This window comes from Streptopelia decaocto (genome assembly GCF_964273445.1).
Source record: "Streptopelia decaocto genome assembly, chromosome: 2".
Lineage (NCBI taxonomy): Eukaryota > Metazoa > Chordata > Aves > Columbiformes > Columbidae > Streptopelia > Streptopelia decaocto.
Genome location: NC_138655.1, coordinates 79,384,921 through 79,457,009, shown reverse-complemented (window position 1 = coordinate 79,457,009; position 72,089 = coordinate 79,384,921).

The window sequence follows — 72,089 nt, the reverse complement described above, 5'->3', positions numbered from 1 at the left end:
AACTGATACATAAACCAGTGTGCAAGATAAAAAGGGCTTCTGATATTTGAGCAGGCTCTGAAAAACAGTGATTTCTTCAAGGTGACTCATTAATTCTCTGATAAAAAATCACAGACTTGGTAATGCTAAGCTGGATTTCATTTAAGATCACTAGAAATGGAACTTGCATAATTTGTATCTTCATTACCACCAAAAATGAGGATTTTCAGTTTGCCCTTATGGAAGGGAATTTATATTTATTAATAGGGAAGTCTGAAAGAAGCAGTATCTCTAACTTGCTCTTTTCTACATAACAGGCCAGCACATATCACTTCACAATACTCTCAATAATATATAAATGACTAAAGCACAGACTTGTCTTCAAAACAATGCCTTAATGAAATCAAGAGATAGAATAGTTTTTCCAAGTGGAAATGAATCATGCTCTGACCTATTTGTGCTTGTCAAGGTTTAACCCCAGCTCACAACTAAGCGCCACACAGCCACTCACTCACTTCCCCCCAGTGGGATGGGGAGGGAACTAGAAGAGTAAAAATGAGAAAACTCATGGGTTGAGATAAAGACAGTTTAACAGGGAAAGCAAAAGCTGTGCATACGAGCAAAGCAAAACAAGGAATTCATTCACCACTTCCCATTGGGCAGCAGGTGTTCAGCCATCTCCAAGAAAGCCAAGCTCCATCATGCGTAATGCTTACTTGGGAGGACAAAAACCATCACTCTGAATGTCCCTCCCTTCCTTCCTTCCTTCTTCTTCCTCCAGCTTTACACACTGAGCATGACATTACATGGTGTGGAATATCCCTTTGGTCAGTTGGGGTCAGTTGTTCCAGTTGTGTCCCCTCCCAGCTTCTTGTGCACCCCAGCCTGCATGCAGGTGGTCTGGTGTGAGAAGCAGAAAAGATCTTGACTCTGTGTAAGCCCTACTCAGCAATAATGAAAACATCCCTGTGTTATCAACACTGTTTCCACCACAAGGTGAAAACATAGCACCATACTAGCTATTGTGAAGAAAATTAACTCTACCCCAGCCAAAAGAAGCACAGTGCTCATTTTAATAACTGTTTACAGTTTCCAGATACATTCTTCCTTTCTGACTTTCAGAGCTCAATCTCCAGTCTTGGTCAACTTTTTAAACTAGCCTTAAACCTTCACATCCTCTTGTGACTAAGGTAACACTACTGAGCAATTTGTAACATTTGTAACATATGTAACATTTAAGTTGTTTCTGCAGTTCTCTCTTAGATCTGTCAGCCATCTGATACCTCTTGTAAAATGGGGACAATAAAACTGGGCTTGGTGGTTCAGTATCTCTCCAAGCAACACTGTCTACAGAGGTTAAAGACTTCTTCTGCCTATTATTTTCTTATACATACCTCCCAGAATGACACAGCTTCAAAATGGGATCTGATTCCTGCTACCATACTTGTATCACAGCTTCCCAGGAGATTTTTCTCCACTGATTCAGGTTGCTTACGTTACTTCTCCCCACCTTTGTGGAGCCACAGATACAGCAGTGAGGTCTTCAATGCTGCTCTGCTGAATCACCTCCATAAGCACGGCACACTTATCGCTCAACGGTTCCAGCTCTCCTTTAGACTTGCACTGGTAATCTGCACTTTGAAAAATAATCAGAATATTTCACCCAGAGTTAAATGTATTTGCCAAGGAATCAGGAAGACAATCAGATTTATAACCTCTCTGAAATAGACAAGTTAACAGATAGTGTAACACATAAACATTTGTATGACAAACTTCCCTTTTACAAATCACATTAGTGTTGTAGATAAAACCCTCTCTCTTGAATATACAGAGGAAATACCTAAAAGTTATCATTTATTTCTTTAGTCTCCAAAAATATCTGGCAGTGGTTCACTTTCAATACTTTCCTGAAAGCAGCTGTCAGCTTTTTCTCCTAATGAAGATTTCAGACTAGAAATAACATATAGATGGTGTTCCTGTTAGGAAAATAACATCAATCATTACAGTCACCACCACATGACTCTCGTTTCTAATCCACAGTGAACTTCAGTCACCTGTAACTTTCTAAAGCTTTTTTTTTTTCCTGTATTTTCAAAGCAGAAATAGAGTTTGAATTCAGACTTAAAACATAAATTTGTCTGTAGTAAGGACATTTCTGTATTATTCTGAAGTTGAAAGGGTAAGATGCTGAGATTCAGTTAATTAGAAGCTCAGCAAACACAGATTTGACATATACTGCCTCATTAGGCAAAAAGTATAGCTGTAGTCACCTACACTTTCCATTAATGTGTATGTAGCTAAGTGGGGAAAAAAAAACAACAACAACAACAAACACAAAACAAACAAACAAACAAAAAGTACTATGACCTATGCACTCCATGTTCTCTCATAGGAAAAAAAAAAAAAATCAAGTCAAATAAAATTCTATTGACAGTAGAATACTAAGAAAGGAAGCTATGTTAGCTACAGGAATGCACCCATGCTAGATCTCAGAAAAAAGATATCTAGCACCTAAATACCCTAGGCATTTTATATAGCCCATATTTTAACCTGGTATGAGTGCATAATCCTGTAAGGAAATACAACATAGCCCTTCTGGAAAGCAAATAATTTCTTGTTTCCAACCATCTGAAGCTGTTTACTGGAGATTTTAAAGGGAATTTTCCTCTGACCTGTTTTCTTGCTGATATGGGAAGTGCCAACTTCATTCCAATCCAAACAAACCCAAATAATGTATCTGACACTGGTGCCAATACTAAACTCTTCCTACTGTCCCACAGAAGCAGAGGATAACCTGATGCAACTCTGACAGATTACAACATATTATTTGTGTTTGATTGTTTGTTTGTTTTACTGAAGGTTTGAAAAGGCCATGCAAGGGGTTTGCTGGAATAACTGTTGTGCAAAACGCAAGCACAGCTACCTTTAGTGCCTGAGAAATGATACTGAAATGATAAACCTGACACAAAGGTATCAGTCATATTAGGTACTTGGATTGGAGATTAAACCTCTGAAAAGCTGCTTGGTGGATTGATGAAAGGTTTAGGGAAGCAAGGAGAGGAAGGGAAAAAGAGGAGGTGGAAGTAGCTCCAGTCAGTGAGAGGAAGAGGAAGGAAAAAGAGAAAAGGAAGTAAAAACCATTGCAGGGTGCCAAGGATCTATGTGAATCCCTATGCACCAGAGCAGCATACACATTTGTACTTCAAGGACTCATTGAACTGTGTAGTGAGTAAGGTGTAAGGAATTGGGCAAGAAGGGGGATCATAGAATTATAGAATCATTTTGGTTGGAAGACAACCTCAAGATGATCGGGACCAACCATAATCTAACTCTAGCACTAAACCAGGTCCCTAAGAACCTCATTTATATGTCTTTTAAACAACTTCAGGGATGGTGACACTACCACTGCCCTGGGCAACCTGTTCCAGTGCTTTGCAACCCTTTCCATGAAGTAATGCTTCCTAATAACCAATCTGAACGTCCCCTGGCACAACTTGAGACCATTTCCTCACTTGCTACTTAGGAGAAGAGACCAACACCCTCCATGCTACAACCTCCTTTCAGGCAGTTGTAGACAGCACTAAAGCCTCCCTTCAGTCTCCTTTTCTCCAGGCTAAACAGCCTCAGCTTCCTCAGCTGCTACTCCTTAGACTTGTTCATCAGACACCTAACCAACTTTGTTGCCCTTTTCTGAACTTTCTCCAGCATCTCAATGTCTTTCCTGTAGTGAAGGGCCCAAAACTGAACACAGTACTTGATGTGGGGCCTCACCAGTGCCCAGTACAGGGGGACGATCACTTCCCTAGTTCTGCTGGCCACACTATTCCTGATACAAGCCAGGATGCTGTTGGCCTTTTTGGCCACCTGGGCACACCGCTAGCTCATGCTCAGCCAGCTGTTGATCAACACTCCAAGATCCTTTTCCTCCAGGCAGGTTTCCAGCCATTCTTCCCCTACTCTGTAGCATTGCACAGGGTTGTTTTGACCCAAGTGCAGGACCTGACACTTGTCCTTGCTGAATCTCATACAATTGGCCTCAGCCCAACAATCCAGCCAGTCCAAATCTCCCTGTAGAGCCTTCCTACCTTCCAGCACATCAACACTCCCACCCTACTTGGTGTCATCTGCAAACTTACTAAGGGTGCACTTGATCTCAGAGCAACAGCTTCAGCAACATAGCAAAGGTTCACCACCAGAACAGTAAGAGTAACATAGGCAGCAGAAGCCAGCAAGACCAGAAAATATGGAGCAAGTAATATCCTATCTGCTTCTAGTAAATGACATTGGATTTAAGTGTGTAATACAGAAAATCCTATATTTTATAGAGTGTGTGCAACATTAAACTGTGAAATACAAGGGCTATCAAAAGTAATGTCTTCCCAGAAATTTGAAAGTGCATATGAATCTATGTATAACAGCATTATAATATCCATGCTGAATAACATTTAGAAATGAAATGCCATAATCCCTTGAAGATGGCCTTAAACTGTTAATTAGAGTAGATAAGAATTGAATCTTCTAGAATGATTTCTGGTCAGGCACATGTGAAGCTTACTTCAAAAGGCAGCTACACTATAAAGTCTGTTGTGTCCAGATGTAACCAGCCAGTTTAACTATTAAAACCATCTATGAGATGCAGCTTTAATCAACAAAATGTAGGTATTCTTAAATGGTAAGTAAAGCATTAAAGTTCAAGCTATTCTTGCATAATATCAAGTAGTATAGGATTCTAATCCTTCATGGAAAATAGTAGCATTTTAAAATTCAATTTCAGGTTTGTTTTCACTAATAATAGTTGCCTGAATGAAGGTACTCCTCCTGTATACAAATTAACTTTTTAAAAGTAGAATTAGCAAACTAATTTAAGATGAATAAAAAAATCTACTAATGCCAAAAAAAAGCAAGCTTTCAATTACTGTGTTCAAGGTTTGAGTCTGTCAAATTGTCAGAGCTAGAGCTAAGAATAAAGAAGTTCACAAAACCTAACACCATGATAAATTCAGGAAACAACAGGCAAGTTGCAGAATATCACTCACAATCAAACTATTTTCCTCTTAGTGCTTGAAAAAAAACTTTAAACTTAAAGAAGTAAAGTCAGAAATGAGTAGCAGAAATCAAATTTACATCTGGGGAAAATGGAAAGAGAAATATTAGTTTGAATCCACTAGCATTTTGTTTACTTTGGCTTGCATTGGAAATGAAAGGTCCCATTAAAACTAGCACATAATATCTTCCAAACAAATAGACAGACATTTCTCTGTGTAGCCTGTCATGGAAAGGATACTACATCAAATTCTGTGACAAAGTTTTAACAAAGCTTGAGTTTCTTATGGTCAGTACCACTTGTATTACTGCAAATGAAAGAATAAGATTATCTTGTGTTTCAGGGAATCATTAGGAGACACAGGATCAATCAATCACACAAATACACATAGTGTATTTGCTCTACACATTAGTTTCTAGTGAACACATGGTAAGGGAGGGGTGACAAACTCCATTAGAAGGATTGGAATATCTGCTCATGAGAAAGATGATGTTCCTTCTCACCAAATCAAATAGAGTGGGATTTGTCAGGGTTTCTACTTTGAGCTGGTTGTTGCCTGTGATACCAGAACATCTAACAACAGAGGATGGATTTGGCTATTTGATAGCCTGCAAAACAAGCCCTTTCCCCCCAAATCCAACCTGTTGTATTTTCTTAAGCACTTTTTCACTGTGTATATATATAGATATATAGATATATAGATATATAGATATATAGATATATAGATATATAGATATATAATTTTTTTTGTGAGCAGCTGCAGTGTATGATCCCTTTCCTGAGACAGAAACATCTGAATCCATCTATAAACAGGAAAAAGCCTTGGAAAAGCTTCACTGCAATCCTATAGATTTTTGAATATCTAAGCAACACTCCACTAGATCCCTTCAGCATAAAATTACAGAGGACATTATCTGCAAGATGAAGAGCTAAGCATGTAAATAATAGACTATATAGTGCACATTGCCTGTGCCAATGTGAACATGAACGCACATGTTAGAACACAACTCCTCAAGGGGAAGGTGAGGACATAACACTTCAGGTCCATTGCTACTTTCCATTTGCATACATGATTACCTTAATCAGTTATTCGTCCTTGAGCATAATCACGTTTATTTTGCTTAGCGTATCGCTGGTTTTGTTGTTGAAGAACTAATGAATCAAGAAGCCCTTTTTCAAAGAGAAAATCATGCCTTGTTTCAGCAAAAAATGTGCACCACATCTGTGGCATATTCAATCAATACAAATCACCTAAAAGCAGGAAGCAGAAACAAACTAATCATTTTGATCCATAAAATGAACATAAAATGTATTTTATGCTGTAGACAATTTGACAGAAGGATTCCTCCCTACTTTTGGTGCTTTTTTGGTATAAAGAGTTTTTGTTGTTGTTCCTAATCAGGAATGACTTTCAAAGGGACCTCCATGATACCTTTATATCAACTACATATAACATAGATAATTTAAGATTCATACGGTGTTGGCAAAAGTCTATAATTTGGTCTTTATCACCCCCTTCATACAGCACTGTTATATTTGACTTTGCTTGCTACAACAGTCTTGCACATTTAGAAACTGTATTCTTGTCTGAATAAATAAGTCTGCTAAGAGCGTCTATTAAGTACTGGTATCCCCAGGGTATGAAGCAATTTTTCTTTTTTTTCCTTCCATTTTTTTTTTTGCCTGGTGAATCTGAGTTATAAAGCACAAAGTGGAGAGGAGAACGGTTGCCTTAGTAACGAGGCAGACCCAATCAGCTGCATAGGCTCCCTTGAGACAATCTAATTTGTGCAGCAGAAAGAGGCTAGAACAGGTGGCTAAATTAATGTGCCAGACAGCTTAAAATATTACATACACACACGCACGCGAATGCATACACAAAATCTATCTGCGTACTTATATATGAATGCAATTATCTTCAACGTTTTGCAAAATAAATAGCATCTGGGTAACTCAGCCCTGTGAAACCCCCAAAGCAGTGGAGATACTGCAACAGCAAAGGAAGCAAAGCGGGGTAGGAGGGAGTAGAGCTCCTTCTCTGCAGTCCTGCCAGACTGCAGCCACGCCGGGGAGGGGGAAGGACTCCTCCCAGCAGGCATAGGCTGAAACAGGGGTGTGGATGTATGTTTTGCCATCTTTACTGGGGCTTACAAGCTGCCTCCCACCGATAGGGTGATCTGTTGTGCTGCTCTCCTGATTTCACAGGGTGCTGGAGCTCTCTTGCCTGACCTTTTCTGTACCACTTCACAAGGCTTTCTCCTCATGCCCTCACCTCTGATTTGAAGTGAACTTCCACATTTTCCCCACAACTTCCTTGTAAATACAACAAATCTGAACATGTTTTATATCCTCCTCAGTCTCTGCCTTGGGATTCAGCCCCAGCGCAAGAATTTGGAGCAGTTTGGATGCAGATTATACACCAGTTTACAGCTCTTACAAACATAATTCCAAATCTGTTCATTTTGCAGCATCTCCAGGTCAGCTTTAGCCAGACCTAGAGAACAACAGGAACTGAGAACCCACCGTGTGTCTGACATCTGCAGGGCACATGGAAGTACCATACGCACAGAAGAGTCCTGCAACACTGTGCTTCAAAAACACTATATCACCATAGTACAGAATCACTCTTCATTTCTTTCTAATGTTGGGACTGATTCCTGTATAAGTTACTAAAGGAAACTTCTGACAAAAATTGCTGGCAGAGATGCAGTTAGTGTATTTTTTCTCTACCATAGCCCCTCAGCCAGAAATGCTGTGGGAACTGCCATCTAACATGTGCACATGTACCCCAACATGGCATTATAACCTCAACACACTCATAGTTTTTCTCTTCCCTTTTCCCTGCCTCTTCAGCGGATGCAGTTCATTGCTGATACATAACAGAGCGTTTTAATCATAGGCTATACAAGTCCTCTATACAGCAAGGCACTTCTCATCCACCTACTTGAGGCTAAAAATGAAGGACTTTGAATACAAAGATTGAAAGGGCTGTAAGGTAAACTTTGAATACAAAGATTGAAAGGGCTGTAAGGTAAACTTAAGCATGACAACAAATGCTAAGTTTGATCCTGCAGGAAAACAAAACAAAACAAAACAAACAAACAGACCCTCAGTGAAAATACTGACATGCCATAATGGATAAGCCACAAAAGATTTGAAAGTTTCTTGGATTTTGCTTTTCTTTTTCTGAATGTTTGGTATCAAGCGGATGTGTCTTACAATATTATTGATATAGCTCTTTTTTTTGCAGTGATTTGCAATAATTTTAAGAATAGCTGCTTATGCTGTATTAACAAGCTATCTCAGTGAGGTGTGGAATCTTACCTAAGGTTTGGCTAGAAGTCAGAACCTTATGACAGTCTTGTAATGAAACCAAAACCCTAAGTGAACCTAGGTCAAATTTTTGCTTTTTTCTTCAGGATTTACCAAAGCAAATGTATTGAGTGAATCTGGATCAAAAGGACGCTTCCAGAAACATACAGGGAATATGCATAGGAGCAAGGAACATAAACAGGATCTCCTGAGACTCAGATTAATGCCCTTGTGGTTGCCTCTCACACCTTTTTGATACACATTGTTTACACTTTTCATTCTTCTTCACTATTAACAAGACAAAAGCACAGAGAACTTTCCTGGCAGGAGTGTTAGGTTGCTCAGGAAAATATACATTACAGTGGATTGGTAAAGAGCAGAAGTTCTTCCTAAGTGTAGATTATACGAGTTAGTCTCACTGTTTTTGGAAAAAGCATTAATCGGATGCTTTAATTATATTTATATTTTAATATATTTTAATTATATTTATATTTAGAAGATCATCTAGTTATGTATTTTGCTATCTGAGCCATTAGGGACACAATAAGTGGTTTCCAAGGCTGGTATGGTATATATCTGATTAGGCAAACTTTTTTTAAAATAAATGACAGGTACTCATCAAAAATCCCATCTACAGAACATATCAAAATGTAACATCAGCTGTGTAACAAGGTAACCAGTATAAGTGAAAGACAAAAAAAATCTGGTAGATAATGCTTATGTATATTTGCAAATGTTGCATATAGAAGTAAAACTTCAATATCGATTAGTTTTAAAATACGTTTTGTTAAAAGATATATATCTACACCCCCTCAAAACCTGTGACCACATCCAGTGGATCCTCACCACCAAACTCAATGTGATCAGACTACGCTTAAAGATATTTATGCAAAGCTAGAAAATCTTTCCTAATTGTTTTAATGTCTTGGCCTGACCAGAAATACACAGACTGGGAGAGCAAGTTGGGGATTTATTCAGTAGTACCCCATCCTTCCCTAACTTTTAAAGCACCGACATCTGTGAGTGACATTATGGAGAGCAGCTGCTTTATTTCCAAAGGGATATCTATCAGCCAACCACCTACACCACCTCTTATTCATACAAAGAGCAGAAACGCCACTCTTTACACAATAAAGATTTTTCCATCAAGGAGGAATACCCAAGTAACAGGGCCTCAGGAGAGATTTGTGTCACCTAACCTAAACATTTACTCCTGAGCTCACCACTAACTCTCCTTTTATTGTAGTCAGCGTCAGAAAAGGAGAACTTTCAACTTCTAGAAGTATTCTTTTCATTGGCTGTAAAGAATATAGGTAACTTCTTCAGAGCTAGTAGGTAAGTGCTTAGTATTTGTTGAAACCAAATTCCACCTCCCATGTTCCTGTTTGATATCCCAGAGAAGTAGATCTTGGCAAAGAGAATAGCAAGAGATCTACCCTGCCCAAACAGTTTCTAGCTGATTAACATGAGTTTCAAAGGTTCTTCCCTCCCCTGCCCTAGATCTGGTATCTCAGCAGAATTTTACCAAACATAACTTTAAATGCACACTATGCAAGAAGGGAGGGAAGGAGGAAATATATCTGAGTAAAACCAAAACACATCAGTTTTGTGATGAATGGTTCTGTGCTTTTATTGTTTTCTGTAAAGCTATTTAAAGATCAGACCCCTAACACAGTCAAGGCATGTTTAGTTGGCTGAATTTATGAAGTGATAAGGAAAAGTAAGAACTACTCAATTGGAAAACAGAAGTCTGCAGTATTAACTTCCTACCATTGTAAAGAAAATAGCCATCGTGATCAAATACATCATGGTCATCTCTGTCTGTTCTCACAGTGTGGGTTTAGAGCCCCTAGCTGAGAAGGCAGCTGTGCAGAGTGAGTAACTGGTGGGCATGGCAGGAGTTCTGTGCTCTAATGCTGCTCAAAGAAATTAATGCTTGTTTTCTGTTCTCGCTGTCACTGACAGATATGTAAGTGTTTTCCTTGGTAGGTGCACAAAGACTGGGCTGGTTTGGCCTTGAAGACATGAAAGCCAAGATCACCTTTTTTAATATAATTGCAGTTCATACTCAGGTTGAGATAGTATCCAGATTTTAGCCACCAAATCTTCTGAAGAGTCTTTACAAAGTCTTGCACCAGCAAGGGTGGACAATGGACTCAAATATAATCATTTGTTGCATTTCTGCTGGTACTAGTCACTATATTAAGGTTGCAAAATATTTTCTGTGTTAGATCTGTGTTTCCAAATGGCCAGCATCTGGGAACTAGATCATTATGAAAAAAGCAATTTTTCAATATACTAATTATCTTGTTTAAAATATATAGTGTATTTAAAATGCTAGCATGAAGATTCTCCAAGAACATATGATTAATTAGCAGATAAGTATGAAAAAGAGCTGTGTTTTTTAAATCAGGTTCTTACTTAATCCTGTGATAAAACCAATCACTGTGGGAAGCACTCAAATGACATTTAGAAGTCAGAATTATACAATCAAATGAAATTTGCACTGCACATTATTTCAAGGTGAGTAGAAGCAAGCGTGGTATTAGAATACTTGTTCTGATATGTAAATAATTCTCCCTGACAAGATACTCTTTATTAAGCTTGGAAAATAAGCCTAGATGGACAGAGGTAATTAAACTGCTCTCTCAAAATAAAACCAATGCCAATAAAGTGACAAAAATCTGCAAAAGTTTTGGAGAAAGAGTAAGGTCCCAATAATTCTGTTCCATGCTGGGGTAGGTGAGAAGAAAAGGGATATGACAAATGGGTACAAAACCCAAAAGAGCAGGGAATGAGGAGGATCCATAAATCCTTACAGTACAAGTTATCAATGCATTATTAAATCTCAATTTATTAATGTTGAAGTTTGCTCAAGCTAAAAACTACCCTAACCTAAGAGATCATCACTGTTTAATTATCCACACGAAGCCAACCCTGCACTTTCAATTCCTCCCCTGACACATCCAAACCAGGTCAATCTTGAGTCAAGAGTCAAAAGTCTGGTGCAGCTACCTTCATTTTATTTCCTTTTTTCTCCAAAAGCTAATTTTTCAGTCATCATCAAAGTTTGGTCTGTGATCCCCTACTGGGGGATCTTACTGTATCCCTGTACTGACTACTCAAACCACTGACTCAAAACTGCCAGTGCTAACTCTAAAGGCAGCCCAATAATCTTAATGGAAAACTGCATAGTGATATGGGAACAGGCCACCACAGGAATAGGAATGTCAGCAACAGAACAGGATGTGTAATTTAGCAATATTGTCCCCCTTTCCTCCTTAAAAGCTAAAAGTAGATTATTTATCATTTCCTTTGTTCACATTAGTATAGTAAGAGATTGGAACAAAAATGAATTCCACTTCATTTTACTTTTACATCTATTTTATTGTCCACAAACCACACTCCCCCCGGTCTGTAAGCAAGCTGTTCTTGGTTTGGCCTCCATCTACAGATCCTAGGCTGGCTCCATGAAACATGCTTCTCAAAACTCCTCCCTTTTCTCCTCTTTGCCTGACATGAAAGGCCTGTGAGGACCATGATCCATCTAATCAGTACAGTGCCATGAACTTCTGCACTTCGAAAACATGACACTTCTTTCTGGGAAATGAGCACTGAGTCTAATCCCAAAATGCTGAAATCAGATTTCTGTTTCCTTTTTGCTTAAGGTTCCTCTTCCACATGGTAGAAAACTCCAGCAATTTCACTGACATGATGTCTTCATCCACACCTCAGCCAAACACAGTTTCTGCTCTGATGTTTACTAAATAGAAACTAAATAGAGACACTTGCTAGTTTTTGCTTGCTTTGTAGGACAGATTGACTTTATGCCTTTTGAATGGTGCTAGAAGCTTTTGTACAAGAAAACATTATAACCTTATTTGCCGTCATACTGTTTTACAGTAGTCCTGCTCAAATACAAAATATTAAACCCAAATGTCAGAGTATGGAGGTCACCAAAGGATGGCACAATGAGTAGAGCGGGTAATATACAAAGCAGAAGGATTCTTCCTGGGAACCTAAAATCTGTGTTCACATAATACATAGAACTGGCATGAAAAGGAAGAACAGGTAAAGGGAAAGAGAAAGATATTTGACAAAAAGTGGAGACAAGTATGCATGTATTAGTAAACAGTGACTCTGGCAGAACAGGTGATATAATTGAATGCATTATAAATAAAAAGCACAAAATCTTAAAGACATTGTATTGGTGAAACCATTTGTTTCCATATAATTATGATTTAAAACATTTTACATCTTTTGTGCCCTGAAAATGTCTCTTAAAATAATTAGATAGGACAACATTGGACAAGATAATTACTCCAGTCACTGGCTGCAATATTTGATTGATGCTATGAGCCTAACAAACGACAAATGTGTCACAAGACATAATTTTGAAAGTTGGTGGCTATATTTTTGTCTAACCTTAATGTTCTCAGCCAAGGCATGGTCACTGCTCAGCATCACAGACGTCTTCTGCTGAAATCCACCTGTTATTCAGTCTCATTAAAGTTTTAGAGGGTAACCAGTTTTGCAGAATATGCTCACAGACAGGCACAGTGAGAATTACCAGACCACATAGCCCCCAAAGCATCTAACTTTATGCAAACAAAGTGCAAGTAGGAGTGAGTTTTGGAGTTTGAACTTCAGCCTTGCCAGTCTTGGGTTTGAGCACACAGAGTGCAATGTAACTATTGAACCTTCTCAAAATGCTGAGCTGAAAACATATACTCTATGTTCAAGTGGGACTCTATGTTCAAGTGGGATGGTCACTTGAACTGATTATTCTCCGGAACACAGATCATGTTATTATATCTACATGGATTTGGGGAGCAAACTAGAACTATTTCTAGCAAAACATGGCAAGGACATATAATTTCAAACTATACTGTACAGTAAGGACATATGAAGATGTGAGAAATCTAGAAGACTTCTGTGTACTAGTATATGATATAAAGACTTCTGTGTACTAGTACATAATATAAACCACTACCACTTGCACAAACACAAAAGTGTACCTTTGTGTCTTGGTATTAATACTCCAGTAACATTGTGAACATACTTTTACGCTATAATCCACATGATTGAAAAGCAGAACAAACAAGTAAAGCGAATGTTTTGCCTTGAACTGCAGTTTTTTACATCTCTGAATGAACATACAAAGAATTTCAGCATAAGACAAACAGAACATCTAAAACTAGCATTATCTAGTGTTTTTATCCAGAAGACAAAATTATTACCAACTAAACAGTATCTTTATTGGAGGACTTAAAAAAAATCTTTTATTAAGCAAAAAAAAAAAGCTCCAATAAAATTCTAGCTTAAAAATAAACTAACTGAAATTATTTGTGCCCTTTTTATCAATAGTGACAGCATAGTAATAACAAATTATGACTCATATATAATACTTGAAAATACACGTTTGATTTTCTTTTAATGAAAAATTAATTCTGTTTCTGGTGTTTTACTGACACTGTAAAAATGCTTTAATAGAAGAAAACAAAACACATGTAAATACAATCTATGGGAACATCCCTCATATCAGGAAAAGCTGAGAGAGCTGGGACTACTCAGTATGGACGAGTGAAGTCTCAGGGCATTCTTATTAATGTGTATAAACACCTGAAAAGAGAGTTCAAAGCAAATGGAACCAGACACTTTTCTGTGGCAGCCAGTGACAGGCCCAGAGGTGACAGTCACAAATTGAAACATAGGAGGTTCCCTCTGAACACGAGGAGGCACTTTTTTACTGAAGGTGTGACCAAGTACTTCCATAGATTGCCCAGAGAAGTTGTGGAGTCTTCCTCCTTGGAGATATTCAACAGCCATCTGGACATGCTCCTGGGCAACCAGTCTAGGCGGCACTGCTTGAGCATGGTGGTTGGACCAGATGGCCTTCAGAGATCACTTCCAATCTCAGCTACTTTTTGATTCTGTGATTCTACAAACATAATAGAAAAAATAGAAAAAAAAAAATCAGGTAAGTAGAAGGAAAGTAAACAAGATTCCCTTTTATTGTTGTGCTTATTTTTCACAAAACAGGAGTGCTAGATCTCCTGCATGACTTTAAAAATATTTACTAAGGTGTACTGCAAGAAGACAGAAGTATTGTAATGCTAAAAGATACAGAAAAGCTTGTGATAAGCATAGGAGCTCTAGAGATTTTATCTCTTTTCCAGACCACATAGTGCTGATATTTACCGGAGGCAGGTGCTTAAACCAAACCAAACCAACAAACAAATAAATAAAACCAAACAACAACACATAGATAATGAATGTTGGTGAAGCTTAGAGAAGAGAGGGAAAATAACTTTTTTTTATTAAATGATAGGTTTTGAAGGAGGAACTATCAGAACTGTTTAAGGTTTAACAGAAAATTGCCAGTCTCAGCTGTACATTTAGATTCTATATTAGAAGTAATAGCCTGGATTTTCCAGGACTGAACTAATATTATTGACATTAGATTATATGCAATTAGAGGAGGATGAAACAGTGTCCTGAATATCAAGATGAGCTAAAGTGGAAACTTATGCCAAAAGAAGAGAGCAATCTCACTATTTAGAGGCTAGATTTACAGAGGAACTTCAATGTCTTAATGAGACTTTCAGGAAAAGATTTGTTCAGTGACATCAACTGGATTAAATCTCTGATTCCTCTTTTCAAACTCCTATAACATGAATAGCTGTCTTTAAGAATCTTATACAAGTGAGAGTTTAAATTTAATTTACAGGTATATTTTTGGAGGAAAAATGAAACCTTTGCACTTGGACTAGCAGATAGCTAATGAGCTATATCAGTTTCCATCAAATTTTAAAACTGTTAAAAGAGGTGCTATGGAAATGCACAAACAAATAATCAAAGTGAGCCCTGCAGGCAGCTTCTGTAACTTCTTATTTTTCATTTCCACCCTGCTTCTGAACATTCACATGGCTCATGAATCACACAGGACCTGCATATGTGGACAATATTTACCTACAAGTCCTGATGATTCCATTTCCCAAGAATCTCCAAAAATTTCAGACCTTTAGCTTAAAAGTGAGGTTAGTGGCAAGGCATATTGTGGATCTCCGATTTGCACTGCTGCCAGTCCTTCTGGACAGAGCTAAGGCTGTTGAAACCTACGCAGAACCATCAGGTGGGATATAAAGTTGCTGTCCTACTTCCTATTGAAATAATTTCAGGTCTTATCCTGCCCAATTATTTCCTGCTCCTCTCCTACCCATCCTTGTTTCATCTCCAAAAATGAGTGACTATCTAATACATGTCTTTGATGTTATCCAGCATCCTTCTTTTCTTCTCTGGGGTAACCCAGACACTCAGGTTCACCAACAGGAAGACTCAACCTTCATATCTCAGAGAACGCTCACAACAATGAAAGTGCTCTTTCATCTTTTTATTTTTCTTTTAAAAAAATGTAAGCTCTCCATCCAATCTATTTCTCCTTGAAGAAAGGGCTAGAGTTGTTGACCTGGTATAATTTTTCTGTATCTGTGTCTTTCACTTACAAACTCAGCCTCTTCCAAACTGCAGAAGCAAAGCTAGTAAGACAAGACAGCACATTTTAGTAAATCCACTGCCTTTAGAAAATAAAAGCCCTAGAAAGTAAATGTTAAAATAAATAAAATAAAATTGTAATCACAGTACAATGTTGGGATGGCGTGAACTATCAAAATGAGGTTTTTTTCCCTGTTTGGCAGACATCTTTGAGTTCACCTGGTACAGGTAAAAGCCATGTCAATAGCTACAACAAAAAAAAATAGGTTGTATGTCCTTACTGTGACTTACAGTCTTGACTTGTGGACACTACCTGAAGAAAAACAAGTACATTTTCAGAGACATAAAGCAGAAAACTTCCTTTCTTTCCTTGCTAGCAAAATTCCTGCTACATGAAGCACATTCACTGACAGATCTTCATTCCTCTTTCACCTCTGCATGAATAGATGTTCAAGAATAGCCAGATCAAAGAACACGGGAAAAGTATGCAAATATCTCTTTTGGCTGAGTGTGGAATAATTACTGAGGCACCAAATTATTGAAAGTAATTATTGAGGGTACACTTATTGAGAATAAAGTTATTTCCACGTCTTTGGCATACAAGGCAGCTGCTAGGTGGGAAAGGAATCTGCTCTGCATGGTTTGCGTCTCCCAATCTGACCTACATTCATGTATAATCATGCATAGGGGGAGCCCAGTGTGGTGGTACTAGGGAGTATAGGGGAGTGGAGTGGTCTGGAGATACTATGGCCTGGCTCTGTGTACAAGGCAGGTACAGGAACCAGATGGTAGAGCTGCTGTTACTTAAAAAAGATCAATGTTCTATGCCATCCAAAGTGCCAGTTACTAAGACAGTAGATGTCTCAACATTTGTCCTGTGGATGAACTTTGCTCATTATAATCTCATAATAATATAAAAACACACCTCCCCCTCAAAAGATATACGCCTCCATCATGCCCCTATACTCCCTTGAGTAAGCACTGTGAAGTTTTTACCTTAAAAAAATGAAGTGAGATCTTTTACACAAATCAATAACAAATGTATGTATGACTAGAGTCACTCAAGCTCTACCTAAACACAGAAAATAGTATAAAATGCCCTAACAATAGGGGAAATTTAGGGAAGACACCATCACTGAGAAGTCAAGGAGATAGCACTGCAGACTTCTGGGATCAGTCAATGGGTTGAGCCTATCTTCTTCCCCCAAAAGGACGCTTTGGGGCAAGATTTGTGCATTTGGTTACACCAAGTGTTTTCCCCAAGACATTTAGACTTCAAGCTTGTGTTTGTAATCACATTAGTAATGCTATATAGTCATCCTAGAGCTTCCTGATGCTTTCCACAGACATCAGAATGGTGATTTTGTCCCCTGCCCTGCTTCCCTCTGTGACCCACCCCAGCCTCCTTAGGTACAAGCACCTTCTAAACATTGCAAAGCAGGAGCCAGAAGTCAGTTGGGTGCCACTGGAGGTTTTGCTTGTCATGGGTCACTGTTTATAATGATAAGGAACAGAGAGACCTGAAGGTGCATAAAGCTCAGCTTCCAGTGAGCAGAGGTAGAAGTTGGCCAGCAAAGGGAACCCTGGACAGGCCCCAGAAGAGGGGTCACCTTCAAGTTGTGTACACAAACCACGAACACACTGACAAGTGGACAGCAGGAGGTGAGCGGCAGCTCAGGCAGCTCTAGCCTGGTACCTGAGCAGAGCTGACAAGCTTTACTCATTCTCGGACTTTACTCACTGTTGGAAATAATCATGTCAGTGAAGCAATAAAATGTGGACAGCTTGTTCTGTAGTCATACGAGGGCTGTGCTATGTGAGTCAGACACTACGAGTGCTTCGTTGCTCTCACAGAGGAAAGAAAAGAGCTTTCCACCTTCAGTTACTCCCAGCAATCCCAGCATGGCAAGAAGAGAACATTTCTGGAGAACAAAGTGGATATCAAGCAAAAATGTTGCCATGTTTCTAATTGATAACTAAACTGTGACTGGAAAAGGTAATGCAAATGGATGTATAATGGCAGTATGAAAGCAGGAGAAAAATACTGTTGCCCTCAGAAACCAGAGTGAAGAAGTTATAATTTGTACTCATGAAAGTTTCCAGCAAAAACTCTCATATTCAAAGATTCAAAGATGGGTGATGGCTGGTCTGAACAAAGGGAAAATTGTGCTGGGAAATCTCAAAAGGGTATAAAACAGCTACTCGGTTCATCATGTAATTTGTCCCATCCAATTGATGGCAATATTATGACAATAATTGCATGTCTGTTTGACAACCATACACTGTCAGTCTTTTTAATGGACCTCTGTGTTTTCAAAATATCTCTAAATGACACAGTTTTTAATGAGCTACACAGCTGCAGTCTGGTTACTAATGTACCATAGATACAGTGCTATCACATTCTTCTTGCCTCTTGGTAGCATTGTAACATGACTTTGAGGTAAGCACTTCAAAATAATGATCATTCCAAAATATTTTAAACTGAGATCTATTGGGCTTTGTCCCATCAAATCCTGACTTCTACTTATTTTCTGTTTTTTTTGTAAACAAGCAGAATTGCAGTCATGAATAAGTATTTTATTTTTCATTTCAGGTTTGATATGTACCTTCACAGGGAGCATAGTAAATGTGCATGAGTCCAATGTCATTAAAAGAGAGGATCTGTTGTTATTAAAGACATTACTTTCAAAGATACAGCTGTCTAATTCTCCCTTATTTTGATACTTGTGGAATAAAAAAATGAATGTAATAAAAGCCATGAAAACTGTAAATGCTGCTGGTATTCAGATTACTCATAAGATCAGAATGGTTCTAATTATCCCAGTCATGTTAAGACCTTTCTCAAAGGCAAGAGGGTGTAAAATATTACTGCCCTTTCAGAACTTCAGTTGTCTGATCCCTTTCTTTCATTGTTGGCTAACTATAAAAGCAGTGTTAGGAAATCAGAGACAATAAATGTTTGTAAGCCACTCTAGCCATTTTGAAGAGGAATTATGACATACTTTATCAGAGCACATACCCCGGGAATTCTGACCCTAGAACTGGTGCCTCTTCTTAATTTTTAAAACTGAAAAACAAACCCAAAATTCCTTCTAGAAGCAGCCCTCTTTCAATGCCATGCTAAAAATTGACTATTGCTATGTAGAGTTTATGCACTACAACAAAAATTAAAATCTAGCTCTTGATCTATAACAACATTTTTAATCTTCATTAATACATGTAGAACTCCAGAAGAAGTCCTGGCACAGTTTTTTCTGAAGCTGTGTTTTAAGACATAGTCAAAAATAAAACAAATTCTCCTAACAATTCAGCTATTAAATGCTTCATGAGGCACAGAAGGCTGAATACCACTAAACCCATCTTCAAAAGTTTCACAGTTTCAGCTATAATATGTTCCCGTATATTAAGAATTCTTATCCTGAAGGTGGTTGGTATTGTCCAGCAAAGACTATCCTTGATCAACAGAGAATTGTGAACTTCTCCAAAAATAAATGGCATGTTGGATAACTGGGAGAAGTAATTGACCCTTCTTTGCAAAAGAGGAGAGCTGGAACAAAATAATCCATTGTTGAGTTACTGGACCACATGAGAAGGCCTGAACAAATGTTAATTAACCCAGAGAAAATAGAAGCTTCATTGGTTTACTGGTTGATTGAGATTAACTTTAGAGGCTGACAAAACCAGAAAGCTGATGTCCTTAGCTATAAACTGATGTGGTTTAACTGTTTACTTCTCCTCCTCACAGCTCTGGGCAACTTCCATGCACTCTGAGGCTATTGCCCTCCATTCTCCTGTATAAATATTTTTCTGAATGCTCTTTAGCCCAAATTCACTCCACAGAGCTGGGTTAAAGAGGAATCAAAACAATTGTCTGCAGAATGCTTTGATGAACAGCAGAGAGTAATACTGTGTTAACCCAGGTTAGCAGCACCCAAGTCAGTTTGAATTCATACAAGTATTGACAGAAAACCAGAGATTTACCAGCAGCTGGGTATAGGCAGAGAGCCTGTGATACTGGACAAACTGAGAAACAAGTTTGGACTTCTTACCAAGGAAACTGTTTAATAGAGCCAAAACTGTGAGTGTTCCCTGTGAAAATAGAAATGAAATTTATTTGGTTATTATCCTCAACTTCTCCTTTGAAGAAAGCAATCTAGCAAGCTTCTCCACATCTTCTCTCATTTGCCTACTTACTTTACCTATCAGTCAACAACAAGGTTAAACTTCAGCTAGAGAAGCTCTCATTTTATCCCTGTGTAGTACATTCTGGCTTCTTGAAGTGCATAATTCACATTCTTCATGTGGGTTCACCTTTAAAAAGGCTTAAAAATACCTGTACTTAGATATTTGGTAGGACATTTGCCTAATGATTTCCAAAAAAAATGTGCCTAAAAGAATTTACAAGCTTTTACTGGTAACATAGAGATTAAACACCTTGTCTTACTTTGATTTATAGCCATTTCTAAAGCAAACATAGCAAATGTTAACAGCCCACAATGGTTTGGAGCAGGAAGTGAAAAAATATGTACTAAGAATTGCAAAAGGGAGCATACTGGCAGAAATGTTACTAAAACATGTAGCCTAGTTTGTTGGGGTTTTTTTTCTGAGAATATTTAACACTGCCAGCTTGTAAATCAATAGAAGGGGGAAGGAAGCTAAGTAGCTCAAAAAAGGCACTTCATTGGTATGGATTTCAAAGTGCACCTTATAGCAGCAGGCCTACATATTTTGTATCTTTGAAAGGGGTTACAAAAGAGAAATAAGGATGTCGAAAAGGCTGCTTAAAAATCTGATTAATGAAAAAATAAAAAGTACTGCTGTTTGGAGAAACAAATACTATTTATTACATTTCATTGGTCTAGATTGAAAAATCTAAATGAGAAAAAAATCTCTTAAATTGTGTAACCCTGTAATAAGTACCCGAATATTCTGAAATTTTCTTATCATTCAAGTTCACTGTTAAAGGGCTGAGCCTTTAAATACTTATTATTTCATTGTTGATAGTTATGCTAAGCATTGTTTCAAAGTTGATAAAACAAGAACTACTTCAACAGAAGAGGAATTTTATTTGTAAGTGATACATATTTGGAAAACATTTTTCACAGTTTCATTTGCCTCTCATTTGCCTCAGCTAATGTTAAATTCCAAGAAGATGAATGTTAAGCATTTCAAAATAATAGTGTGGATTTATTCTTGCCAATATTTTTAGCATACATTTCATCACTGAAATGTTGCTTCCTAGTCATTTTAACTGAGAATTTTTAGTTTAGCAGTAGCCTTTTATGAATGGCCTTGTAATATCATACATTACAGCACAGGCATTCAGATAAATATAAATGGAAATTCCTTTTAGTTAAATTGATACTGCAGTTTCAGCAATCATGCCTTCTCATTTGCCTCTGGGGCTTGTCCGTTCCAGTCTAAAGATTTCCATATTCCTATTTTAGTTTAAACTCCTCTACTCCAAATTAGCATGTGTCCTTTAAGCCTAAGAATATGGTAGCTTTTTATCCCAAATGTGACTATCTCAGCAGAGGCTGGAGTGATTTATGGAAGGCCAGATCTCTTTCTTTCACTAAGGTCAGTGTCAGAAATCTGACTGACCTCAGTAGAAGGTCAGTACAAAAATGTCATAGAATTTGAGATCCGAAGGGATTGTTCTCATGTAGTCAGTCTTGCTTAGCCAAAATTGTTTTCACCAGCAACTCCTGTATAAAGTCCACAAGCATATGGAGATGCATAGCAAATATTTTAAAATAATGGTAATACAATGGCCAGTTAAAAGATAGCTGCAACTTTTAAATGACACAACTGTTAAAAGTATTTGTTTATTATCACCATATTAGCAAGCAAAGGCATTAAAGGATCTAGTGTCCAACACTGTTGAACACATTGCTCTTACACACCCCTTTTATTTACTGTTTCAACAGTGAGCAATAAAATGCAAAACCTACAAGCAGATTAAAATAAGTAAAAGTCTAAAAAGATACTTCAGGCATGCTTAAGAACATGACCCGCAATCATATATCCTTTGTAAACGAGAGGTCACCTAAAGGTAGCTAGATGGAAGGCACATCTATGGGTGTGGATGCCTGGGGTCATTTTCTCTTCTTTTTATTTAAAATCAATGTGACTTCAAAAATTGATTTGAATAGAGAAATCTCATCAGTAACTCTAAGTTTCCATAAGTTATGGAGCAAGTTGAATGACCTAGATCAATGACTCTCCTCATGATTATTTACTGAAACATGAATTTCAAAATAACTTAAATTTGGAGATAGTGGTAAGCACTTCATACCTGGTCCTTAGTGGCGAAGTATCAGAAGAAAATCCAGCATCATTTTCCTCCATTATAGTAAGCTCTATTATTCCACGACAGTAGTAGCACATGCAGGTACAGATGAGGTACAGGCAAGAGACAGAAATCCTGCAAAATCTAGGTGACTGTTAATGATAAAAAAATACTGACAAAACAAGACAAAGCAACCTATCATATTTTAGTGTTCATCCCAACCGGTTCTCTTTGTTTTATTTAATTTGGAGACTACACAGTCTTTAAAGAATAGACAAATACCACATATTTCTGACAAGAGGGAGGTCAAAATGGTCCTAAGGTCCTACCACAATTCACAACTCAGCCTTTTCACTGTAGTCGCACTATATTAAAGCCTATAGTGAACTACCCTGGTAGACATGGTGCTGTACTGGATCTACATGTTCTCAGCTGACTAAGGCTAAGAAAGACATAGTTACTAAGAGTACTGCATCTGTTACTTTTGTGGACCCTATAATCCACTTGCGTTGCCCTTGAAATGGCTACTCAGTAACCTGCACCAGCACCATGACCACTCCACGACATACTCCCCGCTCAACAACAGCATATTTTACGTGTGTATTTAATCCACACATTTGCACTTGTAAGTACTTCACAGCAGTCTTAAATATCATTGAATGTCCCTTTCTCACAAGTTTGCATACCTCTGATTTATTCCAACACCCTTTGGGATTTAATTTTTTCAGAGCTTCTCCTCTCTATGGTTGATTGATATTATCTGAGGAAAGGGTGGGAAAGGACAATATACATGTTAGCACAGGTTGATTGTAGTTCAATAAAGATGGGCCAAATTTTGACAAGATTTTTTTCCTCAAAGATGTCTGAAAAGTCAATATATTTTTTCAGTGTTTTCAAAACAATTTATCTTAATTTTGTCTGTTTAGTTCCCCCACCCAAAGAGTCAAAACTGAGCAGTAGAAGGATGTGAAAAATGTTACCTTTTCACAAAGTGTGGAAATACGAAGATAAATAGTATTTGTAACATTCGTTAGAGTGTGCCAAGAATTATGATCTATTCAATACTCTCATCTTGCTTCTGGACATTTAGCATCAGCTTCTTTCTGCTCCAGACTTTCCAGACAAGCACCAGCTGCATCTGTGGCAGAAAACAGCAAGAAACTTCAAGAAAAAATTAACAGGAAGTCATTGGGAAAAAAATCCTTAACAACCCAAAAACTAATTATTCTTATAGATAAAAGAGGTTAAAGACAGTCATTACTTAATTCAAGTCCACTCCTTAAGTAACTACACAAAAAGATACCTTTTTTTGGAACTGAAATCAGTTATCAACAAGATTTCAGCAACAGGCCTATACGTAGCTCTGGTTTGTCTACAACAAAATTTACAGCCATCAGGACAAGCACAAGAGCATATTTCTACAGATATGTCAGTTTACTCAGAAATACCCCAGTAAATTGTAATGAAAACTTCTGTGTCTGGATATCTTACAACATATTACCTCAGCTACTACTTATTCATCATCTGGGATGAATTATATGCTCTCTGCATGAATGTGTCAACCAAAAGAACAATGAAACATGCCTAGCTGAGAACATATTTCCAGCATTAATTCTAGAATAATATTCATATTTCTACAATGATAAAGATCTTTCAGGGCTACACAAGAAAGAAAGGAACTGGCAGTCTCCCAACAATCACAAACAATAGATAGATAGCCTCAATAGACAGGTACAAATGACACATAGACTCAGGACCAACAGCAATTCTACCATGTTTATTTGTAATCTGTTTGTATTAAACTCAATAGGTGTACCTAAGAATTGAGTTATTAAAATAAACAGAAAAAATATGCTGGAAAATAAATTATAAGAGAAAAAAGGGTACGTACAACTTTTGCTTTGGAGAGGAGAGAAGAGAAGAGAGAGAAGAGAAGAGAAGAGAAGAGAAGAGAAGAGAAGAGAAGAGAAGAGAAGAGAAGAGAAGAGAAGAGAAGAGAAGAGAAGAGAAGAGAAGAGAAGAGAAGAGAAGAGAAGAGAAGAGAAGAGAAGAGAAGAGAAGAGAAGAGAAGAGAAGAGAAGAGAAGAGAAGAGGAGAAGAGAAGAGAAGAGAAGAAGAGAAGAGAAGAGAAGAGAAGAGAAGAGAAGAGAAGAGAAGAGAAGAGAAGAGAAGAGAAGAGAAGAGAAGAGAAGAGAAGAGAAGAGAAGAGAAGAGAAGAGAAGAGAAGAGAAGAGAAGAGAAGAGAAGAGAAAGAGAAGAGAGAGAAGAGAAAGAGAAAGAGAGAGAAGAGAAGAGAAGAGAGAGAAGAGAAGAGAAGAGAAGAGAAGAGAAGAGAAGAGAAGAGAAGAGAAGAGAAGAGAAGAGAAGAGAAGAGAAGAGAAGAGAAGAGAAGAGAAGAGAAGAGAAGAGAAGAGAAGAGAAGAGAAGAGAAGAGAAGAGAAGAGAAGAGAAGAGAAGAGAAGAGAAGAGAAAGAAGAGAAGAGAAGAAGTGATTTTTTTATTAGTTTAGAGGAGAGTTCTCTAGAGGAAGATTAGAATGGTGCCACTCTATCCACAGGGAAGGTTGCCGGCTGCCTGTGGCACCTTATCCTTGGCTTGCCTCTTCCTTCTTTCTTTAGGGTCAGGTTATCTAGCTTTTGGAAATAAAATAGGAATGTAGAGCAAGTCAGTTCATTGCAGATGATGTTTCAGCAACAGCTTTCAGAACACGACTCTGCTATTTCTTTACTTTCTTTGGCACTTGTCTCAATAGGGTAGTCACCATTCCATGCTGGCTTCAATCAGCAGCAGAGGAGGTGATTCTCTTATTTACTACAAATTGAAGTGTCTTCTGTGAACATAGCCTGACTAGCTTTCAAAGACCCCTGAACATTTTGCCTAATACCAAGTAACAAGAGAAAAACTCCATGACCAATGATACTCAGAATGTTAAGGACTTTTAATTGTTTTATGTTCAGAAAAAAACACTCCGTAGTAAAAACACATTAGTGTAGGTAAAATAAGTACCAGCTTCCACGTAAGCGAAAAGCAGAGATCTGCTATGTATAAACCAGTTAATCTATTTTCATTCTTGTACTTTCCATCTCCATCAAAAACAACTATGTCAAACTACATAAACAGATTTCCTTCATGAGCCTGTTATACACAAGGTTACTGTTGAGATATTTTACCAGTCTGGCTTATAGTTGTTTTTACTGAACTGGCTGAACTTGCAAATTTATTTCAAATTCTTGGATAGCTGCTGCTTTTTCTAGAATTTCAGTCTGAATTCATATTCTCTGGACAAAATACTTTCTTCTGGTACCCAAACAAAAAGAATATGCCAAGCATGATGCAGAGCTGATCCATGAAGAGTGTGATTTTCATTAAAATGATACACAAACACTACAGCTGTCTCAGATTCCTTGGTTGAGACCCAAGGAGCAAGTCTCACTATTATTTCCTTACCAAAAAAAAAAAAAAAAACAAAAAAAAAAACAACAAACAAACAAACAAAAAAAAAAAAACCAAACAAACTAACAAAACCGCCAAACCCACACTGGAGTCTTCTCAGTTTTAGCTCCTCTTTCTTTGTCTTGAGAAAGTAAAGAAGCCACATGTTAGTCTGAGACAGTGCAAGAATTTGGAACTAACAAAATAGGAGAAAGGGTAATTTTGGAAAGCAGATAGAATTATGAGGAAAATAATGGCTGACACTTTTAGCCTAGCTTGAAATCTCTCACATGTTGAAGTTTGACACCAGTGATGCAACAGTCAATTGCCAGGTGAAAGGACCATTAAATGGTCATAGCAGTATCTCTCAAGCAACAATCAAAAATAAGTAGAAAAGTAAGAGCTGGCTGACAGAAAAGGTAAATCGGTCAGGGAGACAGAAAAATAAGCAAATGGAGAAAAATGAAGGAGATAATATACGCATGAAGCTGGGGAAAAGTGAGGAAGGAAAATGTCATGGAAGGGCAGAAACTGAACAACGAATTTAAGACTGGAGAAAAACAAAAAAAAAAAAAAGAAAAGAAACCTAAAGGACAAGAAAGATGGGGCGGGAGAAGAAAAAAAAGAAAAAAGAAAACAAGAAATATTTTAAAATTCAAAAATTGTGTGATATGAAATATCAAATAGTCATATTAGGCATCAACAAATAATGAACAGCTCCACATTTATGATGATGACCCTCTCTTTGAATATATGTATCTCCTTGATATATGACCAAATCAAAACCAACTAAACCACTCTTCTGCTTTGTGTTTAGGAGTCAGAAGTATTAAAAAAGCCCTTTGAAAATAGGCCTTTACAAGAACTTTCTTCAAAAAGTTTAATTGGCAGTGGAGCTACAATGGATAAATATGTTAATAACAAGAAGACAGCGGCAACAAAGAAGCTTTTGAATCTGAAAAAGCAGGATTAATTTTAATCAGAAGTTAATGGTATGTTGTATATTTTCATGGTCATTAATTATTAAAAACATACCAGTGACAAAAACATATTCAATTTAAGCCTGTATGTCTTTCTAAAAGAAAAACAAACAAACAAACAAACAAACAAAAAACCACACAATATGCTGATTTATCAGATCTGGGAAGAGAGTTTTGAGCTTTATTTGAAGAGCACCAATGACATTTTCCTGTGAAAAATAAAACAGCTGTTATCATTACAGACCTAGAATATGCAAGAATTCCACGTGCCAGTCTATAGTTTTGACAATATGTACTGGAAACATAGTATATATTTTTTGCCAGAAGAGGAGAAATATGCATTGCATACGCCATAAGATTTCAGACTCTTAAGCTGTTTACACACATAAACATCACTAGAGTGAAAATATGTGAAAGGTAGAAAGATTTTTTGGATTTTGCCTCTGGACTTATGCCCTTTTCTAACCATTAGAAAGGGCCTGCCAAATTTTAATAGGGAAGGGAGGTGCAGAAAACCTATACTCTGCCTGTATGCTGAGAGATTCCTGTCTTTTGAAGGATCTAACATTGGTAGCTGTCTAAAATGGACCATTCACACACTATGGCAACTCCTAAACTCAGAAATAGAAATAAGTATTTATAGATGTATGCAGTTTTAAGGGGAGAAGAAGTGAGTGGTTTAGCAGCCTAAAGAACTGAGATTATTCACAGGCAGATTGGCTATATTTGAATAGAGAACAAGGAAGGATTAGGGAAAGAAAGAAAAGAAAAAACTAATTGACTGTAGAGTGATACAGAGAGTTGATTATACATATAAATAGCCTCCAGAACAGACAACCCTTTCAAATTTTCATAAGACCGAATTCACATTTTTCCAAAGTAAAATGAAAGTTACTGCTGAGTTCATGCTTTTGACATGTAGAAACATCTAAAACATGCTCCAGAACACAAAGTACTCTAATGAAAATAACAGCATCACAATACTTTGCTTCAGTATAATGTTCTTAAATATTTTACTGTATGATTTAAATGCTGGAAAAGGTAAAAGTTGGAACAGACACAGTTATTTAAGTGAAATGACTAACAGGGTCAGCTCTCAAAGTTACCTAAAAAGTCCATCATGGGACCAGCAAACTGGATTCACAGAGATCTAAAGCTATGCAATGACCCATTTTAATTTTCTTCAAGTAAAACCCTATTACATATTTCAGGTTTCTCTATAAAAGGAATTAATGACTCCTCTTTAATAAAAAGTATTGATTTCTTCAATAGTACAGATTGTAGTTGCAGAAATGGATTAATCAGGAATTTTGTCACAGCTGAAAAGTCAAACATTTTTCATGCAATGTTCCCACTCTGTTGTTACATAGGATGTCCTTGAAAAGGTATAGTAACTACTTCAGATTACAATGGGGATACCTTTCATATTTAGAGGGCTGATTTTGTAAAGACTCACTGGTAATCAGGGAGAATGAAAAGATCTAAAGGTTTCTATTACAGAGAAAACTAGTCATTGGAATATTTTAGGGTTTTAAGCTTTCTGGAAATACTAATTCAGAGAGAACAGTACAGAGGTATATGCCCTTCTTGATTCAGCCTGGTTTGGAATCTGGAAGTATGGATAAACCAGCAAGGAATATGTGTTTTAACAAACCATTATGCACTCTGGGTGTCTCAGATGTCACTGAAATACATGACGTCTACCTCTGGGTTCACCACACTAGCAGAGATGGAGCCTAGAACTTCTCAATCAGAAAATATAACTGGGTAACATCCATGAACTGTTCAATTTATTTAACAGCCTAGGACATGTCACTATGTTCTACTGACCCCATCAGTTTAAACACCAGCTCATTAGTTGTTGAGGAAAGAATGATCTCATAAGGGTGTTTGCATTATTTGGAGGTTTTGTTGGGTTTTTGTTTTGTTTTGGTTTTTTTTTTAGTTTTTTGGGTTGTGGTGTGTTTTCTTGTAGTTGTTTGTTTTGTGTGTGTTTGTTTTTCTTTTTTTCACAGATACTTGTGTACACTACATTTAGTCACCTATATTGCTCAGGGAGCAAACAACTAAACCAGACTTAGCAAAACTGCAGAGAAATCATGCATTGAAAACTATAAAAAAGAAATCCCAAGAGCTATTCTGCAACCAAACAGGCAGGAAAACACAAGACATCACGGAAGTTTCTATTGTAGTTGATTATAAAGAAAAAGCTGTGGAGTCAGCATTTAACATTAAAAGTACTTTACTGGAAAAAATTTAGAGGGCTCTTGTAACATAAGCTAAGTCTTGACAATTCAGTATATAATGTCAGAGACGGTATTTCATTCATTATTAAAACATCTGTAAAATTATCATATACTGTCTTCCATTGTTGAATTTGCAGAATAATAAACTTCTGTGTACTAAATGAAAGCACAGTTGTATCAATAGACCTTGGCTCAGATATTTATAGTAAGTAAAAACAGGCCCAGACACAAATCATCCCTAGAAGGCAACTATTTATAATCCAAACCTGAACCTCTATTTTAGATAGATATAGGTATCATGTACTGACAGGAAATTGAGAAAGCTATGCAGAAGAAACTGGGGGAGGATACATAGGAAGAAGAAGACAACTGTCAAGTTTCGTATCAAATCTAAGTAATCATATGCTTGAATTAGTAATGATTGGGAAGTCCAGTAACATGCACATAGAACCTTAATAAAAGTAATGTTTTCTTTCCTCTTCTGATATCCTGCTCCTTCTGGAGCAGGAGCTATCCTGCCAGGATGTCACTAAGCATTGCATAGCTGTGAAGCGACCCCAAGTTTGCCAGTACCCTGAGGTGGGTCTGACAGCACCCATTTCTCAGAGCAAGTGCCCCCAGAGCCATGCTGTGCTTTGCAAGCTCCAGAGCTAGGCTGCATCACAACATGAACAAGAATAAACTTTCTAAAACAGAGAAAGCTCAGAATGAGACGGATTATAAATAAAAATGTTTTATAAATGAGCCCCTGTCCACTGTGTCCCTGTAGTGAGATCCTTTGGCTCTAGGCCTGTTCTTAGTTCAATAACTCAGTTGATTTTTGGATGAGGCTGAGATTTGCACAGTACAGAAGTTTGCACAGTCCCCTTTGGTTCTCTCAGAAAAAAAAAAAACCTCATGACCCCTGGGGCTTGGCTTGTTCTGCTCCTTGTTTTTCCCAGCTGTCTTCCACTGTCTGCTCTGCTGCAGGCTCCTGATTCTTTGTTGTCTTTCACATGCTCTGTCTGTGCTACTTCACTGTCAGCAAAGGTGCCCCTTAGCTATGAATGCTTGCTCACTTTGGAGGGTCAGTCTCGCATTCCTTCCAGCAGGCTCCACACGACCCAACAGGCAGCTGCCAGGGCAAGAAACCCTCCCCAACAGTTAACCACAGCCTCTGGTTAGACGTAAGCATTGTTTGACAAAATAAAAACCAAAGATACACACTGAACAGCATCCACCATGAACCTTATCATGATTTTCCATCACTTGAGTGGCCCCTTTGAATTTGTGGTACCTGTGCTGAAGTCATGAGAGTGTAACTTTAACCAGCAGCAAAGATATTTGTCCTGCATTTTATCCTCTCCATCTCGTCCCCCAGTGCATTTGACAGACGTCATAGTTTTTTAATGTCCTCCCTCTAGCAGTGGTGTTCCTGCTGACCACATATTTAACCTGCTGCCAGAGAGCTCAAGTAGGCCTCTTTGGACAACAGTAATTCAGCACATGAAATGCAATAAGAATGTCCCTACTGCAACTTCAAAATGTAGCCCAATATTATCACCCTAGATCTTTGCTTTGGCAGCCACTTCTCAATCTGATCTTCACTACACATTTTAATTATGAGTTTGAACTTTGCTCCTCTTTCGGTTCAGCAAGAAGCACTGATTTTTCCTTGTTTTAATAAACAACTATCAGAATGAGCACACCTAAATGACCCCACTCTGATGGTGCTCCCCCTTCAGAACACTTCCAGAACCACTTTTTATTCATTGACTAATTTGATTACAGATCTTACATGTCAATACCTGTGCAGAAACACCTGAGGCTTCTGAAGAGCATTTTTAATTCTCATTGACACTTAGGGCATTTTTCAGTCTTACAAAGTTGTTATCAAATAAAGCAATACATACTCACATTGTACACAGAAGAAGGAGTGTTACAAATGCCAGAAAGACAAGATCATGGACTGCATTTTCAAGAAGAGTTATTAATTTTTGCTCTGCTTTGTTTGCCCAAATCTCCAGCAATCTTTAAACACAGGCACAACTGACAGTGTGTCTCCTGCAGTAAGCACTGAGAATCCCAAGCAGCCATTTTGGCCTCCTCTCTGAAGCTTTTACAGAAATGCCACACATTGTTAATGAGAAAAAGACAAATTTCCACTACCAGGAGTTCAGTAATATTCTGTGTTCTATTCCCTAGTTTCTTTTTTTTAATGTCAAAAGTGTAATTGTTGAACTAGTGTGCTTAGGAAAACATATTTTTGAAAAATGTTTAATACTACTTTTCTGCATGTGTTAGCTACTATCAAGCAAACTAGTAAGGCTACACATCTCAGACCACACCTCTGTCAAAGTGTTGAATAATTCTCTCTCATAAATAAAAGGCTATGATGTAATAATGTTCAGAAGACTAGAGCACAGACAGGTTAAGATGTCTGCAATACCAGCCTTTGTTTAAGTACATCCAAGAAGGGAAATCAATATTCCTCAGGAGAGCATTTTGTTGGTACAGCTGCTGTTGCTAAGATTGGCTCAGTGTCGTGTTCTCATTAATACAGTCTAATGGCAACCATAAGATTGAGAATGTGCAGATAAACATAATGAATTTATACTAAAAATACAACAAAGTAGAAATTCTAATTGCTTTGGCCTGATTGGTTACTTTATATCTCATAAGGATTATGTTTATAAATTAGGGTTTAATGATATTTATGAATCACAAAATTAAATCCTTCCTTGTAGCGAGCATTAGCACAAAAGCAATTGCTGTTGCAGTTTGTCCTTTAAGAGCTTCAGCACAAAGAGATGGGCACTCTCAAAAGCAATTTTGCATTTTAGAGTAAATTGTTACTATTGCAAAGAAAATGTAAGGTTTTTGTTATACAAGTATTTTTACTAACATTTAAATAATTATTTGAAGCTCACGTCTTTTCAAGGAAGATATGTGCATTGTGCCCTACCATTCTGTGAAAGGAAAAATCCCTTTGTATCAAGCCTTATCAGACCTCCTCACTCTCTCTCTAAACATACACAGTGCCCTGGACGTCATTGTCATTCAGCTGTTAGTTTCTGTGCCAGTGCTCTGGAAGCCTGAGAGATTCAGGCAAGAAACATGAAAAAAAGCTACTGGGAAAATGAAAAGAATAATTCAAAGACAAAGCCATAGGGAGCTTGAGCAGAAAAAAAAAGACGACAGAAATGACAGGTAGGGAGCACAGAACTGACAGCCTCAAAATGATTACTGATCAAACATAGGTTACAACCCTGAGAGAGAACCCTGGAGGTGAAATTTGACATCTCCCTCTGCAAACTGCCTACATCTTGAATTAAGGAAACATTTGTAATGAGGCCAAATAATTAATTACAGTCTTGCAATAAGGTTTACACAAGCATCAATCATACATGCAAACATAATGTGCAATCTGTATTTAGATGGACCACAACAATTCCTGCCCCATCCTTTCTTCAGTAGCAGCATCTGAAGCAGCCAGTGCTCTTTGTGATGCAGCATGGGACACGCTTCTTTGTGGTGCAGCATGGGACACGCTTTGCCTCTGGTGGCCCCTGAGTGCTGTTTGTCCTGATGCCCTGGGATTCCAGCATCACATAGTTTACACTAATAGAGGTAGTATATCAATCTTTATTGCCATTTGTGTAAATTTGTTTAGTTGCTGTAGAATGGACAAATCTTTCAGTAAAGATCTTGATTAAAGTGCAAAATTACACCTTAGTAAAAAGTCCCAAACTCTAACATGTGTGTGCCTATCAATAATCTGGCACGAGGATGAAATCCATGAAATAAATGTCTCAACTTTCATGACTAAGATGGTATGTTTCTTGTCTGGTTACTCCTCCATCAGTTATTCGACTTTCATAAAAAAATATTCAGCAAAACATTATTCTGAGGATTATCAGGTTTTTTAGTTAAACAAGCCAAAGTAAGGCTGTCTGAAAGTGCAAACTGAATTAAGATGCTTAGGCACATATACTACCTAATAATTGGACCATATTAAAGCAAGATATGCTGAGGCTTACCCAGGTGTTCAACAGGCCTGCTTGGGTTTCAGAAAGGAAAAGATGTGCCATTGTCAGCTAAATTTACAGCTGGAATTTAAACATGATAATATAATTTCATGTCACCTAACATTTCAGCATCCACTTCCCTATACAAGGAGGGAGCTAAAACTCTAAAGGGGAGCTACAGAAAGGCAGCACACTGAAGAGGCAGCCAATGGGAGCTGTACCAATGGGCACATTTCTTACTCCCACTTTCTTTTACAAAATAGACATTTTATTTTAAACTGTAGAGAAGTATCTTTGAGGATCTCCTCTGGGTTTCACAATCTTGAGAGCCCTTTTGAACAGATGCCTAAGACTTTCCCTTTAAAATTGAAAGTGAAAAATGATCGAGTCTTTTACTGGATGACTGAAAAATACTATTTCCCCCATGCACACACTTCTCAAATGGTAAATTGGTGTTTGAAGAATACACACTGAAGATATACAGCCAGCCTAAATGCACCGTCCTTTGTAAAGAATTAGAAATTGATGTCTTTAATCACATTTACGTGTACACACACACTCATCTGTTGTTTAATTACTCCTGTACTAACAATGCCATGAAAAGGCTGGTTTTTTTCAGCTGATGAAACAGGGCACACCTATACCAGAAGGCATCTTAGTCTAATACAAGGAAGTTACTAGTTCTCTGTATGCTTCCTGCACACACCTCAGTAGTCCAATTTTTCTAGATGACATTTATGTGGAAAGAAAATGGATTAATTATTGTCTTGAGCTGAATGATACTTAGGCTGTGTGAAATCAGAGAAAATGACAAACAAGAACCGGCCAACATTAGTACAAATGGTATCTGAGCATGTTATCACTCCTAATAAAGGGGATCTGGCCAGAAGCTCTATTTTACTCTGTGTCTGTCACTATGCAGCAAGGGACAGGATGCTGTGGAACCATGGCTGAACACAGTTGAGTAGGTCCATAGTGATTAGCCAGGTCCAAGGACAAGCCAGGAAGCCAATCTCAGGCTGGAGCCCTGCTTGTTGGGACCCATGGCCAGCCAGGGCAGGGTTGTGGGAGCTGGAGACTGGCCCTGCTGTTGTGTCACTGATGCAGAGGATGACAACTCTGAGGGAGTTGGAGTCCTGGGCTGTAGAGAGGTGGGGGGAGGCCTAGAGTTTGCAGGGATGATCAGAGCTGGTGGTGCCCTCAGGGCTGTGGCAGTAACTGTCTTTTGTGAGGATTTTTTGAGAAGACCTAGGAAACCATCTTCTGCAAACAGGGCAAAAGCAGCTTTCATGTTCTGAAAGCGCTTAGACCTGAGGCTTGGGAGGGGCTGAGCTGCTGGACTCAGTCAAGCCATTCCTCGATAAACCTCACAAAGGCCAGCCTGCAGACCTCAGGTGTTTCTAGGTTAGGGTGACTCCTAAGCAGAGTCCTGAGAAGCACATCCTTTAGTCTGCTGGTGTCAAAGGAACAGCTGGGGTCTAGCTCAGAGACCAGCATGCTCATGGGTGACCGCTTCTGGATGCCCACCTGAAAGCCCTGAGGACCTGGCTTTTGGTACTCATACCTGTAATCAGCAACAATAGAAGTTTTGATGTGCACAAACTAAGTGCTAATACGATTGAAACTGCTTTGTCAAAACTGGGTCATAGGTATTTTTCAGTTTGGCAGCTCAAATTAAAGGACACTTTGAGTTGAGTTTTAGTTGTCCATGTGTATTTAATGCACCTTAAAATATTCAAGGCCTGAAACAAAAATCCAAACAGGTATATGTTGGGTTTTTTCCCTAATGTGGTTGCCTTGAATAATCTTGGATTCCTCTAAATGCCTCTCTATTTTAGGAAGTTATCTGTAAAACAGAGATGATAATTTATAGCAAAGGTTTCTCATAAAAAATCACAATACTGAAGCTTTCAAATAGTTCAGTGTTTAAGGCACTGAATACTTAGGAAGAACCTAATAATATTTTCTTCAGTGCTTTAAAACAAATTTACCAGAGAGTAACCATTTAATGGGGAGAAAAATAAAATATTGAAGATGTACCCATTCACTTTCTGGATTATAGGTCATACTCTGCCCAGAGGAAAACTCATTGACCTATCCTATCTACTCTGTGAAACTGTTGCACTTCTATTCAAAGGAGTCAAGTTATACTCTTTAGGTTTAAGATTTCACATTTCACATAGAGTTTTGGTTAAATAATTTATTTTTCTGCTATTATTATTTTTTTTTTTACTTAAAAGGTAACATTATTAAGTTTAAATTCACATTAACTACTTCAAATGATGTGTTCAAAGGGCTGTAAAATAACTTATTTTTTCACTTTTGCTGAGTGACAAGAAGCCATTCTTAGACTAAGATAAAGTCAGGTGTTTACAGTAGCTGAGGTGTTTTCCATAATTTAATGAGACCGGTATAAGTTGATGGGGAAAAAAAAAAAACAACTCTATTGGGCAGTGAAGTGTCCCCAAATTTTTTTCCCCCAATCTTGATGAAAATTCAGTTGTTCATTACTTATGCACTCCAAGAAGAGACTGGGTGCAAGAACCAATCTGAATACACCCAGATTACTACCAGTAGTCCATCAAACACTAGGGCAAATAATTTTGATGTAGAAAAATAATGCTTTTGTGACTGGGATTTTTTGAGTGAGCTCTACTATTTAGGGAAAGTACTTTGGCCTAGCTGTTTCCCCTGAAAAATTATTAGGGTACTTATTTGTTTTCAGCCCTTTTCCATTTCATTACTGTGTAGCAGGAGACAGACCACCTGCAGAGACACTAGTTCAATCTAGACAAAAGTTACAAAGCAGAGTGACAGAATTATCACTAAATTATGCCTCTTCAGAGACAAAGTCCTATGAAGAGCACTAAGGAGATGTACCAACTGAATAGAATGCCTTGGCCAGAGGCAGTACGACTATGCAATGCAGGTTGCTGCCAGAAGTCCTTGAGGGATTTGGCTGAAAGGTGGCCTAAACTACACTGTTCAAAAAGAAAAAGGGACATGAATCTTTCCAGCTCACACAGAGTATTTGTTGCTGGACTGGGCTAAAAGAGAAAAAAAGGAAAAAAAAAAAAAAAGGAAAAGCTAGTGTAAATACACTTATTAAAAGGAAGAAATGTTTGTAAAGAGCAGAAGATGGAGAAGGCATGTGTAGAACAGCAAACCAGGCCAAAGTGGGGGCCAGGCTACTACTTCAGAACTCTTTAAGTCTGTTGCCATTGGGATAAAAGAAAGAAGAGAGATACAACTGATTTTGGGGACCTCACAATGCTGTACTTATCAACATTCACTTTTCTACCACTGCAGAAAATGCTGGGAAAATGACAGAAGATGAATTAAATGCATAAAGGAATAGAGAACGTAATTTGCGCTCTGCGAGAAAAAAACTGCAACACTTTCACAAGGGTTTGGGAAATTAAATCTGTTAGACTATGTGATGTAATCCAATAGCCAGAAATACATATTTGCAAGGTAGGATTCACAAGAAGGATTTCATATATGCTGACAAAGTATCCCTGCAAATGACAGTTTCACAAAGACATACCAGAGCGTCTGCTTGTAAGATGAAAAAAATTAACTGTCCAGGTTTTTAAGAAGACTGCTTGTGATTTAAGCCTGCACAATGAAACAATTTTTCCAGTAAATTCTTCTCTGAACAAATTGGTCACAAATTGTAACTAGCAACTAGAAAAGAAAGACATCACCACACCAGTATCTGAGCAACCAGGGAAACAATAAATGTTAAACAGCTGATACCTGTAAGCAGTTGGCCACTAACAAAATCAAGTTCAATCAAAACACAACTTTTGTGGAGGTTGTTAGTGCAACAATTCTGGAGTCACTAGAGTCTAGGATTGCTGTTTTCTCTCTAAATGTGTCTGGCTGTATTGCATTACCCAATAGCTCAAGGTGCTGAGTCTTCCTTTGTATCCCAAATAAGCAAATGTGGCCTCACAAACTAATTTGGTCATGCTTAAAAGCTGTGAAAGTGTCTGCTGGATGACCTCAGATAACCTTGACAGAAAGACCTTGCAGCTCATCCTAAAGCAGTCTCTGCTTAACAAAACATAAAACAGGTTTGGAAAACCAGAAGACTGACTGATGGCTTGATTGCAATTAGATAATGCAATATTATTTTGCCAAAGCGACTGACTTGCAAAACAGCACTTGTGTGCAGGCAACAGGGCCCATCAGACTCATCCTGTTCCCCAGGAGGAAGTGGCGAACATATGGACATGGCAAGGGCCAAAGTGAGTTTTCTGGAGCCAGGTCTGAATTAGGAGAGGCTGCTGGACCTGCAGAAGTCTACAGTTCAGTCCAGGGGTGAGGGGATCTCAGGAGGGTGGATGAACAACACAGAACTGCTAGAAGCAGCTTTTCAGTGGGCCAGTCAGGAACAGCTTATGAGCCATACAGACAGCTTAACCATGGAAGATTGGACATGCTCCAGAAAAGCCCTGCTCACACCTTTACACAGAAATGGCCTGATAATGAGAACCACTGCTGTTGTTTCTCTGTTTCCAGGTGATCAGGGCTGTGCTTGTGTTAGCTGAGGTCATTTAACATCTTCTTCCATAAGCCTTTTCTCAGCTGTTTGTCTGCAGTATCTGCCTGCTACAGGCTGTGTTTTTTCAGCTCTTCATAACAGGGGCTAGTTTTGCTTGTGCATGTCATACTGCTTGATTGAGTTCCCTGGATGTTCATGAAAAATCAAAGAAACATTATCGGCAATTTCCCCTTAGTAATTAAAGGTATCTTTTTTTTTTTTTTTTTTTACATTTTTCTTAAAGTGATGAGTGAATTAATTTTTCACATTCCTAGTTTTAAAAAGAAAAAGAACAGTCCTTGGTATGTAATGAAGAAAAGGCATGAAATTGTGAATGACAGCCTCCAAGTGCTGGCAAACACAATGAAGGCAGAAGTCTCGAAATTACTAAATTACTGTCCTACGGCTTCGTTAAGTTGATTTGGTGTAGATGACACTCTAAAAACCAATGTTTTAGTGCAGTTTGTGGTCTTTTAAGTTTCTCTCTGAATAACTGTCCTTCATTCTTTTCTTTGTGCAAGGAGAATCAAAGGAGAAAAAAAAAAAAAGGCAGTCAAAATGTCTGCAATGTCAAGATATAAAGCTGAATAATAATTTTTGCATTGGTCAGATTTGATTTGAGATAGCTCATCCAGAGCTTTCAAGTTAACATTTCTTGGTTGTTTTTTTTTCCTGAAGAACTACAGCAAGATTAGCTCAAGTCGCTAAACTTCATATGGTCATACCAGAAACCTCCAGGGATTTATTTTCACATGTCATTCTCCTAGTCTTTTCATAAAATCTTGTATAAAAAACCACCCATTTAGCAGCATAAATATGGACTTTGAAGTAGAATACACAGGCAGCAAAAGAGATTCCTCTTCTTGATTTAAAGGATGAAATTTTCTTTGTTCAGCCTGTCTGGCCATTCTCTCTTAAATGCACACTTATTTTCCGATGTATAATGTTCATTCAAGAAGCTGCAAGGATTCTGAAACCAATCTTTTAAAGCTGGACCTGTTTGTCCAGTTCTTTAAACTGGGATCACTTTTATCATTTCTGCTTGTTCAAATTTTATCTAAAATATTCATATTCTGATAAGCAGCATTTTACAGTAATTTGTGCTCACTTAACATTCATACTGACAAGGTGCAAGACACTAGTGAAATTAGACCTATGCTGTGCTATATTCATTTGGTGTTGTGCCTCTATTCTATCAGGTTTTGATATTCTGTTTGAATGTTGCTATTTGTGTCCTGTTCTAGCTAGTATTAGCATGAGATGCCAATGAAGTACTGATCCAGAGCTGATCTATCCACTCTATGCCACTGAAAAAAATTGTAATTTAAAAGTGAAACTCTCGCAAATGTTACTATTAGACAAAAAGAAATGAGGCCTTAAGACTAAAACTGTGTGAAATGCTTTGCTGAGACCAGAATAAGAAATTTCAGGTTTAGACCTGTTGTGCTTTGGCTGTGTAGAGATTTTAAAACCCTGCATGATGTGCAGTTGAGATGAGACAAGAATTAAACATTGTCACAAACAAAACTGTATTTTCTTCCTGTGAAACCAAACCATGTCAAACATGGTCTGCCTACCTGCCTACCACCAACACTGTTTAGATAATATTGTTCTGTGTTCATCATCCACCACTGCCACACCATAACTCAGTATTTCCATTTAATCTGATTTCACACTGTGTGACAGACTATGCCAGGTTTCCATATATTCAAATGCACCTGAAAATATCTGCTTCCTGAAAGACTTCTTAGTAGCTTTCACATAACCTAGGACTCAAATATCAAAAACCTTACTGAAGTGTGTACCGCTAGCTTTTTATCACAAGACAAACTCCTTTCTCTGTCACTCCAACAGTAATGCAAGCATTTAGCTTTTTGAAGCTGAGGTGTTTCTGAATATGCACAGTCTGCTCTTTTAAAGCAGGACATGACTCTGTTTTGGCTGATTCACTTTGCTGTTGGACTGTGCACCTCTCAGGATCACACAGTGGTGAGTCAGTCATTTGTAAAAAGGAGAGAAAACCCCAAATGAATAGAGACAACCATAGGCTTCATTTTTGTGATCAAAGGCCTCAAAGAAACTGTGCAAAAGGAGCATAATTATTTATTGAACAAAACTCATAACGTGATCTTTCCTGGACAACCTTGACAGTGGCTGCAGCTAGCCCCACTCACTATTGAACTAAGAAATCATTTGCACCTCAAGAAAATATTATACATGCTTTGGATCTTCCCTTTGGAAGAAGGGGCTGAACTACGTGTAGTGCCTACTCTTCATTTTCTTCTAAGGGACTGCAGCGTGGGTATTTAAACTAAGTCGTTCTCAAGGTCAGAGACATGATTTTAACTATATTTCACAAGCAAAAGATAAGAAATTGTAATGTGCTGGTTTTGCAGGCCCAAGCACTAGAACAGCACAGGACAGCTTACAGTAGGGGCTTATATGTTTTTTTACATGCAGAATCAGTCTGAGGTGGCTTTAAAAAACAACATTGCTAAGAAAGTATTTTTGCAAACACAAAGCTAATGAGAGTACTTAGTATTATGTCAGATGTATAATGTTTCAGTATATTGTTTTTTGGCAGTGGTGGTTTGGTTTTCCTGGGCTCAGGGCCCAGTTTCTGTTTAATTTTCTGTAAGGTTTCATAGCAGCCTAGGCACACGGAGACGTCTTGCTTGCAAATAACCACGTATCCCAGTACACATATTGATTAGAATTTAAACGCACCCAGCAGTCTGTTGGATGGAAAAGCATTGCCTGCTTATAGCATCTTCAATGGAAAAATCTCTTCTTCAGATTAATGGGAATTTTGCCTATGGAAGAACTGATAAGGTTATACACCAAAAAGAAGCTAAATTGAATAAAAATCAAAAAGGTAAACTTCACATATTATAAAGACATTGACTCATCATTACAACTTTGGGTATAAATCCTGTCCCTATTCTGAACAATTTTGTATTCCTGCACTGAGCTCCAAGCTTTATTAGATCAGAAACAAGGTACCAAAATGAATAGAAGACTTGCCATTTTTTTCCCTGGGATGTCAGCCATCTTCTGAGTCCACTGCCTTCCAAACATCTTGTTTGAGCCAAAGGCTCTTGAAAGGAAGTTTCACCACACTCATAGATGTACAAGCTCAGATCCAAGCGGACTCCACATGCTTTTATCCAGTATTATTCCTAAGCTAACGAGCCTCATGGAGATAATGAGTTTTTGACAGAAAAGTTAGGCTTCATGTGGAGTCAGTCCTAGAGCCAGCTCTCACTGTCCTCCCCACCTCAGCGATACCTTGTGTGACACAAATCTGCATGTTCTCTCCATTCACACACCACTACACATCTGTGGCTTAAGACAACAAAACTGAAAGCTCTATAACCAGATCTACACCTCCTTGAAAACTGAGCCCATTATTTCTACAAAAAGGTTAATACATCCCTCAATAGTGCACTTATATACACATGTATTCGTCTTGTTCTAGAGGCCTATTGATTCTCCAGAGTCTAGAGTGTGTAATTAAAGTTAGGTGAGCACTGAAAAATAATTAAGTCAGGCATTTAAGTGTCTATTTACCTGAGCTGTATAGGACTTGTGCGTGCCTTCTATGAAAGGTATATTTTTGAAATTTTCTTTCCAGAAAAAGTTATTGAAATGGCATATCTTTTATTGTTTGTGTGTAAGACTTTGCAAGCAAGATTTTATATACATTCAGTCAAAGAGCAGAAACTACTTTGTGTCACATTTTTGACAAGTGCAAGAAAGTAATACAATTTTCAGTTATAGAACACTACAAAAATATTTTTAATAGTTGCAATTATGACATTGTTGCAACTGAAAACTTTTTGATCTGCTTATGGCTATTTCCAGAAGAGGGGGAAAGATGCTACATATATATATGTTCAAACTGGGATGATACAACTTATTCTAAATCACTTGGCTGACTGTGACTTTGGGTCTTTGCATTAGAAGTGTTTATTCATCACTTCCTTTCCCCTCTGCCCACCATGTCTACCAATTTGTTTCATACCTTCCCTCAGAGATTGCTTTGGATAGAACTTGTTTGAATTAGGTACCATTTACTTTTGTGTTTGGTCTCTGTTACAATGTTACATCATTTAGGTTTGGCCAGTAATGGCTACTAGTAGTCATACATATTGTCCACTATATTATGCCCAGGTACCTTTATTACAGCTGTTTAGAGCATCTGTCTTGTACTAATCTCTGAATTCCTTTTTCTAGTAGTGAAAATTACAGTAATTGTATATGATAATAATGGAGTAGCTTAGTGAAAATGAACAAGGAAAAAAATTCTTTTTTTCTTGCCCAAAGAGACTGCTAGGATAATAAGCAGTGTAGAAAAACACTCTTACCTCTTCTGCACTACCTTTCATCATGCAAAGTCACCTTTAAGTTACACAGCAGAAAAGAAAATCCTTAAACTAAAACATCTGAGCATCAGTATCTCTTGCTTTGAAATGTCTTTAGTTCAGATTTTGCATATTCGTGTGGCAGCAGGAGATCATTATCCTGGAGCTGTAGTCTGATCCAGAGGTTCTGCCTTGATCATGCCATCTTAGACTAGAAATAAAGAAAAAAAGGAAGGGAAGGGAAGGGAAGGGAAGGGAAGGGAAGGGAAGGGAAGGGAAGGGAAAGGAAGGGAAGGGAAGGGAAGGGAAGGGAAGGGAAGGGAAGGGAAGGGAAGGGAAGGGAAGGGAAGGGAAGGGAAGGGAAGGGAAGGGAAGGGAAGGGAAGGGAAGGGAAGGGAAGGGAAGGGAAGGGAAGGGAAGGGAAGGGAAGGGAAGGGAAGGGAAGGGAAGGGAAGGGAAGGGAAGGGAAGGGAAGGGAAGGGAAGGGAAGGGAAGGGAAGGGAAGGGAAGGGGAAAAGAAATGGGAAAGGAAATGGGAAAGGAAAGGGAAGGGAAAAAAAAATAAAGCTGAACTATTTAGAACCTTGAAACAGGTCTCAGGTCTTCAGACTATTACTACCTATAAAGCTATCTTAAAATACAATTAAGAATACTTATATTAATCACATGAAAATATTCCTAATAGACAAAAAGGATTGTTTGGTGCTTCAATATCAAAGTGAGATATCTTTCCAGATGATGTGTTCTAATCCAAGAATTATACATGAGGGAGAAATAATTTGCTGAAGATTTTGGCAGAGACTACACCAGAGAAAGGCAAAATGGTTTCAATGGCCTCATCTCACCTAAAAATGATAGGCAGATAAAAAACAGAGCTGTGAGTGATACAAAATATTCGGTCACTAACAAGCAAAGGTCATTATGCACATCATTCCCTTTATAATGCACTAGCATCCAGACAATTGAACTCACCATTACGATTAGTCCTAATTACCCCATTGTTGACAGTCTTGGTAAAGAAACCAGAGAATCAATTACATGTTGAGCGTATCACAGGTCACTGTAGGCACAAAATGGCAAAAACCATACTTTGTCATATTTTCCTTGCTGATGTGATCCTGTATTTGTTCTATTAAGTGGAGTACTATTTTTATTGCACTTCCACCAATCAAGTAAAATTCAATTAAAAATAAAAATAGACCTGCACAAAGTCAACATCCTGATAGCTGGAAGGTTTGTTGGGTGTTTTTCCCCTTGTCATTTCAAAACCTTAGAAAAATTCAATTGATGAAGCTCCCAAGGGGTAGGGGAGGTTCGGGTGGATAAGCAAGTGCAAGTTATTTTTGTCAAATCTTATGTACTCTTAGATTAAACTTCACAAATTGTGCTTAATGTGGCAGGTGGGTGAAAAAGAAAAAAGTCAGGATTTTACTTATTTACTTGATACTCTAACCACAAGCAGTTTCATTTCACAAATAAATAGAAATTTAAGTCATTATGCAGGTAGGCGTCAGAAAACATATAAAAGAATTAAATCCTTTATTAGGCACTTTTTGGATTTATGACTCACAGAGATTGTAGGGATGGATTTTTTTCTGCTCTGTGGAGATTTTATTCAATTTTGTCCCTTATAACATTAGGGGAAACTAAACATAGGAAATGTCTGCTATAGAATATAATTAAAAGTTTGGTTCTTGACTTCAAATTGAATAACCTCATCCCAGGTTACATAGTCCTCACTTCGATGCTTTTTGGTATAAAAATATGTTTCAGTAGAAGAAATATCCTGATCTAGTTATTAATATTCTACTAGCAATTCTAGGGCATCTTGGTGAGGTCTATTTTTGTAACCTATAAGACTTATCCCATCTTATACCATCTCAAATGACGACCCATGTCATGCTGTCTGTATGATCATAATCTGAAGTAGCAGAAATCGATTATTTCTTCTAACTGTTCAGCCTGATTATTGACCTTGCACCTCTGACAATCCCAATACCAATGATTACAGATGATGCTTCTTTTGACACAACACAGCATATGAAAAAGAATTCTTCATTTAGTGTAGTAACTTAGTTGTCAAACTATATACCATAGCCTTTCTGATAAAAATTGCATTTATCAAATCCCCTAGCAACAATAGAATCACAGAAAATCTTTTTCCTTATCAATTTATGTTCTTTACTTAGAATGTAACAATATAAATCAGGTCCATTATGTGAAGTGTTATTCATAAAAATGATTTTAGCAATAAGAAGATTCAGCTGGTGACACAGCACCTTTACATGAGATAATACTCATTCAAATGCATGTTGTACTGACAGAGAGAAAGATTTCCCATTTTACTATATTTAATTTCCTGATGGTGGGTGCATTCATGAAGCACTAATGTGAACAATACCTTCTATCAGTTCTGTTAGAGGTCTCAGCAGGTACACCCAAAGCTGAAAACACTGGAGAAAAACACTACAGGAATGTTTCTAAGAGCAGTCTCTAGAATTCTGAGAATAGAGTGGCCTACTGAAAGAGATTCAGGAAGACAGTAAAAGACCTTGCAGATCTATAGGCTGTTAAGATAAACCTAGTGATGTACAAGATAATGTCTTTTCTTAAGAATAAGAATTACTTCGTAGCCAGAATGGCCTACAACTTTTCTGCTTTTCATAAAACTACTTATAATGCAGTCAAGGCCTATTCTCAAAAAATATTAAAAATGTCATGTTAATAACGAATTGCTTCCTTTTTCATTTTAATAAAATGTTATATCTATTAGTGAGACAGAAAATCCATGAAGAAAACAAAATTAGCAAAAAATAATAAAATTATCCTGCCTTTGTAGAGTATTTGAAGTCAGGCAGTATCAGAGATGGGTATTGAAATCCAGAAGACAGGACAATCGATGGCACAGTTTGCCACAAGATTCCATTGAATGACATATGACAATGACAAGGCAACACATCTTCTCAGTCAAAACTGGTTTTTAAATCAAAAAATTGCCACAGTGGCATTAACTGAAATCCATTATTGGTGGATTTGTTTTCACCTTTTACATCAGGACTAAGACATTTCAGAAGTCAACATTACTTACTTTACTCTGCAACATCTCTTCTGAGGCAGAAAACCAGACTTCCACGGCTGTGAATATGGCACTTTCCTTCAGAGTTAAATCCACATAACAAAAGTAAATTAAAATATAATATTGAGTCAGTAATTTCTGCAAGGAAATATGAAAGTGTTTCCCAGCAGAAAAACAGTAGTGGACATGAACAAGGAAGAGATTACTCTGGTTGGTTTGAATAGGGATCTTTGTATTTTGATTTACACGGAAAGTTTTCCTTTAGTGGTGACGTAGACATATTACTAGTTTATTCAGTGAAGTTGTTCCTATTGCTGCACTGTTAGTTCAGCTCCACATGTTTATAGCATGACTATGGTTTTACTGGGGATAGTAAAGAGCCTTTGGTGGTTGTGCTGTGCCAGGTGCTTAAGGAGTAAAGATGACTGAAATAGAGGATGTACATCAACATATTGAATTTTATAATTTTCTGGTTTATAGACTAGTTGTTCCAGTCTTTAAAACTAGTGGTGTGATGACTATGCTTATTGATGATGTAATGGAAGTATTGACTGTGTCTCCCTCCAAAAGACACCCTCCTAAGCTTAAGAAAGAAAATCACTGGTTTATACAGCAAAAAATAGAACAAGAGCAAATTAGATTGTCTCCTGTCATCTTTGTTTTCCTGAATTCAGACTCTGACTGTATAATCCCCAGAATTAAGAGATATATCATTTGAGTAGTGACCTCATTAGTTTTAAGTCTGAAAAATGTAAGTAATTGAAGTGACCTCACTGCCCAGGAATGCTAATGCAGTCCAAGAACCATGGTACTGGAACAGAGGGTCAGAAGCTGATGCATAAGGTCTAGATAATTTTTAGGGTCTTTTATGTGGTCCCCTGTGTTTTTAGTGTTTCCAATTTATTTAAATGAGATTGATCATGGAGTAAGGATCTATAAAATTCAGTTATCACCATCACAGTCTAGATACTCTAGATTAAATCCTGACTGTAAGTAAACCTGTACAAATGCTCATAGATGAAAGACTGAGTGCAGTGACACTCTGCCTCCTTGTCCCACCTTTTCCACCTGAGGACCCTGCACAAGGGCATGCCACAGTAACAGTCTTCATTTCTTGGTTTAGCAATTAGAAAGAGTTGATCATAAGACAAGCGTCAATAACTTTCAATCATCCAGTGGGGACAATCCACAGATTTGGTGAGCAGAAAAGTAGGACACATGTCAACAAGGTGATTTTTTAAATATTTATGTTTGGAAAGTGTTACTTGCTTATGAAGAAGACTGGGAAAGTGATCTTGAAGTTTATAAACACATCCATTAGATCAAACAAGGCCAGTCTTGATCTTCGTTTCACGTACAGTAATAAACACAGCCATACTTGTCTCATTCTCTCTCTTCAGTCAAGAAAAAATGAATGCTGACTACAGGCTTAAGAAGTGCTTTCTATGCAGATAAAGGAACCATCAGTTCATATTTCAAAATGGACTTGCGAGAAGATGAGGGCTGCATAAAATTGTTTCTTAACAATAAAATCCCAAAAAACAAAGAGTGAGAGATTGTGCTTCTTCTGAAAACGAGAAGCCAGAATGAAGCCACTAAGCTGGGGCTCTGCAACCCTCTGCCACTACCTACCTGATCCAATTTAAAGCCTAATTATTGCTTAGTGTAACTTCTGGTGGAAGCAAGGCCAAGGTATGTGCAAGACAGCCTCACACTCCTGGAGCCCACTGGGACATGTGACATTTAACAGAACTGTGGGCATTTGACACATGGAGCACGAGGTGGAACATTTTCATAGTTACATCTAAAGTTAAGAAGTCTCATCTTGCCTGTAAGGAGACCTGGAAGAAGTCTGCAGAGACCTGGGCATTGCCAGAACAATGGCAGGAGATTTAAATGTGATCAACCACCAGTTGATCACAAGGATCAATAGCCCAGCTGAAGTGTATCTGTATGAATGCACACAGCATGGGCAACAAACAGGAGGAGCTGGAAGCCATCATGCAGTAGAAAAACTACGATGTAGTTGCCTTCACAGAAACATGGTGAGATGACTCCCACAGCTAGAGTGCTGCATTGGATGGCTATGAACTCTTCAGAAGGGATAGGCAAGGAAAAAGAGGAGGTGCAGTAGCCCTCTATGTTAGGGAGCATTTTGAAGTTACAAATATGATCCATCCCAAGGAACTACTCAGATGTGACAAGTTACTCAAGTCTGCCTGTGGCTGTATCTGTATGCCATTGTTGAGCCTATACATATCATTAATCAAATCATGAAACAACATGACCAGATTTTCAAGATAGCTCAACTTTTAAAAATAAGTCCAGAGTTTTAAAGAGGTCTCAGATGTTCCCACTGTGAGATTTTGAACCAGATTATGAAAAATCTTACAGTACAGTAGGACCCTTGTAAAGCTCTAACCACCCACTTCAGAGCCTAGGTAGTTGCTAAGATTGTCCTCGAAAACATGTTATGAAACTGAAGACTGACCACTTCTGAAAATCTATTCTGTAAGAACAAGCATTCTTTAATCTAGCAGAGTAGAGTAAAACGTATTGAAATACACTGTGACCTAATACTAATTTTGTAAAATATTATCAGGAAAGGGCATCCTGGCAACATAATCTGATATAAAAATCACTTGATAAGTGCAATGCAAAGACTGCAAAGTGCAATGCAAAGACTGCATAGATCTACTCTGAATCTTGATTGAACGCTCATTAGAGACATGCACAAACATTTTGGGCAGTATTTTGCAAAAATATGTAAATTCTCCAAGTCAGTAAGTATACTACTGCTTCTACAAGTTCATTTTGTGTAAATGTTTATAGATTCATTTTTAAAGATTTTTGCATTTGTTTCTTTGGTGTGATTTCTTCATCTGAAATAACTTTCATCCCAGAATGTAATTTGACTCAGATGCTGGAATTTCATATCTAGTTTCATTTTTGGATTATCATTACATATTTAGATTGCTTTGGAGAGTACTTTGGAGATTTCTTGAGTAAAGCACTTGAAAATGTTTTTGTTTGTGCAATATTTAAAAGCTCCCTTAGCTGCAGGAAAAAAAAAAAAAAGAATTTTTTTTTTTTTTTTCTAAAATTACTCATCCTTAAACAACTGCTTTACCCTCTTAGGTTCTGTTTAGGAGTTTTCAGGATACACTACCACATACCACAAATATTATTTGAATTCCAACTTCAAATGAACCATAATCCTTCAAAGGCATAAAAGTCACCCTTGATAATTATGTACATACTTTTATTTTCTAAAGGAGAGCTGAAATATTTCTCTATCTCAAAGGCAAAGAAATATGTATCACAAAGTCTCCCATATTAGTTCTATACTCACAAACCTCCACTTTGATTTATCTATGACTCTTGTTATTCTTTTATTTATTAAATAAGTTAAAAATCTGATGCTAAATTCAATGATGAACAACTGCAGTCATGTGAAAGTACAGATCAGTCATAAGACTATTACTTCTTTAGGAGAAGTATTATGCAAGGAATGTATTATTTGATAGAAGCCCTTAAGAAGAGTGCTGTATGTATTGCTGCATTATACTAACTAGAGTTTAAAATCATAACTCCCTCTTTGTTTCATGACACACAGGAAAAAACTTTTATTTGATTAATACGTAGATATGGATGCAACTCCCTTTTTTAATACACAAAAAAATGTTTCTCTTTTTCAGTTACACTTCTTACTATACAGGATTAACAAAGGGGATACAAAGGCAGAAAGGAATAAAAAAGTTTTTAAAGCCCATTCATTAATGAAAAAAACTAGGACTGCAGTTGCCCTTTATGCTTCTTTTTTTTTTTTTCTTTTAAATTTATTGCTGATGAAATGAACCAGACTGGCAGAACAAAAAACTATAACTCCATAGTCATCCATGGCACAGGTAATTCAAACTTGACTCCATTGTTCAAACAATCTGCCTCAACCTTATCCTTAGGGCATGTTCTCTGAGGTAAAAGAGTAAATCAAAGCTTCTGTATCAATTGGTGACCTTTCTGACGTTCACAATAGCCATAGTAATTTGCTTCTATAGACTCCGTGTCATACAGGTTTATAGAATGATCTTCAATTAGTTCAATTTGTACTCTTCACCCCATTAGATTGCATTATGACTGATGTCTCAAACTGCATTTAAACATGGCTCCTAAATCCTAGTGTGAGACCCACCTAAATCGCTACTTACTGCAAGATGAAGACATTGGTTACTGTTCTGGTCACATTTCAGCTCGCTGGTTTCTATTCAGAGGGTGAGACTTTGGGAATCTGTTCTCATGATGAATTTGTAGGATAACTAAAACATAGAGCTGTAGGCACCAGGATAATTTGTCTTAACAAGGAGTAAAATGCAGTAAAATTAAACCACTCTTCCATATAGACCAAAGGAGCAGGAAAGAGAGAACAGGAAGTCTGACCCATTCTTTTGACCCTTCAGGAAGTCAAAGCTGAGGGAAGTGCCTTGTAAACTGGAAAAGCTCAGCTTACTTGAAGCTTCTTTTTCTTTGGTGGAGATTCTTTTGAAACTCCAAGATGCTCTGCATTTTGATTCTGTATCTAGGCTCTTAATTTCTATTTCCTTTCACTTATTTTTTGCAGGTATATGGTCCAGGTAGTTCCCTGTATCTTAGCACAACTGAAGAAAGATGTTAATAATAAGGTATTATTATACTTAGTGCCTACTCACAAGTTGGGCATCAGTGATGGTCATGTAAGTATCATTTATTAAGCCACTGTGTACACATTGTGTATAAAAACACTTTACACTGACTGAGTTTCATATTTAGCAGGTTACTCAAAGATCTAGTGCAAGACGAACTCTGAAACTGTCATAGCAGGAGCTTCAAGATATCCCTTTTTCCTTGGCTTGCTAGCCAGAAAATACTCTGAATACACTTTCATTAAATATAGCTGGCTCAGGTGACAGTTGGACACTAAAGTATACACATCTCCTGCATATATAAAAGCATCTCTATATAGTATTCAAATTAGTGTGGCCGGTTGGACTAGGGAAGTGATTGTCCCCCACACTCAGCACTGATGAGGTCCCACCTCAAATGCCATGTTCAGTTTTGGGCCTGTCACTCTGAGAAAGACATTGAGATTGAGGTGCTAGAGCATGAACAAAGAAGGGCAACTAAGCTGGTGAAGGGTCTAGAGCACAAGTCTTATGAGGGACAGCCTAGGGAACTGCGATTGTTTAGCCTGGAGAAGAGGAGGCTGAGGGGAGACCTTATTGCTGTCTACAGTTACCTGAAAGGAGGTTGTAGCAAGGTGGATGTTAGTTTCCTTCTCTCAAGTAGCAAGCGATAGGACAAGAGGAAATGTCCTCAAGTTGCACCAGAAGTTTAGATTGGATATTAGGAAAAATTTCTTCACAGAAAGGGTTGTGAAGCATTGGAACAGGCTGCCCAGGGAAGTGGTTGAGTCACTATTCCCAGAGATATTTAGAAGACATATAGATGTGGCACTTACGGACATGGTTTATTGGTGGACTTGGTAGTGTTAGGTTTATGTTTAGACTTGATGATCTCAAAGGTCTTTTCTCACCTAAATAATTTCATGATTCTACAAGGAAAAAGGTTATATAAAGAATATTATATTCTTGTTTCCAGCCAGACAGAACAGAGTCCTTAATACCTAGAGTTTTCCTAACTATTACATTTTTCTGAGTTGGGTATCTCTGTCATACAGCATTGGTCTATTGAAGCATGGACCCTCATTGTCAACTTCCCTCTTCTTGTTCCTCTCCACTCCTTGTGAAGGAGGAATTGAGCTGACTTAGTTGCAAAACAGAACTTCTCTGTTGGCAGCAGATGTTTGTCCATCTGGTTACAATTCTACCTGAAACTGACTTTTCTAGTTGTGTACTGCAGGACTAGGACTTGTGCTTTTTCTTGAATTTCATAACTAGCTTAGGAAGCTCCCAGTTTGTTCCCTACAGGACTTCTTTACTAAGTCTAAAGCCCCCGTTCACTGAGGGGCAAAGGCCATCAGATGGGCTATAGAAAAACTGCATTGCTCATGGAGCACTTTTTGAGTATTCTCACAAATCCAAGTTTGGTTGACTGATTTTTCTGCAGTGCTACTTGAAAAATAGAATTATTTTGTCATGGAAGGATAATGGAAACAGGAAAAACAATTAAAATGGAAAAATTTCAGATTAGGGACTGAAATCTCCAGCCATGAGACATAAAAATACCAAAACAGGAACATTAACAAGACAGTTCTTGCACCCAGCTGACTCTTGCAGGAGCTAGGTTGCACTGTGTGAGGTAAAAGTGATTTTATATACTGATTTTTTTTCCTCCAAATGAAAACCACTTAACATTCTTCTTTTTTTTCTTTTTTTTTTTTTTTTTTTTTTTTTAAAGGGGCTGGGGAAACACCACAAGTTGAAAAGATCTTAAGTTTAACAAGAGAAAAAATATGTAACCTGAACGTCCTCATCCCACTGGATTCCCCATCTCTAAAGCAATTTGAACAGATATGGCCCCAGAAATCCAGCAGTTTAGGAAAGGAAAAATAATAATTTTATTCTGAGTAGAAAGCCAGGTTTCATATATGAAATATATTAGACTAAGGGTGCCAGGACTTCGTGTTTGAAGTCAAGAGAAAAAATTCCTCTTCAAGGGGAACAGGAGGCTATTTTTTAAGCAGAGAAGAAATTTGAAGTAGATTACTGCAGACTTATCCACAGCTAGAGTAAATCAAGCACTAGAAATGATGCAAAATACAGAAGTAAATCTGAAAAAATGCTGAAAAATATCTACACTGTGAATACTTTCAATGTAATAATTAACTAAAGTAGTGTGAATTTCAACCTTTTTTATTATTTGTATTTTTAAATGATCCAAGAAAATATATGTTTTCTATAATCACATTACTGAATTATAGTTTATTTTTTCTTTCTTATATGGCAAGTTAGGTCCAAAAGCAAGAATTTTAACTTTTCAAAGCAGGATCAACTGAAAAGTAAGGGGTTTAGGAAATACATGCTTTCACTTTTTCTGGTGGTGCAACTTCCAATGGCAGGAAACAAGTGTATAGCAATGTGAATATGAGGTTCCAATTTTGCAGTGAAAGTTGTGTGAATATAGGTGGCAGTCATATAAAATTTCCTAAAACAGTAGAACACCATAAATCCAAAAATTCAGGTTTTAGTTTGTTGCACTGAGGACAAAGCCGTATCTCAACAGAACATTTTATGTGGATGTGTAAATACAATACTGTAAGAAACAAAAAATATTTAGGCCTGGCTTAGTAAATTGGCTCAGAAAAATGGTACACTTAAAATAACCAAATTAAAATTATTAGACCACATGCACTGATGATGAATGAAGATTCAACTGCAGTGATCTTGGCAGGATTGCAAGTGTCCAGCATAGTTTGTTATATGGCCATTTGCCGTTTGTGTTTTATAGGTCAACATGACATAAGGAAAACAGAAGACAATTTATCAAGTAGCAGCCATTCCCTTATGGAACCACCCGGCTTTGCAGGCAAGGTATCAGTCCTTGCAAGACAGACTTCAAGTTTCAGAAGTGGAATAGGAAAATTAGCAGAGGATGAGCCAGTCAAAAGAGATCTTATGTTTAAGTTTAGAAAAACATTCATAGCTGAAATACTTGCAACTTAAAACCAACAGAAGCTCCTTCATTTTTTTCTAGAATCCAAAACAAGTGTTTGCTCCCTTCTTATATGCTATTTATAATCTTTTTTTTTTTTTTCTTTATGGTGATGAAAGCCCAGAATAATCAAAAATTTTGAAGTAGCAGAAAGTTTGTTTAACGCAAACAGTCCTGAATGATCCAATAATTCTCTTCAGGGAGGGTGGGAAATAGGTAGAAAAAAATGTTGAGAAGAAATGGAGTGTAAGAATTTATTCAAAAAGATAGATACAAACCAGAAAAGAGGAAAAACAAGAGTCTTAATGTTTGATCTGTTGCTGATCATACCTCACATTCAGATCTCACTTTACATTCAAGCTTCACAATTCAGAGTTATTTCTAAAGCAGTATTTCAGTTTGTTCCCTGAAATGTATTATCAATTTTCTCATCTGCACAAATCAGGTACAAATTAAACTAGGGAAAAAAATTCAGGCCTGATGCCTTTTCTTGTCATTCTAGATGGGTTACCAATGTTTAGCATTTCTTTATTGAAATATATCACATCTAGACACACTGTAATAATTTTATTTCCAAATACATGGTTGTAAATTTATACTTCTGACTTGGAAAATTATATTCAGTTGACTTCAATTTCATCCATGTTCCTGTTTCCAGCCAGAAGAGAGAAAAAGACACACCTAAAAAGTGACAAGTGTTAAAATAAGGCAGTTAGGTTGATACTTGGGTCTTGCCAAGGGAAAACATTAAATTCATGGTTTTAGGTGGAATTTTCACACTCTGTAAATTGTATAAGACCCTTCAGCAAATGTCACTTTTATTAAAGTTTGATAGTAGTAAATATAATTTAATAAGACATCACAACATTGTCTACATATATGTTATTTTATTTCTTATGCAAAGGAAAATATCCCCAGTCCTCTAAAACTGAAAGTTTCTCTAAAGGTGCAAAAAGCTGCAAAAAGCTTCTTAGTACAACAGCCAAAAACCACATCCTGTATGTTTCAGAAGATATGATAGATGACTGTTAACAAACTGGAAAACACTGAAATACTGATTAAACTGTAGCTAAAATATTGTACTAAGAATAACAAGGAAGCAGGTAAGATACTTGGAAGTATCAAAAAATGAGAAGTGGGAAAAATCTATAAATTATTTGTAATCTTGTACTAGATATCCATGTGTCTGATACTGGTATTGGAAGAACACAGTGAAATATTGATTTTATAAAGAAAAGGATGCAAATATATGTATTGATCTTTCTATGTAACTAAAACTTTAAGAAGTCTATAATCTGGCAAAACCTGATTTCTGAGCCTAAACTATATCCTCAATTTATAGTGCAGGAGAATTAAACCATGAGGCTCTGTTGTATCTCGATATCTGTGATACCAAGCAGGCTCTGCTTATGGTAGGTCCCTCTTACATCATGGTGTTTGAAAGACAAAACCCTCAAAGAACAAGAATACCATGGTATTCAGGGAAAAAGTAAATTAAACAAAAAGATCTTCATACATATATTAAGGCATAGATATTAAAAATGCTTCTTAAGGTATGTCTGCAGGAATGTACAGAGGTCTGCATGCTTGCCAGCCTGCACAACGCCTAGATGAGAGCTGATACAGCTTCATGTCTTTTGGTGTAGTGATAAAGTACTTCTCAGCAAGGCCTGACATGCTTTTCAAACTGCACTTGGCAGGAGCAGGGCTTCAGAGCTTGTTCATTTCCATCTGTGCCTGCCAGCATAGCCACTCTATTCATATGTGCTTCCTTCTACCTTCTTTTGAAATCAGTAAAACTAAAGCATCCTTGAGTACCTTGCTGGATTTCAGCACCCAGTCAGAGACCTCAGCATCCCAGAAGCAACTTATGAACATAAAACAGGCAAATAACCATAGGAACTGAGTTTTAAAGAGAAGTTTCATTTTCATCCAAAGCAGCATTGTTCACTCAACAGTTTTTGGCAACCGATCTCTATCCTTGGCAAGAAGGCTTTATACCAAAAGCTTCAGCTTACATGAACCTCATGTACCTGCCAAAAGCTTTTAGGCAAAGACCTAGATTTGCATTGCTTTAAATATAATGTGTAACTCTAGGATTTTACCTTTTTTTTTTTTTTTTTTTGTTAACAATCTGAAAAAGGGAAGAAGAAGAGAAAATTATATCAAGCCAAATAAAAAAGGAATGCTATGAGACTCCAGTATTTTCTGAGGTCAGATTGACACCCTAGAAGACTTTTACTTGTCTTTTTTTCTCACACAGGTATTAGTGAGACACCCCTAAAAATCTTCCCTGTTCAACTTTTCCAACCCAGATCAGAAAACTGCATGTCATTTCCAGAAAGATTTCATATCTGCTTCATTTCTTCTCCAGTACACAACACTACTAGAAGTGTTTTCTCTCCCTCCAACAGAGAAGCAGCAAGAAAAGAGAAACAGTCTCCAAGACCATGACTACTCCCCAAGGAAAAAGGGCAGCCTGAAGTGCTCCGAGACTGCAGGTAGCAAGAGGGCAAAGCTAAAAATTGAATAGCTGAAAAGAAAGGTTAAGCTCATTTCACTTTACCTCATTAGCTGTGAGGTATCCTGTTGTGAACAGAAAGATTAACTGTACCTGGTTGAACTTGGGGTGAACATAGTAACCAAATGCACTGCGTAGGATAGTAAACTGTGATTTAGCTCTTTCTTCTTGTCCTCATCAAAAGGTGGGAGACTGGCTAACGGTGACCAGGATATCAGACTGATTATGATTATGCCAATTACTGTGTGTGCTCCTGAGCAGGTAAAGACAGAAGATTGAGATCAAGTCTTTACTGCACAGCTAGCATGGTGCCAAAATAGACGCTAACTGCAAAGCCTAAAGCAACACTGGTACAGCCATACTGTTCTCATGACCTGAGCATCTGCTTTTATACAGCACTCCATTACATTCTGGAGAGAAGCCTACATGGAGATGATGAAAGTACCTGAGCTAAGTAGCTTGAATTATATCTTAGTTATACTAAGAATTCTTCCAGCTTTCCTCTAGTCACTGCATCCTTGGTGCTCTGTCCTTTGAATGTTACTTTTAGGATTTATGGTTTGGGACTGGTATTTTTGAGTATGTTTGAGTAAGACAGAGAGGAAGAAAATAGATTCGTTTTTTCTCAGTTAAATATTTTCTTAGGTTTGCAGTAGAAAAATGTTATTTCTTGCTGTAAGTTATAGCATGCTGTTATCACACTTCCTTAGAGCATCAGTTTTATGATATTATTTTTATATACTCAGGCAATTTTCCTTTTGCACAAACAGAAAAAAAATGAAAATGTAATCCTCATTCAGCTGTTACTCTATAATGAATGAGATTTCTAAAGTTCATAATTCGCAGTTTTCAAAGTTCATTATAATAAAGGCTAATTCCTGTTGCTGGAGAAATAGAATGAACTTTTCACATGAAAAAAAAAAAAGGTTCCAGTTCTCTGAGGAACTGTCCAAAAGCTGCAAGTTCCTTAAAAACAGAAGAGCTGAATGTCTAAAATTTGAACAGAGAAGCATAGGTAAAATCAGATTATGCTTATCTATCCCACAAGCAGCTCTTACCACACACTTATTTCCACTTTTTTAAATGAACAGCAATGCAAATCAGTTCTTTCAGGCCATGATTATCACTTAATCTATTCCAAGGTAAAGTCTCCCTCCTTCTATAATGTAGCTCTCTTGTATTTTCTTAGTTACCTTAACAGGAGCCAGACTTGATTTTTCTTTTCTTTTTTTTTTTTTTTTTTTTTTAACTGGGAAGAGAAATTGTCTCAAATGCTTTTATTTTGTGGTATAGGTCAGCTTCTGGAACATGTAAATGTCAGACACAGGCACAGCTCATCAGTGCCTCTGCTTGGGTAGCATAGATTTCTTCACAGTTCACATCTATATCTACTGTTAATGCTACATAAAGATTTACACCAGCCTCTACCTCTATCTCTAGCTGATCAATGTTTCTTACCAAAAAAAGTACACGGACCCATAGCAGGTAGAGATCTTTAATGGAAGATTTCGTTTCATATACTGTTAACCGCATAAATATTAGAAGCACCATTTAAGCTCCTCATCAAAACTTCTAAGACCTCTCTCATCACTGGAAGATGGAGGAATATTCACACCGTCTTAAGGTAGACAGACTGAATCTTCTTTCAGAAGTGCCTTTTTTCCTTGGCTAGGAAGGGATGACAGTCCACCAGCCAAGACTGAAATACACCCTGAATTTCTGAATGGTATGTTAACAGGTAGTTGCTACTGAAAACATGTTTTTCAGTCTGCTGCCTTAGAAATTCTTCGGAATAACCCAATCCCTCTTCTTTGTACGTAACACCGGATTATGTAAGCATAATTTGCCTGTTGTTTTACTAAACTACTTTGGTGTATGTCTGGGCAAACAGTTTAGGAAGAGAGAGCTGTGCCCACCTGAACACAACTAATGTAAATAACATGCTTCAAACTGAAGATGAACACTTACCCATTTACCTCCTTCTAGATAAAACCATGAAGACCATGAGCAGGAAAGAATTTTAACATGCAGTCCATCGCAAAGAACCACAGGAACCTTCTCAAGCTACTTAAAATACTTTCAAAATTAAAAAATCCCTTTGAAGAAAATGCCTGCTGAAATATTTCTAAAGCTCTTCAGATATTTGTTATTATACGCCATACAGTTTTACCTAAGCTCAAGAAACTTCTGACAAAAGTCTACAACTATAAAAAAGGTTTTCTTACATAAATCCAGATAGGCAATACTGCCTTTTCATCAGAGTGCAATGAGCACAAGCTGCTTGAAAAAAAAGAAAGACTTCACTTCAGTCCAGTTTAGGTAACAGCTGTAAATTATGTGAGGCAGCCACACAGAGGGGGAAATACAAGGTAATTGCAACAGTAGTGTAAATAATGCCTGCACTGGTGCTGCTGTTTTGATTTTATTGAAAACTCTTGTTGCAGGGCATGGTTCTACTCTGGCAAGTAACAGTGAAGAAATCATACTGCTTGACTCCAAGATCGCTGTTTGCTGAGCTTTTCTTTGCTTTTCACTTTTCTACAAAAGTAAAAGGTATGTTTCACTTACAAATATAAACATAGGTTATCAACATGAGGGAGCTGAAGGTTTCTAGTAGCAGAACATATATTAACTACTCAGCTAGTTTTAAATAACCTGAAACACTTAACACCAGCACAACTAGCATGACATTAAGATAACATTTTCATTCAAGATTATTTTGATTTGACTTGCTGAACTCACTACTAACATTCCAAAATTCTTCAAATCAACAACACTAATGAAGACAGCAGTCTTAATTTTGAACGTGACAAAAATAACTCTGCTTGGTGGGGGGTGGGAATGATAGGACACGACAAGGTGATACATAGAACTATTTTGATTTTAACAACAGACATATCTATACATGTAACAGTTTGGGTGCAATAGCTGAACGGCAATATCCAAGCAAACATTTATTTGGTCATAATAAAATGTGATTTGTTCTTTTATTCACAAAGTAGAGAAATTAGTACTCACTGCTAAAAAAGAATTATACAGAATCCTTGGGAAGCCTTTACATAAATGTACAGTTTCACATCATATGCATTTTGGTGAAGCTGCCCTAGTTCACTGACGTAGTTTTTACATGTCCAGTGCTTTCTTGTACTAGTAACATTACATTGATTACCTGGTTTCTGAAAGAAGCAAGGAGAAATGTGGGGGACTATGGTGGGTCCATGGATTCCCTGATAAAGGGCATGGGAACAGAGATTCACCTTGAAGATATTAAGGTCTACCCATGAGAAAGATGGGAGTAAAGGAGTATCCGGAGATATTAAGGTGTACCCCTGAGAGAGAAGGGAGTAAAAGAGTAACACTGATGATAGCAAAATTAACCAATGAGATGTTACTATTGCAACTTGTAACCAATAGCACAAAGACACATGGACTGGTAATGACTATATAAAAAAAATGTTTGTGGCAATAAATGGAGACTGGTGTTTGTACAGAAGAACTTGATCTACGTCATTTGTCCATCTCAGCTGCGACAGAGAAACAAAACTACATTCATAAACCTTCCTAATATTGCATGACAATAGAACCTATATTCTCATTTTGGCTATAATGGCACAAATCCAGAATTATACTCCTGACTTCAGTATGGTTGCATTATCTGAATGTGGTGTTTCTGAACAAGTTTTATAAGCTTTAGACACAGCCTAAAAATTTATAGAGAGAAAACAATTGAAAGAAGAAACTTGGCTGATCAGAGTTAAAAATTAAATAATACTTTAAAAGAGAGTTTGTTACTCTGTAGGAATTCTGTTAATTTGGAGGAATTCTGAAAGAATCTCAGTAATATAGTCTCTATTGCAAGGGAACATTTGTGCTTTTTACTTTAGCAATCTAGCAAATGGTGTCTCAACTACTGCCAGCATCATTACGTATCCTCTGGAAACCACATGATTTCACTGTAAGGAGTTTAGATTTGGCACAAAAAGCATATAGGCCTCATGGTTCTGTTTCCTGTTCTGTCACTGCATGTTATTCATTGACTTCTTCACATATACAAGCCATTCTTCCATCCAGAAGCATAAACTAGGACTGGATTAGTGGCTTCTTGTTTAATCAGTGAACTTGCAGTTGTAAATCTTCTTTTGGTCATCTAAGTTTTGCCAGTCACCAGCAAAAGATCAGATGCTTTAAAAGGCAGATGCGGCAATAACAAGAATCACTTCAGCTAAGACATAAATTATGCTTAAATTGCTCATATAAACCAGCTATAATCTAAATTATTATTTAATAATCTTGGCCAGAATGAAAAAAATAGATTCATCAAAGTCACAGTGCAGATATTAATGAGTAGAATTAGGCTAGTGCCCTGATGATTCAGTTATCTTTTCTCCCAGCGATGGTGTTCATTTCAAGTGTCACAAGGCACAGCAAACAAGAGACACAATTCCAAGTACCTGGACAAGAAAAATTAGCCTGGGCTCATCATTTGCTGTTTTACAAGAGGTCTGCTTGATACCTCTTGCATGATCCACTCATTACCATTTCTGTGTGAAGACCAAGCTAGAGCAAAGCCTGAAACTCACTGTCTTGTAGGATCTGTGCTTTAACCAGTTATTTCTCCTCCAGAAAGTAAGAACCTATTCCCAAAGTATCAAAGAAATGAACATTCTTGTTAAAAGCTCCTTTTTATTTTTTTTTCTGACACTATGTCCGAAACAGAACCTATCTCATTTTCACACTGTCCTAACAGGTTCACTGCAAACTTGTAAAGTATTCACAGGTACAACTGCAAGGAGACCAAGCTGTCAGGATGTTCTGAACTTCCCATGAATGCCCAAGTTGTTTGCTCATGTGTAGCAAGGCAGCTGATTACATCTAAGGACAGGAATTTAGGGGAATCTAGAGCTTGAACTTCACTGTGTTCGTACAAACCTGCCATTCTAGTCCCATAATGTTGATAGAAAAATAAAGGCAATAGCATCTGTTAGGCAACAGGTGAGGCATAAATCACAGAATAAAGGGAGGGAAGCAGCGTGAGTGCGAATGGGAAGAAGAGGGTTGGAAGCCGTGCAAGGGGGAAGAAAAGGGCGGGAAGCAGCAGCAGCATGAGGGGTAGAAAAGGTTGGAAGCAGGGTGATCAAGAGGGGAGAAAAAGGTGGGAAGCCGCAGCAGCATGAGGAACAATGGTCCTGACAGTTGCTTGGGGGTGCCAGGCCAGTACCAGCAACTGCCTGTGCCACTTCCTCTCCCCAGACAGCACTGGTGCTTGGGGCTCTCAGTGAGGCAAGGGTGCTGCTGACCAAGGGTGGTGAAACACTGGTACAGGTTTCCCAGGGAGGTGGTAGATGACCCATCCCTAGAGACATTCCAAGCCAGGCTGGGCAGGGCTCTGAGCAACCTGCTTTAGTTGAAAATGTCCCTGATTATTGCAGGGCAGTTGGACTAGCTAACCTTTAAAAGTCCCTCCCAAATATAAACCATTCTATGATCTGTGATAACCTCTCACAGAGACCTAAGTTTTAACAAAAGCATTGAAAGTGTCACTGACAATCTTCCTCTGTGTCAGCAAAAACATTAAACAACATGCACCAGTCTGATTATTTTCAAATACTCCTACTTCTCATATTCTTCAGAGTTTGTTGTCTGTTAAGGAAGCAAATTAGTCATAGATTTTTATTGAAACAATATTGTTTAATCCTTATAGAGCAGAGTAGATGGTTTGGAAGTTACCTACCCATGGCAAAGATAATTATTTAGATTAATGGTTCCTCTCATTTCTGGTTGTGAGGCTTTGAGATTATGAATGGATTGAAAACACATTTTTTTCCAACTATTTATAGCACTTTTTGGCATTCTACCCCATGATTGTGTGAGCAGAAAAAGTATTAAAAGTTAACTGCCTTTTTACAACACTGATTGTAAGAGAAAAAGAGATATTTATACCACCTTGGGAATAGCAGGAGGTCTTCTTGCCTGAAGGTAGCAGAGTGCGTGACTGCAGAGAAGTGAAAGTGAACTTACTTGTTTGAGTAAAGTCAGTGGTCATATTGTTGTTGTTCTCTACAAGCCATTCCTTGATGCTTTCATGGCACAAATACAAGAAAAATAAACTCTAGCAGACTTCTCTTATAGAACAACCTACTACCACTGTCTTTCAGAGAAGTCTCTGAACAGGCATATGTGTCACAAATAAGTGTAATTTTATATGCTTTGCTTTAGCTGTTAAAAATAAAGTTCCTCAAAACTAACAACTTTATTTGGTGTTAGAATAAATACACGTGAAAAAAAAAATATTTTATCTTTCTGATACATACAAGTTAATCAAGAGGTACAAGAGAGAAAAATATACTGGTTAAGTATCAAATCATACCTATGTGCTTAGGGCTCTTAAAATTGAATTAAATTATACAAACTAGTATTTGTAAATACTTCACACTTAGGAAAAAAAAAAAATGGGTAGTCCTTTTTAGTCTAAAAAGCTTTGACATTTAAATCTGCCAAATACGCTTCTGTGTTAATTTAACATTGTGTTTGTTTACATACTTCCATCAAGAAAGAATCCCACACACAAATGTAGTCCCATAGTCTCATCTTGGCTTTTGATTTGTTTTCTTAACATTTCAATGTTCATAAAGACAACTCCATTGCAGAGTGGTAAGTTCAATGGTCAAACATAGCTGCAAAAATTTGTAGAGGCTGTCTCCTATTTCCCTCACAAAGGGATGACCTCCACAGCTACCATTCCTTTCTGTGGATGTCCTGCTGAAACCATGTTAACTAAAAATCTGACAACCAGTCTTCTAAGATATATGTTTTGTAAACTGTGTACCTCTTTTAATGAAAACCACATAAAATAGTAATTGTAGTTCAAAAAGTATGTCCACATCTATTAACTCTCTAACACAAGACATAAGGTTTTGTACTTTTGTATATTGGATCTCCATTCCACTTCTGCTTGAATGGATGGTAGTATTGCAATCAAGAAGACTGGCCATAGGCTATTTCTGAGTAAGAGAGCTTTTCTACAAAAAAGACAACACTGACTATCTAGACTGATGTTCCTAATTAATCCCAGTAAGACAAATTTTGCAGTGAAGTTAATCAGGCAAATGCCCATTAACAACTGATTTTTTTCTAAGTTAAAAAACTCAGAATTTAGCCTATTAATGGTGGAGGTAATGCTTGGAAATAATTATATGAAAAGATATCATGAAATTTTAATCATGTAGTACATCTTAAGGCAGATCCAGTATAAAACTTAAGTAATACCTCTAAACTAATGACTTTATACCTACATTAAATTGTGTTAAAGTGATGCAACATTCAGATCCCTAACCTGATGACAGAAGATCTTTCTCTCCACTGGTGATTAACAGCATTTCTGTTACATTCATCTTGCTTCTAGAGTAATGTTAACTCTGGTGAAACTGTGGAAGCTATTGTTATAACCACAAGTGTTAATGTCAGAAATCATAAAATACTGATATCTAAGAAACCAATATAAAATTTTCAGCAAAAGCAGAGATCAAATGTATGAAACCAAAATGCCTTAAAGTAACATTTAATGGGAGAGAGAAAACAAAAAAAAAAAAAGAAAACAAACAAACAAACAAACAAATAAAACTTGCTAGCTTGCAATGTGACTCTTTTTCTGCATCATGTGAGCTTTGCTCTAGGGACATCTATCTGGGTTTTTCAAATAAGTTGTCCATGTGAACATCTCTTCTCAAGGAAATTGAATGTATTTTTCACAATTTTTAGCAAACAAACCATGTAGAGGCAAAGCTAGACTAGACATTACAGAGTTCCTTAACAACGAGAAGCCAGGGATCTTCAAGACAGCAGTACCTGTGACTTTTCTACATCAAAGACAATGGCAATATTCAAATAAGCCCCAGAGATGGCAAATGTAGTGATTTATACAAGCCAGCATTCATTTGAAGAAAGGAAGGGAAGGAAAAGTGGTTGGGCTGCAGGGCTCTCATAAACTCAGAAGACAGAAAGAGTATAATAGAATAAAATAAAATAAAATAAAATAAAATAAAATAAAATAAAATAAAATAAAATAAAATAAAATAAAATAAAATAAAATAAAATAAAATAAATTGAAAAATATACAGATTAAAATAATCTCACAAAATCTATGTTAAATGTTGCACCTAAACTGAGACACAATGAGACAGGAGAAATTTATGTGCAGTACAAGAGATTTTGATGATAAGTAATAGCTTCTTTAAGTTTTATTTCTATTGCCTGTGGAGGAAGTTTTACAATCATTTCAACTTCGCTATTGACCCATTACTTCTAGTTCAGACTTTTGATCTCTCATGACTTATTGCTGTTATGTGCTTTGGTAAGTGACATTACAAAGACATTCCAAAAAAAAACCAAAAAACGGCACATACAAACTGGTGTAAAAAAAATCCAGAACCCTTAACCGGGTTCTTTTAATCCTTATGCTATGTAAAATTCTCTAATATAACTATATATTTGACTAATTTGCAGATATTTTATTACTCTCCTTATGATAACACAAAGTGCATGAATGATAAAAGAGTGCTGACTAAAACAGGGAAAAGGTTGCATTTGTTTTCATAGTCTTGGATGATCTCCTCTAAATACCTTAATATTGTAGTCGTACATTTGGGAGAGGGAATTTTTATTGTTAGGATTTTTTATACATACTTGGAACTTGCCTAGAAATGAAAGATGACACTATTGAAAAATCTCAGAAAAATTCCAGAATCGTTGTGTTTACAATATCACTGGCTTTGTCTGGAAAGAAATTAAAGTTTAGAGAAGATGTCCAATTCAAAAGCTTTATGTCTCCCTGTATCAACAAAAAACCTTATAAAACCACCCACCTTTTCCTCTACCACAAAAATCCTTATCTGAAACAGGCAAGAAAGCAGAATAGTTTGATTAAATACCTGGAAATATCAGCAGAACAACCTCCACAATAACCTGCAGAATTAGAAAAATACTCTCTTTCAGAACCTGGATTCCAAACAAAGTTGTTTTCACATTTACATCAAGGCATTTGTATTTTATAGAAAAGAACCTCAGACAAATTTTGGCTATTACAGTGGAAGTTTAAAGATCACATCTTCAACAAATGCATATAAATTATATTCATCTCAGCTGACTTCAAATGGGTCATGCCAATATCTGCATTGCAACGAAGTGAACTCTAACCAGGTGAAGATATGAGAATCCCCACTTCCTCACTCGTTCCCTGCAGGGACATCTCTTTGCTGCTCCTGAGTGCATACTACCTCCCATCCACAACAGAAAAGTAGAATGCATATCATTTGACTTGGATCAGCTCCCACCCTCACTTTGTGAGACCAAGATTGCAACCTATGAGCACTGCCTAATTTTCTGCCTGAATATTGTGCCCACTGACTGTCAGTACATTGGATCCAAGAATTAACCAAAACCATCTGACATAATGGCAAAGACTATTATGTTTTCCTTTGCAGTGCATGTTAGACTTCTCATTTGCTTTGTTCCTTATCTTTATTACATGTCTTTCACTTTACACATGGGACCTTCCAGGGAACAAGTAAGACTGTCCTGTGAATAGTAGTCATGTTGTTATCTAACCTACATGAGAGATACAACTGCAAGCATGATGCGCCAGTCACGGTGGGTTGACTTTGGCTGGACACCAGGTGTCCACCAAAGCTGGTTGATCACTCCCCCACTCAGCTGGACAGAGGTAGAGAAAGTATAACAAAAGGCTCATGGGTTGAGATAAGGACACGGAGATCACTCACCACTCACAGGCAAAATAGACTTGTCTTGGGGAAATTAATTTAATTTATTGTCAATCAAATCAGAGTCAGGTAACAACAAATAAAACCAAACTTTAAAACACCTTCTCCCCACCCTTCTCTTCTTCCTAGGCTAACTTCACACCCAGTTTCTCTACCTTCTCCCTCCAGAGGCACAGGAGGACAGGGGTTAGAGTCAGTTCACCACATGTTGTCTCTGCCACTCATTCCTTTTCAGAAGGAGGACTCCTCACACTATTCTCCTGCTCCAGTGTGGGGTCTGTCCCACAGGAGACAGTCCTTTACAAACTACTCCAACATGGGTCCCTTTCACGGAGTGCAGTCCTTCAGGAACAGGTTGCTCCAACACAGGTCTTTCATGGGGTCACAAATCCTGCCAGCAAACCTGCTCCAGTGTAGGCTCCTGTTTCCATGGGGCTGCAGGTCCTACCAGGAGCCTGCTCCAGGGCGGGCTTCCCACAGGGTCACAGCCTCCTTCAGGTGCCTCCCTTTGCTCCAGTGTGGGGTCCTCCAACAGCCGCAGGTGGATCTCTGTTCCACCATGGACCTCCATGGGCTGCAGGGGACAGCCTTCCTCACCATGGTCTGCACCACAGACTGCAGAGGAATCTCTGCTCCGGTGCCTGGAGCATCTCCTCCACCTCCTTCTTCACTGCCCTTGATGTCTGCAGAGCTGTTTCTCTCACATGTTCTCCACTTCTCTTTTCCAGTTGCTGTTGTGCAGCATTTTTTCCCCTTCTCAAATCTGTTATCAGAAAGGCTCTATCACCGTTGCTGATGGGCTCAGCTTTGGCCAGTGGCAGGTCCATCTAGGAGCCAGCTGACTTTTGCTCTGTCAGACATAGAGGAATCTTCTAGCAGCTCTTCACAGAAGCCACCCTGTAGCCCCTCCACTACCAAAACCATGCCATGCAAACCCAATACACCCATACAATATACAAGAAATGCAACTTAGTAAGAAGGTGGAATGGGCATTGACAGTCAAAGACCTGGAAGCAGTGGATGACCCTTCAGCATTTGCAGAAATCATGCAACATTCTGACTTGACCTGGTCATCACCAGGAAGTTTTTGAAAACTTCTCAGGAAACAAGCACTTTTGCTATGCTCTTACTAGGTACAAACGTCTCCTTTCTCCTAACACTTACTATATTTAACCAACTCCACTAAACCGTGGTTTAAGTTCTCATTCATGTCCTAAACCTAAATCCTGTCTGAGATCATTCTATCTGAGCAACTGAGGTTTCCAAGGACACACAGTCTGTCCATATTCATAAAAACTAGTTAGATGACTGATGCTTTCATGACAATTTGTATAATGCTAGTCCTGATGTGTTACTGAGCAGTCCTAAAACTTAAGTTAATTTCCTTTTGACAGCAAGCTTTCAAATCCAGTGAAGTGCTGATTACAACACTTTATCTTTCCTAATATTGGAAAAGAATTCTAAATACAAGATAATAATTAAAGAGACATTTTATTGCACTGATTTAACAATGAAGCTGATACAAACCTGTAATGCTATCAGTGTAGGAGTTAATGAAATTCAGTCACAAGAAAAGACAAAAGAACACATTAAAAGAGCCCATTCATCTATCTATTCCCTCATAGGAAGCATAAGGGAATAAGCATAAGGGAATGAGCAGCTTACTCTATTGTGTGAGAGAAGGTTGTTAGAGGGCAAACAGCTTCCTGGAATTTCACCAGAGACAGGGAATCAGTAAAGGAGCTGCTAGGGAGCTTTCTGTAGCAACAGTGAGCATAAAGGGAAAAGATCTGTGAAGACAAAGATAAGCTTCAAACAAATATTTCACTCCCAACTTTCTCACGAAAAACTTTGTGTCACCAGCAATATGGATGTTGAAGAAAATATGCCTTCAAAAAAAAAGAGCCTTCATTTCTCCATGCTTTTCATAGGAGAGCTTGCATAATCATTCTCAAAGAGGATTTGCACCCACACAAGTGGAACTTCTCTTTCAGTCAACCAGCAGTTCTAACGCATAACATAGAAGTTGCTAATTCTATTTCTAATACCTTTAATCATTTTAGTAGGGCAAGAAGAGTCCAAATAAACATTTTTCCAATGTCTTTTTAGCAATAGATTACAAGTAGAATTCCTTGCCTTCTTATGAGATCCTCTTTACTGTATGTTTCAGTGTTGTGCTAAATCTCCTGGTACCTCCTTTTATGTTAGCTGAATGATTCATTTAATCACTGCAGCTGAATTTTCTTTCAAGGCATCCTTCTCTGACATTGCTCCAAGATAAATTGTCTCATAGAGGCTGACACATACTGTAGCAAATCTCTCAAAAATATTCAAACATCAGTTGCCCAGAGCTTCTTAAGCACTTAAAATGCACTCACCAATTTCTCCACATGCACCTATGGCAATTCACTCCTTCCTTCTCTTTTCTTATAAGCAATATTGCTCATTTCCAAATGTATTACCCAAACATTTCTCAATGGTCAGAGATATATTGCATTTTTTTACTTACAAAAGTGATGAGAACATTAACATATCCAGCATCATTCTGTCACCTGCTCCATTAAGTGAGACAAGGATACCCATTCACAGGGAGCCTGATGCTGGGGAGACTTGCACACGCGTTTACTTTTGCACACTCTAAGCCATCCCATCAACTTTTCTAGTGGTCTTATGCCTCAAAACAACACATCTTTGAAATCTTACAGGGTCAGGGTTTAAAATATGAGTTTAGGCAGATTCAGAATACCATGACCTCCAGCTGTGGTGGGGGTGGCAGAACAGATGCCTGTCCACACTTCAGCTGCCCCATGCATGTCTGTAAACTATAAGCCTAATCCAAAAGAAAAACACAGTGAGAATTATCCTAGCTTCACTGAATACAATATTTAGGCTTGACATAGGAGTTGTTTTGCTAAGAAAAATACATTCTTTTACTTTTTTTTTTGAACAGCCGATCACATCTTTGTATATATATTAACATAAATAACAATACTAAGATATTCTTATCTTTCTGTGTGCAGAAAGGTAGATAAACTTTTGATTGAAAACAGTTTAAAAATGTCTGGATATTTCTACCTTTCAAGAAATTCTCATTTGACCTGCGTCATTTCAAAACTGCAGTGAATTGATTGCTGCTCTTTTTCAATTAGATTATTTTAATTTCAGATGCTTTTAACATCCCTCTGGTTGTGGGAATTCAGCACCTCTGAAAAAAAGTAAAACAGAAAAGTGTCTGGAGATTTTTGCTTTAATCTTTGATTTTGAGTGCTTGGGTGTGTCCAAAGATGGGCAACAAAGCTGGTTAAGGGTCTAGGGCATCTGGGAGAACTGGGGCTGTTTAGCCTGGAGAAGAGGAGGCTGAGGTGAGACATTATCAATCTTTACAGCTATCTGAAATGAGTTTGTAGCAATGTGGGTGTCAGTTTCCTCTCCCAAGTAGTAAATGATAGGACAAGAGGAAATGGCCTCAAGTTGCACCAGGGGAGGTTTAGACTAGATGTTAGGAAAAAATTCTTCATGGAAAGGGTTGTCAGACATTGGAACAGGCTGCCCAGGGAAGTGATGGAGTGACCATCCCTAGAGATATTTAAAAGAGGTGTAGATGAGGTATTTAGAAAACTGGCAGTGTTTGTTTAACGGTTGAACTAAAAGATCTTAAAGGTCTTTTCCAACCAAACGTTTCTACGATTCTGTGCATACACACAGAGACAAATTAAACTGTTTTGCTGTTTGTCTGTTGATGTATTACAACATACAAAAGCTCTCACTTCCCTGTCACATAAATCCAATATATGACACTTAAGTGTCATGATAAATCACATTGTAATTTCAGAGCTATTCACACACTTTGCAATCAAAAATGATGAAGAAATTGATTCTGTAGGAGATCTACTATTTTCGCTGTTGAGAGAGACCATGAGTACAGGAATAAGTAAGGGTTAAATAAAAAATTAAACAGGGATCTGAAACTGAGGGCTGGTAGAGTAAGAAGAGCATGAACCAAATGCTTCAGCTGAATTTATGACAATGTAAGCTCCTTGCAACATGCATTATTTCCTGGGAGCCCCAAGGAAATAATCCTTTTCACTATTTCGCTTTGCAAATATTGTTATGTGCTAGCTATCAAATAAGAAATAGATCTAGAATGTCCTTAAATAGTAGCTGCAATAGAGGAAAACAGATTATTGTTAAGAAGAAATCTAGGCCATTCAGATTTCTCCAGCCTATTTTTGCAGATGCCTCCTAAAAAAAAAAAAAAAAAAAACCAAACCAAAACAAAACAAAAAACAAACAAACAAACAAACAAAAAAGGATCTTCAAAAGCTTTGATGAGAATTCTGTATCTATCAGGGCTTGGGCCAGATAGACAGCTGCTATAAATCCATGGAATTAACCTGACTCAAACAAGCCAATGAAATGGCCAGTCTTTTGAATGCACAACTCAATTCTTTCTACCCAGAGCTTTTTTTGCTTTGTTTACTCAGAAAGACTTTTGAAAAACAAACTGTGTGTAAATATTAGGGTGAAATATGAGTTAAAAGCCCAAAGTAGTGTTATAAATCCCCCAGCTAGATATAAAATCTCAACTCTGCTATGCAATTCTTAAGTTGATATTCAGGATAATGGTTTTAAGTTACTCTCATATATGGAGACATTTGTGTTTCCACAAGTTAGAGATGGAAAATATTATTTGGTCATCTTGTCCTGCCAGGCAAAATGCTTTCTAGTTCTCCATCAGTCTCTCTTCCAACATCTGAAGCAACAGGTTTCCATTTGTGTTTTTTCCTTTGGATTCACACCTTAGTTTTGTGAATGGCATATTTCTATGTCAATCAGTGGAATGGCTTTAGGATTTCATTTTGAAGTTGAGGCTGGACACCTTAACACTGTCTAGGAAATTACAGTGGAGCAATCAAACACAACCTACCAGCTGGACTGAAAGAAGAGTCTGAGTTTTCTCAATGTTGCCAACCTATGTTAGACCCATAGGCACATTGCAGAGTGCCCAAAGAGTGCAAGGAATTCAGTTCACTTTTTCAAAAGCTTGACACTGCAACATTTTAGAGCTATTTTAAAGCTCTCATTTCCCTAAAACAACTAATCTTTAGAATGGAAACCATGGGCAGCAGTTTCATGACAAGTGAAAGGGAAAATTATACTTTCCCCATGTACACAAATGTGATGAGAAATACCACCCTTAGAATGCACTGAGGCAAAGCTTGGTGGCTTATCCTGAGCAGTAACAAGAGTCAGGCATTCAATCAGCCATATGATTCCACAGAAAGTTTCCAGAGGATTATCTCTTCCTAGAACTTTTTGTGTGTGTGATATGGTTTATAAAATGAAAATATAAGCTGAGAAATCATATAATCACATATATGTATCTCTTAAAGACATAATTTGAAGTGCTGCCAATGGCAGTATTAAGTTTAATGTCCCACTTGGAAAACAGAGAATACTCTAACACAATTACAGTGAAGGAGATGCTAAACAGATGTTAATACTCCCTCAGTCTCTCACAGATGCACACAAAGTGGTACTACATAGAATCTGGCTGTTGCTCTACTCCCCGTGAAATCAAAGCCAAAAATAAAATTCAAAGGCACAACAGTGGAGACCTGTAAACTTGAAATTAATGTGCCCAAAATGTGTTTGAGCAAAATCTGCAAGAATTAAAATTCAAGAGCATTTTTGATTGGGGTCAGGAAGCCATTTCTTCCAGATGATATTCAGAAATGCAATTTCAAGTAGCAAAGGCTGCAGAGATCTTTTTCAAACAATAAAGCATAGGGCCAGTGGCCTGCTAGAGCACTATTTCATTACTGAATCCAGATTTACAGGTCCCTGGCATCATTTTTTTAAGACTGGGTGCAAGATACCTGAAAATTTATTTTGTTTCATGATAAACCATTGTGAAAAAAAAAAAAAAAAAAAAAAAAAAACTGAAAGTACAAACTGACTATTCAGAATGCTTTTCAGAACTGTAATCATCTATGAGGTTTTATAAAGCCAATTTCCTGCCCCAAAAATCATCAGTTTTTTAATATCATCTACAGAATGCTTCAAGTTACGTCACTGAACATGAGAAGACTCAAAAACTGTGTTTATACTGGTTATGGATATTTTTTTATTTGACATAGGTTTGAAGATGTGTTCACTTCAGTAACCCCTCCTAACAGCATCTACAAGTAACAGACTGAAAAAAAGGAGTGAACTGAGTTCTCATGATGTCAACAGCAGAATTGAGTGCACTGCAGCCAACTGACCTGACCAGTGAGGAGTGTAGCACAGCCGTTTGTGGAACAAAGAACTGAAGAATTTTGAAGGATATTTTGAAAATTTCCTTTCACATTGTATTTATATTCTTTTTCATCTGATGTTTCATATTAAAACAGAAAAAGACAAGAATGATAAAGGATATGTGAATGTTTATCATCATACAAAAAGCCACAGTTTTGCCTAATCCTTAGCCTGTTTGTAGAAGCAAACATCAGAGTATCACAGAATGTTTGGGATTGGAAGGGACCTTGAAAGATCATCTAGTCCAATCCTCCTGCTGGAGCAGGAACGCCTAGGTGAGGTCACACAGGAACATGTCCAGGTGGGTTTTGAATGTCTCCAGCGAAGGAGACTCCACAACCCCCCGGGCAGCCTGTTCCGGTGTTCTGTCTCCCTCACTGAGAAGAAGTTTTTTCTCAAACTTAAATGGAACCTCTTGTGTTCCAGCTTGATCCCATTACCCCTTGTCCTATCATTGTTTGCCACCGAGAAGAGCCTGGCTCCATCCTTGTGGCACTCACCCTTTATATATTTATAAACATTAATGAGGTCACCCCTCAGTCTCTTCTTCTCCAAACTAAAGAGACCCAGCTCTCTCAGCCTTTCTTCATAAGGGAGGTGCTCCATTCCCTTAATCATCTTTGTTGTTCTAGCATTGCTAGAGAATGTAAATTTTTTGTTATGATCTTAAATTTTTTTTCTCATTTTTGTCCTTTTTGTGTTTCCAGTTTTGGAAAAGAAAAGCAAATGTTGATATCCTATGAAATACCCAACTGTGAACATACAGCACAGTTTTGTGGACAAAAAGCATCAAATAAAGATCATATGTGGAAGCAGCAACTCCGAGGAGGTGATGGTGATGCAGCTTCCTACACCTGGTTTGAATTTTGTTACACTCTGCTAAATCAGAGTATTTCTCCCCGAAGCTCTCAAAAAAGACTAAAATTTGTCTAAGAGAGACTACTTTTTAAAAACTTTTTATTATTACAAAGATAGCAGGAAGTAGGACCTGAGGTTGCATACTAAAATTCAATTTATTATAAAAACAGAGGGAGAGGCCTGAGCCACCATTAACTGTGGTTTTAGATAAT